At 43.3% G+C, this 72,089-nt stretch overlaps 2 protein-coding genes across 2 annotated transcripts in view; both read left to right on the top strand.

Annotated features, from left to right (window-relative positions):
- Positions 1-1,787, top strand: part of dmpk (DM1 protein kinase) — a 63,703-nt gene extending 61,916 nt beyond the window's left edge. Inside the window, exon 15 of the mRNA XM_084941334.1 lies at positions 50-1,787. Within this exon, the coding sequence (XP_084797460.1) occupies positions 50-139 (90 nt within the window). The 3' untranslated portion in view covers positions 140-1,787. The remainder of the gene's footprint in view (positions 1-49) is intronic.
- Positions 1,788-21,263: 19,476 nt separating this feature from the next.
- On the top strand, positions 21,264-67,863 carry LOC146378531 (protein NLRC3-like). The gene is made up of 11 exons (XM_084941324.1): positions 21,264-21,376; positions 32,751-32,882; positions 32,961-33,059; positions 33,128-33,241; positions 36,291-36,360; positions 45,603-45,807; positions 45,959-47,759; positions 48,591-48,764; positions 50,626-50,799; positions 66,278-66,324; positions 66,500-67,863. Exons 2-11 carry the CDS (start codon positions 32,794-32,796, stop codon positions 67,033-67,035), a joined length of 3,309 nt encoding a protein of 1,102 aa, XP_084797450.1. The 5' UTR covers positions 21,264-21,376; positions 32,751-32,793; the 3' UTR covers positions 67,036-67,863.
- Positions 67,864-72,089: the final 4,226 nt, after the last annotated feature.

Here is a 72,089-nt window from a genome sequence, read left to right as displayed (position 1 = left end):
TGAATGATTAAAGAAAAGATTTTTGTAATGTTCTTTCTTTGTCCTACAGATTCGTCTGCCACAAGTAAAGAGTGAATCATACCTTCTGGTGTGTGCAGAAGGGGGGAAGCTCCAAATATGGAGGAGACACGTATCCTAAGCTCTCTGAAGATGTCACCACTAGAACAGGAGAAAAGAACTGAGCCTCTGCTTTTTGCTCACTCCTTGCCCAAGCACCTCACAGCTTTCCAAACTTCCACCTGAAAAGAAAAAGCAGGTTAAACACTGTTAATATCAACTGTTGTGAATGTGTTGTAGAAGATATGAAGAGAAAAGCAGTTGCTGGAAACTAATGAGGAAGAAATGATGAAGACATCTTCTGACCTGCCCTGCCTGCTTACCAGCCTGAAAGTCATAGAAGAAATATATTGATTTCAGAACACACTAAATTTACTTTGTTGTGTGAACACTGAAAGGGAAACAAGCCGGATAAATTGCTCCCTAACACACTACCTTTACGCATTTCAAACCATATTGCTACAATTTTTTTGTATTATGTATCAACATAGTTTGTATTTGTGTTCCATAACAATGGTTTGCTGTGTGACTTTAGAACTGAAATTGTTGACCACAATATCTGCTTATGGCACCTCAATGACTCTTACAGTATGAACAGTGTGCTACAAGCAAAACAGTTCAGTCAGCCAAGTGAAATGAATTATGTGAGGGAAATAATATTTGATCTCGTGCTGAATTTGTGACTTTGCTCAATTACAACAAAAAATTAAAGCTGCAAGCACTAGGGTGCGCCGTTCACTATAAGGTCACAATTTTCGCACTGAACCATCATGAAGGACTGATGGTGATATTCACCGCTTTTGAGGTGGCCACGATGAACCTGTGAAAATCAGTACAACAAAATTAAAGCCATGACATTTCCTGTTGCCACTAGGTGGCGCTCTGCGTATTCCTGACAATGGGCACATCAATCTGTTCAGGGCGGGTCTGACATCATGCCTGTAAAGTCTGGTACTGATCAGACTGGATTTCATTGAGTTATACTAATTTGTGTCTTCATGGCGAGACATCAAAGTTCGCCATGCTGCTGGGGTCACACCCTTTCGCGAAAAGTCACAGTTTTCTCTGTAACCCAAGACCAACTCCTTAAGGCTTTCCTGGAGAAATTTGAGGCTGCAGATGTCACCCATCACAATACTGTACCCCAAAGTGTAAAACATGACATTTCCTGTAGCCACTAGGTGGTGCTGTTCCTGATGTCAAATATGGCAGTTGAAATATGTTCAGGGGTGGAGCCTTTTCATATGTGTGCTCTTTGGTGCAGATCGGACAATGTATGACAGAATGAGAGGCAATAAGATTTTCATGGCGAGTCATCGAAATTCGCCGTGGCGCCACGGCCTCACGGTATCACGGTATCACGAAAACTCAAAAGCTCCACAATTTACCATGGCCCAGGTGTGTAGTTGACACTGACCAAAGATGAAGCTTATGCGACCAAATCCCAAGGAGGAGTTCGAAAAAGTTCGAGGCATGGAAATGGCAAAATTAGAGCCAAAATGTCACCTTCACTTCTAAATGGCGGACTTCCTGTTGGGTTTGCGTCAATGGGCCCACTGACTTTTTTGTTCATCTTGGCATGGTACACATGTGTGCCAGATTTCATACATGTAGCTCAAGCAATGTGGTCATAGGGCTGCATTTAACAAGGCATAGGTGGCGCTCTAGAGCCATTTCCCAGTGCTCATATGTAAAACCATTAAAATACAAAATTTTTCACCAGACCAGGCATGTGTGCAAAATTTCATGAGTTTTTGAGCATGTTTAGGCCCTCAAAAAGGCCCTTGTTTTGCCTGAATAATAATAATAATAATTAAAGCTGCAAGCAGCGTTATGAGGGCCCTCGCACCCCCGGCGCGTCGAGCCACGCCCAACACCTGAAACCAGCACGTCCGATCTGATGTCACATTGATGGAATTCATGCATTTTACCACCAGCTAACATTTCACCTCGTTCAATCATGATTAGTTAGTCGTCCCACTAGGTTGCGCTCTAACCATTACTGACAAATGGCATAACAAACATTTCCGAACTTGAGTCTCATCACGCCTATGACCTTTGGGAGAGATTGAACATTGTGTTTTTGAGTGACAGCAGATTACTGCTTTTTGGCGAGTGATTGAAACTCCACGTGCCGCCATGACCACGCCGTTTCCCTGAATGTAAAAAGCTTCGCAATTTAACATCACAAAGGTCTTTAGATGCCACATACAGGAGATCGCATTAATCTGATGAAATCCCTTGGAGGAGTTCGTCAAAGTACGGTGCCTGAAAAGTGGGGAAAATGTCACCAAAATTACACATTAATTTTAAAATGGCTGACTTCCTGTTGGATTTGGGATATTGCTCCAAGAGACTTTTTTGTACATCTTGATATCTCCTATAAGCTTACCAGGTTTCAGACTCATAGATAAAACACAGAGCAAGGGCTGTGGTTTTGAAATTTTGTAGGGGGCGCTGTGGAGCCATTTTGCGCTATTCAAGGAAAATGGTTACATAACAACAAAGCCTTCATCACATTGGAGGTGTGGGCCAAATTTAAAGCCTATATAAACTTTCCAAGACCCTCAAAAGCCACTTCATTTTTCATGGTCAACCGCCTTCCCACCAGGGTGCGCCGTTCAGTTTAAAGTCACAATTTTCGCACTGAAGCATCATGAGGCACTGATGGTGATATTCACCGCTTTTGAGGTGGCCACGATGAACCTGTGAAAATCAGTACAACAAAGTGAAAGCCATGACATTTCCTGTTGCCACTAGGTGGCGCTCTGCGTATTCCCGACAATGGGCACATCAATCTGTTCAGGGCGGGTCTGACATCATACCTGTAAAGTCTGGTTCTGATCAGCTTGGATTTCATTGAGTTATACTTATTTGTTTCTCCATGGCGAGACATCAAAGTTCGCCATGCTACTGGGGTCACACCCTTTCGCGAAAAGTCACAGTTTTCACTGTAACCCAAGGCCAACTCCTTAAGGCTTTCCTGGAGAAATTTGAGGCTGCAGATGTCACCCATCACAATACTGTACCCCAAAGTGTAAAACATGACATTTCCTGTTCCCACTAGGTGGCGCTGTCCCTGATGTCAAATATGGCAGTTGAAATGTGTTCAGGGGTGGAGCCTTATCATATGTGGGCTCTTTGGTCCAGCTCGGACAATGTATGACAGAATGAGAGGCAATAAGATTTTCATGGCGAGTCATTGAAATTCGCCGCGGCGCCACGGCGTCACCGTATTGTGAAAACTCAAAAGCTCCGCAATTTAACATGGCCCAGGTGTGTAGTTGGCACTGTCCAAATTTGAAGTTTATAGGACCAAATCCCAAGGAGGAGTTCGTTAAAGTACAAGGCATGGAAACGGTAAAATCAGAGCCAAAATGTCACCTTCAATCCAAAATGGCGGACTTCCTGTTGGGTTTAGGACATGGCCATAATAGACTTTTTTGTTCGACTCTGTACGTTATATATGTGTACCGACTTTCAAACATGTAGGTCATACCCATACCGGGGGCTCGCGTTTTTCATTTTTCTAGGTGGCGCTACTGAGCCAATTTTCCCTGGTCATGTCTGAGAACATTAAAATACGTAAATTTTCACCAGACCTGACGCGTGTGCAAAATTTCATGAGTTTTTGAGCATGTTTAGGCCCTCAAAAGGCCGATTCATTTGCCGAAATAATAATAATAATAATAATAATAATAATAATAATAATAATAATAAACAGAGCAGATACAATAGGGCCTTCGCACTGTCAGTGCTCGGGCCCTAATTAAAGCTGCAAGCAGCGTTATGAGGGCCCTCGCACCCCGGCGCGTCGAGCCCCGCCCAACACCTGAAACCAGCACGTCCGATCTGATGTCACATTGATGGAATTCATGCATTTAACCACCAGCTAACATTTCATCTCGTTCAATCATGATTAGTTAGTCGTCCCACTAGGTGGCGCTCTAACCATTAATGACAAATGGCATAACAAACATTTCCGAGCTCGAGTCTCATCACGCCTATGACCTTTGGGAGAGATTGAACATTGTGTTTTTGAGTGACAGCAGATTACTGCTTTTTGGCGAGTGACTGAAACCACGTGCCGCCATGACCACCCCGTTTCCCTGAATGTAAAAAGCTTCGCAATTTAACATCACAAAGGTCTTTAGATTCCACACACTGGAGATCGCATCAATCTGATGAAATCCCTTGGAGGAGTTCGTCAAAGTACGGTGCCTGAAAAGAGGGGAAAATGTCGCCAAAATTTCACATTAATTTTAAAATGGCTGACTTCCTGTTGGATTTGGGATATTGCTCCAAGAGACTTTTTTGTACATCTTGATATCTCCTATAAGCTTACCAGGTTTCAGACTCATAGATAAAACACAGAGCAGGGGCTGTGGTTTTGAAATTTTGTAGGGGGCGCTGTGGAGCCATTTTGCGCTATTAAAGGAAAATGGTTACATAACAACAAAGCGTTCATCACATTGGAGGTGTGGGCCAAATTTAAAGCCTATATAAACTTTCCAAGCCCCTCAAAAGCCACTTCATTTTTCATGGTCAACCGCCTTCCCACCAGGGTGCGCCGTTCAGTTTAAAGTCACAATTTTCGCACTGAAGCATCATGAGGCACTGATGGTGATATTCACCGCTTTTGAGGTGGCCACGATGAACCTGTGAAAATCAGTACAACAAAGTGAAAGCCATGACATTTCCTGTTGCCACTAGGTGGCGCTCTGCGTATTCCCGACAATGGGCACATCAATCTGTTCAGGGCGGGTCTGACATCATACCTGTAAAGTCTGGTTCTGATCAGCTTGGATTTCATTGAGTTATACTTATTTGTTTCTCCATGGCGAGACATCAAAGTTCGCCATGCTGCTGTGGTCACACCCTTTCGCGAAAAGTCACAGTTTTCACTGTAACCCAAGACCAACTCCTTAAGGCTTTCCTGGAGAAATTTGAGGCTGCAGATGTCACCCATCACAATACTGTACCCCAAAGTGTAAAACATGACATTTCCTGTTCCCACTAGGTGGCGCTGTCCCTGATGTCAAATATGGCAGTTGAAATGTGTTCAGGGGTGGAGCCTTATCATATGTGTACTCTTTGGTCCAGCTCGGACAATGTATGACAGAATGAGAGGCAATAAGATTTTCATGGCGAGTCATTGAAATTCGCCGCGGCGCCACGGCGTCACCGTATTGTGAAAACTCAAAAGCTCCGCAATTTAACATGGCCCAGGTGTGTAGTTGGCACTGTCCAAATTTGAAGTTTATAGGACCAAATCCCAAGGAGGAGTTCGTTAAAGTACAAGGCATGGAAACGGTAAAATCAGAGCCAAAATGTCACCTTCAATCCAAAATGGCGGACTTCCTGTTGGGTTTAGGACATGGCCATAATAGACTTTTTTGTTCGACTCTGAACGTTATATATGTGTACCGACTTTCAAACATGTAGGTCTTACCCACACCGGGGGCTCGCGTTTTAGATTTTTCTAGGTGGCGCTACTGAGCCAATTTTCCCTGGCCATGTCTGAGGACATTAAAATACGTAATTTTTCACCAGAGCTGACGCGTGTGCAAAATTTCATGAGTTTTTGAGCATGTTTAGGCCCTCAAAAAGGCCCTTGTTTTACCTGAATAATAATAATAATAATAATAATAAGAAGAAGAAGAAGAAACGGAGCAGATACAATAGGGCCTTCGCACTCTCGGTGCTCGGGCCCTAATAATTAAAGCTGCAAGCAGCGTTATGAGGGCCCTCGCACCCCGGCACGTCGAGCCACGCCCAACATATACAACCAGCACGTCCGATCTGATGTCACATTGATGGAATTCATGCATTTTACCACCAGCTAACATTTCATCTCATTCAATCATGATCATAGTTGTCCTACTAGGTGGCGCTATAACCATTACTGACAAATGGCATAACAAACATTTCCGAGCTCGAGTCTCATCACGCCCGCGACGTTTGGGAGAGATTGGACATTGTGTTTTTGAGTGACAGCAGATTACTGCTTTTTGGCGAGTGATTGAAACGCCACGTGCCGCCACGACCACCTCGTTGCCCTGAACGTAAAAAGCTTTGCAATTTAACATCACAAAGGTCTTCAGATTCCACACAGAGGAAATCGCGTCAATCTGATGAAATCCCTTGGAGGAGTTCGTCAAAGTATGGTGCCTGAAAAGAGGGGAAAATGTCGCCAAAATTACACATTCATTTTAAAATGGCTGACTTCCTGTTGGATTTGGGATATTGCTCCAAGAGACTTTTTTGTAGATCTTGGTATCTCCTATAAGCTTACCAGGTTTCAGACTCATAGATAAAACACAGAGCAGGGGCTGATGTTTTGAAATATTGTAGGGGGCGCTGTGGAGCCATTTTGCGCTATTAAAGGAAAATGGTTACACAACAACAAAGCCTTCATCACATTGGAGGTGTGTGCCAAATTTAAAGCCTCTATAAACTTTCCAAGCCCCTCAAAAGCCACTTCATCTTTCATGGTGAACTGCGCTGCCACCAGGGTGCGCCGTTCAGTTTAAAGTCACAATTTTCTCACTAAAGCATCATGAGGGACCCATGTTAATATTCACCGCTTTTGAGGTGTCCACGATGAACCTGTGAAAATCAGTACAACAAAGTGAAAGACATGACATTCCCTGTTGCCACTAGGTGGCGCTCTGCGTATTCCTGACAATGGGCACATCAATCTGTTCAGGGCGGGTCTGACATCATACCTGTAAAGTCTGGTTCTGATCAGCTTGGATTTCATTGAGTTATACTAATTTGTTTCTCCATGGCGAGACATGAAAGTTCGCCATGCTGCTGGGGTCACACCCTTTCGCGAAAAGTTACAGTTTTCACTGTAACCCAAGACCAACTCCTTAAGGCTTTCCTGGAGAAATTTGAGGCTGCAGATGTCACCCATCACAATACTGTACCCCAAAGTGTAAAACATGACATTTCCTGTTCCCACTAGGTGGCGCTGTCCCTGATGTCAAATATGGCAGTTGAAATGTGTTCAGGGGTGGAGCCTTATCATATGTGTACTCTTTGGTCCAGCTCGGACAATGTATGACAGAATGAGAGGCAATAAGATTTTCATGGCGAGTCATCGAAATTCGCCGCGGCGCCACGGCGTCACCGTATTGTGAAAACTCAAAAGCTCCGCAATTTAACATGGCCCAGGTGTGTAGTTGGCACTGTCCAAATTTGAAGTTTATAGGACCAAATCCCAAGGAGGAGTTCGTTAAAGTACAAGGCATGGAAACGGTAAAATCAGAGCCAAAATGTCACCTTCAATCCAAAATGGCGGACTTCCTGTTAGGTTTAGGACATGGCCATAATAGACTTTTTTGTTCGACTCTGTACGTTATATATGTGTACCGACTTTCAAACATGTAGGTCATACCCATACCGGGGGCTCGCGTTTTTCATTTTTCTAGGTGGCGCTACTGAGCCAATTTTCCCTGGCCATGTCTGAGAACATTAAAATACGTAAATTTTCACCAGACCTGACGCGTGTGCAAAATTTCATGAGTTTTTGAGCATGTTTAGGCCCTCAAAAGGCCGATTCATTTGCCGAAATAATAATAATAATAATAATAATAATAAACAGAGCAGATACAATAGGGCCTTCGCACTGTCAGTGCTCGGGCCCTAATAATAATAATAATAATAATAAGAAACGGAGCAGATACAATAGGGCCTTCGCACTCTCGGTGCTCGGGCCCTAATAATAATAAACAGAGCAGATACAATAGGGCCTTCGCACTGTCAGTGCTCGGGCCCTAATAATAAGAAGAAGAAACGGAGCAGATACAATAGGGCCTTCGCACTCTCGGTGCTCGGGCCCTAATAAGAAACGGAGCAGATACAATAGGGCCTTCGCACTCTCGGTGCTCGGGCCCTAATAATAATAATAATAATAATAATAAACAGAGCAGATACAATAGGGCCTTCGCACTGTCAGTGCTCGGGCCCTAATAATTAAAGCTGCAAGCAGCGTTATGAGGGCCCTCGCACCCCATCGCGTCTTGCCATGCCCAACACCTACAACCAGCACGTCCGATCTGATGTCACATTGATGGAATTCTTGCATTTAACCACCAGCTAACACTTCATCTCATTCAATCATGATTATAGTCGCCCCACTAGGTGGCGCTCTAACCATTACTGACAAATGGCATAACAAACATTTCCGAGCTCGAGTCTCATCACGCCTATGACCTTTGGGAGAGATTGAACATTGTGTTTTTGAGTGACAGCAGATTACTGCTTTTTGGCGAGTGATTGAAACTCCACGTGCCGCCATGACCACGCCGTTTCCCTGAACGTAAAAAGCTTCGCAATTTAACATCACAAAGGTCTTTAGATGCCACATACAGGAGATCGCATCAATCTGATGAAATCCCTTGGAGGAGTTCGTCAAAGTACGGTGCCTGAAAAGAGGGGAAAATGTCGCCAAAATTACACATTAATTTTAAAATGGCTGACTTCCTGTTGGATTTGGGATATTGCTCCAAGAGACTTTTTTGTACATCTTGATATCTCCTATAAGCTTACCAGGTTTCAGACTCATAGATAAAACACAGAGCAGGGGCTGTGGTTTTGAAATTTTGTAGGGGGCGCTGTGGAGCCATTTTGCGCTATTCACGGAAAATGGTTACATAACAACAAAGCGTTCATCACATTGGAGGTGTGGGCCAAATTTAAAGCCTCTATAAACTTTCCAAGCCCCTCAAAAGCCACTTCATCTTTCATGGTCAACCGCCTTCCCACCAGGGTGCGCCGTTCAGTTTAAAGTCACAATTTCCGCACTGAAGCATCATGAGGCACTGATGGTGATATTCACCGCTTTTGAGGTGGCCACGATGAACCTGTGAAAATCAGTACAACAAAGTGAAAGCCATGACATTTCCTGTTGCCACTAGGTGGCGCTCTGCGTATTCCCGACAATGGGCACATCAATCTGTTCAGGGCGGGTCTGACATCATACCTGTAAAGTCTGGTTCTGATCAGCTTGGATTTCATTGAGTTATACTAATTTGTTTCTCCATGGCGAGACATCAAAGTTCGCCATGCTGCTGGGGTCACACCCTTTCGCGAAAAGTCACAGTTTTCACTGTAACCCAAGACCAACTCCTTAACGCTTTCCTGGAGAAATTTGAGGCTGCAGATGTCACCCATCACAATACTGTATCCCAAAGTGTAAAACATGACATTTCCTGTTCCCACTAGGTGGCGCTGTCCCTTATGTCAAATATGGCAGTTGAAATGTGTTCAGGGGTGGAGCCTTATCATATGTGTACTCTTTGGTCCAGCTCGGACAATGTATGACAGAATGAGAGGCAATAAGATTTTCATGGCGAGTCATTGAAATTCGCCGCGGCACCACGGCGTCACCGTATTGTGAAAACTCAAAAGCTCCGCAATTTAACATGGCCCAGGTGTGTAGTTGGCACTGTCCAAATTTGAAGTTTATAGGACCAAATCCCAAGGAGGAGTTCGTTAAAGTACAAGGCATGGAAACGGTAAAATCAGAGCCAAAATGTCACCTTCAATCCAAAATGGCGGACTTCCTGTTGGGTTTAGGACATGGCCATAATAGACTTTTTTGTGCGTCTGCTAACGATAGATATGTGTTCCAATTTTCATACATGTAGGTCATACCTACACCGGGGGCTCGCGTTTTAGATTTTTCTAGGTGGCGCTACTGAGCCAATTTTCCCTGGCCATGTCTGAGGACATTAAAATACGTAATTTTTCACCAGACCTGACGCGTGTGCAAAATTTCATGAGTTTTTGAGCATGTTTAGGCCCTCAAAAAGGCCCTTGTTTTACCTGAATAATAATAATAATAATAATAATAATAATAATTAAAGCTGCAAGCAGCGTTATGAGGGCCCTCGCACCCCCGGCGTGTCGAGCCACGCCCAACACCTGAAACCAGCACGTCCGATCTGATGTCACATTGATGGAATTCATGCATTTAACCACCAGCTAACATTTCACCTCGTTCAATCATGATTAGTTAGTCTTCCCACTAGGTGGCGCTCTAACCATTAATGACAAATGGCATAACAAACATTTCCGAGCTCGAGTCTCATCACGCCTATGACCTTTGGGAGAGATTGAACATTGTGTTTTTGAGTGACAGCAGATTACTGCTTTTTGGCGAGTGACTGAAACCACGTGCCGCCATGACCACCCCGTTTCCCTGAATGTAAAAAGCTTCGCAATTTAACATCACAAAGGTCTTTAGATGCCACACACTGGAGATCGCATCAATCTGATGAAATCCCTTGGAGGAGTTCGTCAAAGTACGGTGCCTGAAAAGAGGGGAAAATGTCGCCAAAATTACACATTCATTTTAAAATGGCTGACTTCCTGTTGGATTTGGGATATTGCTCCAAGAGACTTTTTTATACATCTTGATATCTCCTATAAGCTTACCAGCTTTCAGACTCATAGATAAAACACAGAGCAGGGGCTGTGGTTTTGAAATTTTGTAGGGGGCGCTGTGGAGCCATTTTGCGCTATTCAAGGAAAATGGTTACATAACAACAAAGCGTTCATCACATTGGAGGTGTGGGCCAAATTTAAAGCCTATATAAACTTTCCAAGCTCCTCAAAAGCCACTTCATCTTTCATGGTCAACCGCCTTCCCACCAGGGTGCGCCGTTCAGTTTAAAGTCACAATTTTCGCACTGAAGCATCATGAGGCACTGATGGTGATATTCACCGCTTTTGAGGTGGCCACGATGAACCTGTAAAAATCAGTACAACAAAGTGAAAGCCATGACATTTCCTGTTGCCACTAGGTGGCGCTCTGCGTATTCCCGACAATGGGCACATCAATCTGTTCAGGGCGGGTCTGACATCATACCTGTAAAGTCTGGTTCTGATCAGCTTGGATTTCATTGAGTTATACTAATTTGTTTCTCCATGGCGAGACATCAAAGTTCGCCATGCTGCTGGGGTCACACCCTTTCGCGAAAAGTCACAGTTTTCACTGTAACCCAAGACCAACTCCTTAAGGCTTTCCTGGAGAAATTTGAGGCTGCAGATGTCACCCATCACAATACTGTACCCCAAAGTGTAAAACATGACATTTCCTGTTCCCACTAGGTGGCGCTGTCCCTGATGTCAAATATGGCAGTTGAAATATGTTCAGGGGTGGAGTCTTATCATATGTGTACTCTTTGGTCCAGCTCGGACAATGTATGACAGAATGAGAGGCAATAAGATTTTCATGGCGAGTCATAGAAATTCGCCGGGGCGCCACGGCGTCACCGTATTGTGAAAACTCAAAAGCTCCGCAATTTAACATGGCCCAGGTGTGTAGTTGGCACTGTCCAAATTTGAAGTTTATAGGACCAAATCCCAAGGAGGAGTTCGTTAAAGTACAAGGCATGGAAACGGTAAAATCAGAGCCAAAATGTCACCTTCAATCCAAAATGGCGGACTTCCTGTTGGGTTTAGGACATGGCCATAATAGACTTTTTTGTGCGTCTGCTAACGATAGATATGTGTTCCAATTTTCATACATGTAGGTCATACCTACACCGGGGGCTCGCGTTTTAGATTTTTCTAGGTGGCGCTACTGAGCCAATTTTCCCTGGCCATGTCTGAGGACATTAAAATACGTAATTTTTCACCAGACCTGACGCGTGTGCAAAATTTCATGAGTTTTTGAGCATGTTTAGGCCCTCAAAAAGGCCCTTGTTTTACCTGAATAATAATAATAATAATAATAATAATAATAATTAAAGCTGCAAGCAGCGTTATGAGGGCCCTCGCACCCCCGGCGTGTCGAGCCACGCCCAACACCTGAAACCAGCACGTCCGATCTGATGTCACATTGATGGAATTCATGCATTTAACCACCAGCTAACATTTCACCTCGTTCAATCATGATTAGTTAGTCGTCCCACTAGGTGGCGCTCTAACCATTAATGACAAATGGCATAACAAACATTTCCGAGCTCGAGTCTCATCACGCCTATGACCTTTGGGAGAGATTGAACATTGTGTTTTTGAGTGACAGCAGATTACTGCTTTTTGGCGAGTGACTGAAACCACGTGCCGCCATGACCACCCCGTTTCCCTGAATGTAAAAAGCTTCGCAATTTAACATCACAAAGGTCTTTAGATGCCACACACTGGAGATCGCATCAATCTGATGAAATCCCTTGGAGGAGTTCGTCAAAGTACGGTGCCTGAAAAGAGGGGAAAATGTCGCCAAAATTACACATTCATTTTAAAATGGCTGACTTCCTGTTGGATTTGGGATATTGCTCCAAGAGACTTTTTTGTACATCTTGATATCTCCTATAAGCTTACCAGCTTTCAGACTCATAGATAAAACACAGAGCAGGGGCTGTGGTTTTGAAATTTTGTAGGGGGCGCTGTGGAGCCATTTTGCGCTATTCAAGGAAAATGGTTACATAACAACAAAGCGTTCATCACATTGGAGGTGTGGGCCAAATTTAAAGCCTATATAAACTTTCCAAGCTCCTCAAAAGCCACTTCATCTTTCATGGTCAACCGCCTTCCCACCAGGGTGCGCCGTTCAGTTTAAAGTCACAATTTTCGCACTGAAGCATCATGAGGCACTGATGGTGATATTCACCGCTTTTGAGGTGGCCACGATGAACCTGTAAAAATCAGTACAACAAAGTGAAAGCCATGACATTTCCTGTTGCCACTAGGTGGCGCTCTGCGTATTCCCGACAATGGGCACATCAATCTGTTCAGGGCGGGTCTGACATCATACCTGTAAAGTCTGGTTCTGATCAGCTTGGATTTCATTGAGTTATACTAATTTGTTTCTCCATGGCGAGACATCAAAGTTCGCCATGCTGCTGGGGTCACACCCTTTCGCAAAAAGTCACAGTTTTCACTGTAACCCAAGACCAACTCCTTAAGGCTTTCCTGGAGAAATTTGAGGCTGCAGATGTCACCCATCACAATACTGTACCCCAAAGTGTAAAACATGACATTTCCTGTTCCCACTAGGTGGCGCTGTCCCTGATGTCAAATATGGCAGTTGAAATATGTTCAGGGGTGGAGTCTTATCATATGTGTACTCTTTGGTCCAGCTCGGACAATGTATGACAGAATGAGAGGCAATAAGATTTTCATGGCGAGTCATAGAAATTCGCCGGGGCGCCACGGCGTCACCGTATTGTGAAAACTCAAAAGCTCCGCAATTTAACATGGCCCAGGTGTGTAGTTGGCACTGTCCAAATTTGAAGTTTATAGGACCAAATCCCAAGGAGGAGTTCGTTAAAGTACAAGGCATGGAAACGGTAAAATCAGAGCCAAAATGTCACCTTCAATCCAAAATGGCGGACTTCCTGTTGGGTTTAGGACATGGCCATAATAGACTTTTTTGTGCGTCTGCTAACGATAGATATGTGTTCCAATTTTCATACATGTAGGTCATACCTACACCGGGGGCTCGCGTTTTAGATTTTTCTAGGTGGCGCTACTGAGCCAATTTTCCCTGGCCATGTCTGAGGACATTAAAATACGTAATTTTTCACCAGACCTGACGCGTGTGCAAAATTTCATGAGTTTTTGAGCATGTTTAGGCCCTCAAAAAGGCCCTTGTTTTACCTGAATAATAATAATAATAATAATAATAATAATAATTAAAGCTGCAAGCAGCGTTATGAGGGCCCTCGCACCCCCAGCGTGTCGAGCCACGCCCAACACCTGAAACCAGCACGTCCGATCTGATGTCACATTGATGGAATTCATGCATTTAACCACCAGCTAACATTTCACCTCGTTCAATCATGATTAGTTAGTCGTCCCACTAGGTGGCGCTCTAACCATTAATGACAAATGGCATAACAAACATTTCCGAGCTCGAGTCTCATCACGCCTATGACCTTTGGGAGAGATTGAACATTGTGTTTTTGAGTGACAGCAGATTACTGCTTTTTGGCGAGTGACTGAAACCACGTGCCGCCATGACCACCCCGTTTCCCTGAATGTAAAAAGCTTCGCAATTTAACATCACAAAGGTCTTTAGATGCCACACACTGGAGATCGCATCAATCTGATGAAATCCCTTGGAGGAGTTCGTCAAAGTACGGTGCCTGAAAAGAGGGGAAAATGTCGCCAAAATTACACATTCATTTTAAAATGGCTGACTTCCTGTTGGATTTGGGATATTGCTCCAAGAGACTTTTTTGTACATCTTGATATCTCCTATAAGCTTACCAGCTTTCAGACTCATAGATAAAACACAGAGCAGGGGCTGTGGTTTTGAAATTTTGTAGGGGGCGCTGTGGAGCCATTTTGCGCTATTCAAGGAAAATGGTTACATAACAACAAAGCGTTCATCACATTGGAGGTGTGGGCCAAATTTAAAGCCTATATAAACTTTCCAAGCTCCTCAAAAGCCACTTCATCTTTCATGGTCAACCGCCTTCCCACCAGGGTGCGCCGTTCAGTTTAAAGTCACAATTTTCGCACTGAAGCATCATGAGGCACTGATGGTGATATTCACCGCTTTTGAGGTGGCCACGATGAACCTGTGAAAATCAGTACAACAAAGTGAAAGCCATGACATTTCCTGTTGCCACTAGGTGGCGCTCTGCGTATTCCCGACAATGGGCACATCAATCTGTTCAGGGCGGGTCTGACATCATACCTGTAAAGTCTGGTTCTGATCAGCTTGGATTTCATTGAGTTATACTAATTTGTTTCTCCATGGCGAGACATCAAAGTTCGCCATGCTGCTGGGGTCACACCCTTTCGCAAAAAGTCACAGTTTTCACTGTAACCCAAGACCAACTCCTTAAGGCTTTCCTGGAGAAATTTGAGGCTGCAGATGTCACCCATCACAATACTGTACCCCAAAGTGTAAAACATGACATTTCCTGTTCCCACTAGGTGGCGCTGTCCCTGATGTCAAATATGGCAGTTGAAATATGTTCAGGGGTGGAGTCTTATCATATGTGTACTCTTTGGTCCAGCTCGGACAATGTATGACAGAATGAGAGGCAATAAGATTTTCATGGCGAGTCATCGAAATTCGCCGGGGCGCCACGGCGTCACCGTATTGTGAAAACTCAAAAGCTCCGCAATTTAACATGGCCCAGGTGTGTAGTTGGCACTGTCCAAATTTGAAGTTTATAGGACCAAATCCCAAGGAGGAGTTCGTTAAAGTACAAGGCATGGAAACGGTAAAATCAGAGCCAAAATGTCACCTTCAATCCAAAATGGCGGACTTCCTGTTGGGTTTAGGACATGGCCATAATAGACTTTTCTGTGCGTCTGCTAACGATAGATATGTGTTCCAATTTTCATACATGTAGGTCATACCCACACCGGGGGCTCGCGTTTTAGATTTTTCTAGGTGGCGCTACTGAGCCAATTTTCCCTGGCCATGTCTGAGGACATTAAAATACGTAATTTTTCACCAGACCTGACGCGTGTGCAAAATTTCATGAGTTTTTAAGCATGTTTAGGCCCTCAAAAAGGCCCTTGTTTTACCTGAATAATAATAATAATAATAATAATAATAATAAGAAGAAGAAGAAACGGAGCAGATACAATAGGGCCTTCGCACTCTCGGTGCTCGGGCCCTAATAATAATAATAATATTAAAGCTGCAAGCAGCGTTATGAGGGCCCTTGCACCCCCGGCGCGTCGAGCCACGCCCAACACCTGAAACCAGCACCTCCGATCTGATGTCACGTTGATGGAATTCATGCATTTAACCACCAGCTAACATTTCATCTCGTTCAATCATGATTATAGTCGTCCCACTAGGTGGCGCTCTAACCATTAATGACAAATGGCATAACAAACATTTCCGAACTCGAGTCTCATCACGCCTATGACCTTTGGGAGAGATTGAACATTGTGTTTTTGAGTGACAGCAGATTACTGCTTTTTGGCGAGTGATTGAAACTCCACGTGCCGCCATGACCACGCCGTTTCCCTGAACGTAAAAAGCTTCGCAATTTAACATCACAAAGGTCTTTAGATGCCACATACAGGAGATCGCATCAATCTGATGAAATCCCTTGGAGGAGTTCGTCAAAGTACGGTGCCTGAAAAGAGGGGAAAATGTCGCCAAAATTACACATTCATTTTAAAATGGCTGACTTCCTGTTGGATTTGGGATATTGCTCCAAGAGACTTTTTTGTATATCTTGATATCTCCTATAAGCTTACCAGGTTTCAGACTCATAGATAAAACACAGAGCAGGGGCTGTGGTTTTGAAATTTTGTAGGGGGCGCTGTGGAGCCATTTTGCTTTATTCAAGGAAAATGGTTACATAACAACAAAGCGTTCATCACATTGGAGGTGTGGGCCAAATTTAAAGCCTATATAAACTTTCCAAGCCCCTCAAAAGCCACTTCATTTTTCATGGTCAACCGCCTTCCCACCAGGGTGCGCCGTTCAGTTTAAAGTCACAATTTTCGCACTGAAGCATCATGAGGCACTGATGGTGATATTCACCGCTTTTGAGGTGGCCACGATGAACCTGTGAAAATCAGTACAACAAAGTGAAAGCCATGACATTTCCTGTTGCCACTAGGTGGCGCTCTGCGTATTCCCGACAATGGGCACATCAATCTGTTCAGGGCGGGTCTGACATCATACCTGTAAAGTCTGGTTCTGATCAGCTTGGATTTCATTGAGTTATACTAATTTGTTTCTCCATGGCGAGACATCAAAGTTCGCCATGCTGCTGGGGTCACACCCTTTCGCAAAAAGTCACAGTTTTCACTGTAACCCAAGACCAACTCCTTAAGGCTTTCCTGGAGAAATTTGAGGCTGCAGATGTCACCCATCACAATACTGTACCCCAAAGTGTAAAACATGACATTTCCTGTTCCCACTAGGTGGCGCTGTCCCTGATGTCAAATATGGCAGTTGAAATATGTTCAGGGGTGGAGCCTTATCATATGTGTACTCTTTGGTCCAGCTCGGACAATGTATGACAGAATGAGAGGCAATAAGATTTTCATGGCGAGTCATTGAAATTCGCCGCGGCGCCACGGCGTCACCGTATTGTGAAAACTCAAAAGCTCCGCAATTTAACATGGCCCAGGTTTGTAGTTGGCACTGTCCAAATTTGAAGTTTATAGGACCAAATCCCAAGGAGGAGTTCGTTAAAGTACAAGGCATGGAAACGGTAAAATCAGAGCCAAAATGTCACCTTCAATCCAAAATGGCGGACTTCCTGTTGGGTTTAGGACATGGCCATAATAGACTTTTTTGTGCGTCTGCTAACGATAGATATGTGTTCCAATTTTCATACATGTAGGTCATACCCACACCGGGGGCTCGCGTTTTAGATTTTTCTAGGTGGCGCTACTGAGCCAATTTTCCCTGGCCATGTCTCAGGACATTAAAATACGTAATTTTTCACCAGACCCGACGCGTGTGCAAAATTTCATGAGTTTTTGAGCATGTTTAGGCCCTCAAAAAGGCCCTTGTTTTACCTGAATAATAATAATAATAATAATAATAATAATTAAAGCTGCAAGCAGCGTTATGAGGGCCCTCGCACCCTGGCGTGTCGTGCCACGCACAACACCTGAAACCAGCACGTCCGATCTGATGTCACATTGATGGAATTCATGCATTTAACCACCAACTAACATTTCATCTCGTTCAATTATGATTAGTTAGTCGTCCCACTAGGTGGCGCTCTAACCATTACTGACAAATGGCATAACAAACATTTCCGAGCTCGAGTCTCATCACGCCTATGACCTTTGGGAGAGATTGAACATTGTGTTTTTGAGTGACAGCAGATTACTGCTTTTTGGCGAGTGATTGAAACTCTACGTGCCGCCATGACCACCCCGATTCCCTGAATGTAAAAAGCTTCGCAATTTAACATCACAAAGGTCTTCAGATTCCACACACTGGAGATCGCATCAATCTGATGAAATCCCTTGGAGGAGTTCGTCAAAGTACGGTGCCTGAAAAGTGGGGAAAATGTCGCCAAAATTGCACATTAATTTTAAAATGGCTGACTTCCTGTTGGATTTGGGATATTGCTCCAAGAGACTTTTTTGTACATCTTGATATCTCCTATAAGCTTACCAGGTTTCAGACTCATAGATAAAACACAGAGCAGGGGCTGTGGTTCTGAAATTTTGTAGGGGGCGCTGTGGAGCCATTTTGGGATATTCAATGAAAATGATCACATAAGAAAAAAACCCTCATCACATTGGAGGTGTGCACCAAATTTAAAGCCTATATAAACTTTCCAAGCCCCTCAAAAGCCACTTCATTTTTCATGGTCAACCGCCTTCCCACCAGGGTGCGCCGTTCAGTTTAAAGTCACAATTTTCGCACTGAAGCATCATGAGGCACTGATGGTGATATTCACCGCTTTTGAGGTGTCCACGATGAACCTGTGAAAATCAGTACAACAAAGTGAAAGACATGACATTTCCTGTTGCCACTAGGTGGCGCTCTGCGTATTCCCGACAATGGGCACATCAATCTATTCAGGGCGGGTCTGACATCATACCTGTAAAGTCTGGTTCTGATCAGCTTGGATTTCATTGAGTTATACTAATTTGTTTCTCCATGGCGAGACATCAAAGTTAGCCATGCTGCTGGGGTCACTGTTGAGTGTTAAATCAACACTTTTGACAGTGTTATATGTTTAAAAGTGACCTAGTCAGTTTTGAAGATTAACAATGGCTAACACTGAGCAGTGCTGATTTTCTAACACTGGAAAATAACTCAAAATGTTAGAAATATTCCAGTGTTAGAAAATCAGCACTGCTCAGTGTTAGCCATTGTTAATCTTCAAAACTGACTAGGTTACTTTTAAACATATAACACTGTCAAAAGTGTTTATTTAACACTCAACAGTGTTGTATTTAACACTCAGAGGTGTGGACCCATATAGACACTCTCTAGTGTTAATTTAACACTGGAGATTTTGCTGTGCACCTCTTCCTGAACAAGACCCTGTAGGATCCACCTGAATGTCCCAGTCCTGGACCGTGTTTGTAACCAGGAGGATCCCAGGCCTGATTGTTGTTCATGTATTAGAAATATTCTTGTTTTATTGTTATTTACTTTATTGTTAATAAATATCCATGTAATATTGTTCAACATTAGCGTTATGTTCATGCATGTTAAAAATACCTGCAAATAAATTGAGTTCAGTGACAATTACTGTTTGTTTTAATCAATTTATTAATAACATAAAACTTTTAAACCAACACAACACATATAACAATGTAACAAATATATCCAAATAAATACATTTTTCATTTTGGAACTGATATTTCTAGAAGTGAAAACAGTCTGTCCATCCTCTCCCTGCTCTCCTCTCCTCAGCCTCTCTTTGCTGCCTCATGTCCTCTCTGATGAGGTCTAGCAGCTCATCATCCTGGTGTCTTTTCCTCTTCCTCCCTGTTGTGGGAGGCCGACTCCCTTCCCCATCGCTGTCGTTTTGGTCACCCACTGCTGCGCTTGGCCCTGGAGTGTCATCAGGGAGAGAGGAAATTAGGCCAGGAGGCCTAATGGAAGGCCTCTGTCCTATCACCTCATCGATGAGGGCAAACCAGGGCCAAGTAGCAGCCATCTACTTTGTATGGACCCACCATACAAGCTAGTTTAGGGTTATTTTAATTAAAATAAAAACATGTCTATGCAGATGCCCAAAGCTTAACAACACAACCGATATAAAAATGTAACTTTTGCACCACCAGATTTTCATATACTTACATTTGAACGTGTTTTCCTCTCCTGCTTCGATCAACATCGTTATTAGAAAAAAATCTCCTGGATGGCCCGAAATGAATCCTGGGATATGGTAGGACACGAAGGATACACTGGACCCATCCTTCAAATGAAGGACGCATTTGTCGCCACATTTGGAGGACTCTTTGAATTTGGACAGCCTTCGTCGCGTCGCTGTGACATCATTTCCTACAATTACAGGATTTGAAGCATCCTTCCCCTGAATTTGGACACAGACTATGAGTACAGGTGTTTGAACAAACAGCACCTTCTTCCTCTCTCCTGGGACTCGATGTTGGCTGATGCTTTCTGGACACATTTGTCACTTTGAGCTTTTATGACCTGAAGGGTCTGTGCAGCCTGGATCTGCTCCAGCATGTGCTCGGAGAATGAAAGTCACGCGGATTATTCAATTGGCTGTGAGCAGCATGTGGGAGCAAAGCTGGAACACCTGAGGACAGGTTTGAAGAAGCAGGGAGTCAGTGCAGACAGAAAGCCTCAGAGTTTTGAAGGAGAGGCTGCAAGAGCCCAGAGCATAGACTGGATATCAAAGATGGCCTGTTTGGAGTGAGTGTATTTGGAGCGGATGGTGGAGTGCTCAGTTTCTCAGTGGATTCATGTTTCGGTCCTGGACGTTGATGCTTGTTTGTGTGAAAGGACACAGATGGACCTTGTTTCCTTCTTTCATTCCTTTTTGTGTCCTCTGTGCTTCATCTGCTGCTCTTCACTCTGTTACTTTGGACTGATTTCACTCATTTTCTTACTTTCTTTTCAAAGAACTTTTGAGCGTCTTTGTTTCCATGTTTTCTTTGCGTCACACTGACAGTACGTAAACAACACAACAAGTTTGATCTCAGGCTCAAAGAAGGAGCAGCATCCTCTCTCCAACCTGTTTCTCCATCTTCTACAACACCTGATTCATTCCAGTTTCTCTGCTTTCCCTTTGATTCATGTCAACATGAAGCCTGAACGTCTGTGATGAACACACTATCAGGATCACTGACATATTTCATCATTTAAAAACACTTCCTGTCACTGTGGTGGTTACAGTGACATCATGCAGTTTGTGCTTTGACCTCCAGAGGGCGACAAAGCAGCACAGACAGAGAGCTCCATTCAAACTTTGCTGCCATCAGTAATAATTCTTCAAATATAATCATCAGTGTTTGAGCAGTTATGATATCAGGAACAATCTAGACATGTGTGACAATGCTGAACATGTCACATGACACACCTTAAACATCATGTGATCCACTCTCAGCTGCACTTTCATTCATGACTTCGACAGGTTGAAATGAGCTTTGAAGAAACATCGGTTTAGTGCTGAAACATTCAAACGCTACAGGAAGAAGAACAACAAAGTGATGACACATGTTTGTGTTTCAAACAGCAAAAATAAATCACGCCCTGCCAGAAAGTCGGGAGTTTCCGAGGTTCGCATGAACGCAGCACACAGTGTTTCGATCCGCCTGAGTGTCGTCAAACGCCTCTTTGGGTGTTTCCTTCCTGTTCAAAGTTTACTTTTACTTTCCTGATCTTCGTGGAGTGGAGCTTGTTGTTGGTGTGTGTGAAGAATCTGTAAGTTTGCTTTGTTTCCTCCTTTAACAGTTTGTCTTTAGGAACTTTACTGTTTGTTCAGCTCATGTTTGATTTCTTCACACAACAAACTGTGTGTGTTTGTATTTCCGGGCTCTCCATTAAAGTCAGTGTGTAATGTTTTCCTGGCTAACATCAGCTGTGTGCAGCTTAGTTCAGCACAAATCTGCCGCTCCATAGTTCACGGTAACGGACTCACAGCTGGACCAACAAGGCCGAGTGTGTCCGCCATTCTAAGCTACGTTCGTGTTTGTGTAGTTATACCAATCTAGCAACCGCACGCTTCCTAGTACGGGCAGTACTCCGCTTACTAGGAAGTACGAGAAGTGCGGAAGTGAGAGGCTTGTGAAATGGGACGGTCTAGCCTTCGTCGCGCTGCTCAGGTTGCCTAGCAACCACGATACTAACCGCGAGAAACGTTTCATACAGCTTTGTGTGACAGAAATGAAGGGGAAAAATGTTTTGTTGTTCATTCATTTTCTTTATGAGATCACTTTGATTAGTTGAGTATCTGAGGCTGAGACCACAGGACCGTAAAACATGATAGTTGGGCTTCATTTCTGTACTGAACAGTCATTTCAAGATTAGTTAGTAAATAACAATCAGCTAATGTTGTTCATGAGACTAAAGTCATCTCACTGTGGTAATGTAAATATAATATGGCCAATATTATATGTATTGTCAGATTATTATGATATATATATATATATATATATATATATATATATATATATATATATATATATATATATGTGTATATATATATATATATATATATATATATATATATATATATATATATATATATATATGTATATGTGTGTGTGTGTGTGTATTTATTACAGGATATATTACAGCAGTGAGCTTGAACTCTGTGTCAAAGATTCAAGTTGCAGTTATTTATATTTCCTATCACCTTAAATCTTCACTTAAAGACAAGAATCTTTGACAGTGTATATATAGATGTATCATACATAAGAGACTAATATTGTTTGTTTAATTTGTTGGCATTACTAAATTTGGCTCAATGCTTACATACATGTGTATTTAGAAAATGTACGAGCTGTGATACACATGGAAATCAAATGTGTGATAAGCTGCAGGATTCAAACACAAGTGTAACTTATAAATGCATGTTCATACTTTTATTGCACAATCAGAGAGAAAGAAAAAGAGAGAGAGTGCAGGACAGACAGACAGGTGACAACATCGCTAATGTCACACAACTTTGCCGACATGTGGCCAACAGTAATGTTTTAATGTTCTTCATTATTAAACATTCGCACATAAATAAGTGACATCATATTCAGTACTTACTTTTGAAAGTTTACTCTTTGGCCGCTCCGCTTCAGCCGTCTGCTGTATTTTTCGGCAAAATTATCCACACCCACCACCGCGCTATGAATTATGGGATATATGGGACCACACTTCAAATTTGGGGAAATCGACGGCGCATTTGGAGTACACTTCGGATTGGGACACCCGTTGTCGCTGTGACGTAATAGGTCTCAAAATGCATACTCTGAAGCGTGCGGTCGCTGGATTGGGACACAGCCATAGTTTGTACTTTGTGAGTCCAGAGTCCACACAGGACGCAGCATGCGTGATGATGTCACAGCCCTTTACCTCCTTTACTGTCACTGTGATGCTGACCCCAGACCAGGGGTCCGTTCTTCGTACCTTGCTAAGTAAGTTAGCTGGATTTGATTGTTGACGATTTCGCGTGATCTTGGATCGTTCGGTTCTCCGAAGCTCATCCGGGACTTGCTGTCATAGCAACAGATCCGTAAGCGTAAACCTGCTTGGGAGCAGGCTTACTTTATGTAAACAGGATTAGATCGCGGCCACTCAGGTATGTCCGCTTCATTTATACGAAAGCAACAGCGATATTTTTCCACTGTTTTTCCATAAATAAATATTATCAATGTAACTAAAGATAATGCAGTATTTGATTCTTTTATTGATTTCATACAGATACATACAGGTCATTTCCTAAAAAAAAGGGAAATGTACTATTAATCATTCTATTTCATGTATTTGATTATTTCAGATGTAATTCATATTTTAGAGTAGTAATAGTAAATTACTTCGTGTAATCAAGATGAGAGACCACGGCTATAAAAGCGAAGGTGGATTTGGGAAGTCTGTCGCAGCCATGTCCTGTCCGTTTGTACGCGAGCAAACCATTGCGGAAGGTACAAGATTGATAAGGAGAGTTTTCAGAATTCAGCTTATATTGCGGGATAGACAGGATCCTTTAGCTCAGCGCGACAGTGTGCTCATAGAGAGATATCGATTTTCCCGTGAGGGTATTATTTACTTAACCAACTTGTTGACGAGGGGGTGCAGGACCACCACCTGTCTTTTTTTGCTCTGCCCTTTTCTTGGTTGTTGTTATAAACAAACAAACAGATTATTTCAGGGTCTCTTTTCAAGAGACTAAAAGCAATATAAGTGATAAATATTACCATTCTGTAGAATATTCTTATATTTCACTTTTACTTGTTCCCATGTTCTAGTGGGTCCTGTTGTGGCTCTAATGTGAAAGAGGATATAATGTAATATAATATAATATAATATAATATAATGTAATATGATATAATGTAATATAATATAATAAATTACTTACGAGTTTAATTTGTCAGCAACTTTCTGCCAGCCCTCTCTCCTTGCTTTTGCAGCCTTTGCAGTGTTCCCTTGCGTTTTAATTAAACTCTGAAACTCCTGAAATCCCTCAATCAAGAGTTCTTGCTCTGCTGCCGAAAAATACTGAGCGCGCTCCTTTGACATTTTCGCCGACCAATCAAAGGGTTGCCGATCAATGTTTCTACTATCGATGCGTAGCCCCTTTTAAGCCACCCAGTGATCTCACATTACTTCATCCAGCTGTACTAATCGTCAACAACAGGTGTGTTCGGAGAACCGGAATAGCGAGCTCAAAGTTGGCGCGATGATTTGATCTTGGATGTGTCATTTGATCTTGGATGTAGTAAGCGAGGTACCAAGAACGGACCCCAGCACCGTGATAAAGTGAGCTGCTGCTGCTGAACTTGAGCAGGTAACAAAGTGATGAGCAGTCAGGGTGCAGGTTTCTACCTGTTCATGTTTCTACAGTAGAATCACTTTGAAGTGTCTTTGTGCTGGTTTCATCTTTGATTTGTGTTCATACATAAACACTCGGAGAAAGATCATGTGTGTCCTCATCAGGACAGGATCTGTGTTGGTGTGTGGGGCTGTAGCCTCAGCTTTGTATTGTTACATGGTCATTATGAGACAGTGTGTTTCATGTAATACTTTACTCTCTTAAAGAATCAACCCAACACTGATCACAACAAAGAGACATCCAACACACACAAACATTTGACCCACAACATGCAGTTAATGTGCACAAATGTCTTTGATATGCTGCTCAGTGATGGTGGTGACTGTCAAAGCAGAGCTAGTGAGAACCCAATGAGAATCAATAAGTGTATTGATAAGGAATCAAGGTATCTGCTCCAGATGTTTGTGGTCCTGGTGAAAAGGCAATGAGTTTTCTCCTTGAAATAAGTGTTTATATTTAGGGCCCGAGCACTAAAAGTGCGAAGGCCCTATTGCAGCGGTCCCCAACCTTTTTTGCGCCACGGACCGGTTTATCCCCGGCCTTTAAGGTGTCGCGGATAAATACAACAAAATAAAACTAGTACCGGTACCGGCTCCGTTTCTTATTAGGGCCCGAGCACCGAGAGTGCGAAGGCCCTATTGTATCTGCTCCGTTTCTTCTTCTTCTTCTTCTTCTTCTTATTATTATTATTATTATTATTAGGGCCCGAGCACTGACAGTGCGAAGGCCCTATTGTATCTGCTCCGTTTCTTCTTCTTCTTCTTCTTCTTCTTCTTATTATTATTATTATTAGGGCCCGAGCACTGACAGTGCGAAGGCCCTATTGTATCTGCTCTGTTTATTATTATTATTATTATTATTAGGGCCCGAGCACTGACAGTGCGAAGGCCCTATTGTATCTGCTCTGTTTATTATTATTATTATTATTATTATTATTTCGGCAAATGAATCGGCCTTTTGAGGGCCTAAACATGCTCAAAAACTCATGAAATTTTGCACACGCGTCAGGTCTGGTGAAAATTTACGTATTTTAATGTTCTCAGACATGGCCAGGGAAAATTGGCTCAGTAGCGCCACCTAGGAAAATGAAAAACGCGAGCCCCCGGTATGGGTATGACCTACATGTTTGAAAGTCGGTACACATATATAACGTTCAGAGTCGAACAAAAAAGTCTATTATGGCCAAGTCCTAAACCCAACAGGAAGTCCGCCATTTTGGATTGAAGGTGACATTTTGGCTCTGATTTTACCGTTTCCATGCCTTGTACTTTAACGAACTCCTCCTTGGGATTTGGTCCTATAAACTTCAAATTTGGACAGTGCCAACTACACACCTGGGCCATGTTAAATTGCGGAGCTTTTGAGTTTTCACAATACGGTGACGCCGTGGCGCCGCGGCGAATTTCAATGACTCGCCATGAAAATCTTATTGCCTCTCATTCTGTCATACATTGTCCGAGCTGGACCAAAGAGTATACTTATGATAAGGCTCCACCCCTGAACACATTTCAACTGCCATATTTGACATCAGGGACAGCGCCACCTAGTGGGAACAGGAAATGTCATGTTTTACACTTTGGGGTACAGTATTGTGATGGGTGACATCTGCAGCCTCAAATTTCTCCAGGAAAGCCTTAAGGAGTTGGTCTTGGGTTACAGTGAAAACTGTGACTTTTCGCGAAAGGGTGTGACCCCAGCAGCATGGCGAACTTTGATGTCTCGCCATGGAGAAACAAATTAGTATAACTCAATGAAATCCAAGCTGATCAGAACCAGACTTTACAGGTATGATGTCAGACCCACCCTGAACAGATTGATGTGCCCATTGTCGGGAATACGCAGAGCGCCACCTAGTGGCAACAGGAAATGTCATGGCTTTCACTTTGTTGTACTGATTTTCACAGGTTCATCGTGGCCATCTCAAAAGCGGTGAATATCACCATCAGTTCCTCATGATGCTTCAGTGCGAAAATTGTGACTTTAAACTGAACGGCGCACCCTGGTGGGAAGGCGGTTGACCATGAAAAATGAAGTTGCTTTTGAGGGGCTTGGAAAGTTTATATAGGCTTTAAATTTGGCCCACACCTCCAATGTGATGAACGCTTTGTTGTTATGTAACCATTTTCCTTGAATAGCGCAAAATGGCTCCACAGCGCCCCCTACAAAATTTCAAAACCACAGCCCCTGCTCTGTGTTTTATCTATGAGTCTGAAACCTGGTAAGCTTATAGGAGATATCAAGATGTACAAAAAAGTCTCTTGGAGCAATATCCCAAATCCAACAGGAAGTCAGCCATTTTAAAATGAATGTGTAATTTTGGCGACATTTTCCCCTCTTTTCAGGCACCGTACTTTGACGAACTCCTCCAAGGGATTTCATCAGATTGATGCGATCTCCTGTATGTGGCATCTAAAGACCTTTGTGATGTTAAATTGCGAAGCTTTTTACGTTCAGGGAAACGGTGTGGTCATGGCGGCACGTGGAGTTTCAATCACTCGCCAAAAAGCAGTAATCTGCTGTCACTCAAAAACACAATGTTCAATCTCTCCCAAAGGTCATAGGCGTGATGAGACTCAAGCTCGGAAATGTTTGTTATGCCATTTGTCAGTAATGGTTAGAGCGCCACCTAGTGGGGCGACTATAATCATGAGTGAATGAGATGAAATGTTAGCTGGTGGTTAAATGCATGAATTCCATCAATGTGACATCAGATCGGACGTGTTGGTTTTAGGTGTTGGGCGTGGCTCGACGCGCCGGGGGTGCGAGGGCCCTTATAACGCTGCTTGCAGCTTTAATTATTAGGGCCCGAGCACCGAGAGTGCGAAGGCCCTATTGTATCTGCTCCGTTTCTTATTATTATTATTATTATTATTATTATTATTCAGGTAAAACAAGGGCCTTTTTGAGGGCCTAAACATGCTCAAAAACTCATGAAATTTTGCACACGCGTCAGCTCTGGTGAAAAATTACGTATTTTAATGTCCTCAGACATGGCCAGGGAAAATTGGCTCAGTAGCGCCACCTAGAAAAATCTAAAACGCGAGCCCCCGGTGTGGGTATGACCTACATATATGAAAATTGGAACACATATCTATCGTTAGTAGACGCACAAAAAAGTCTATTATGGCCATGTTCTAAACAAAACAGGAAGTCCGCCATTTTGGATTAAATGTCACATTTGGGCTCTGATTTTACCATTTCCACGCCTTGTACTTTCGCGAACTCCTCCTTGGGATTTGATCATACAAGCTTCATCTTTGGTCAGTGTCAACTACACACCTGGGCCATGTTAAATTGCGGAGCTTTTGAGTTTTCGTAATACGGTGGGGCCGTGGCGCCACGGCGAATTTCAATGACTCGCCATGAAAATCTCATTGTCTCTTATTTTGTCATACATTTTCTAACCTTGACCAAAGTGAACACATATGATAAGGCTCCACCCCTGAACATATTTCAACTGCCATATTTGACATCAGGGACAGCGCCACCTAGTGGGAACAGGAAATGTCATGTTTTACACTTTGGGGTACAGTATTGTGATGGGTGACATCTGCAGCCTCAAATTTCTCCAGGAAAGCCTTAAGGAGTTGGTCTTGGGTTACAGTGAAAACTGTGACTTTTCGCAAAAGGGTGTGACCCCAGCAGCATGGCGAACTCTGATGTCTCGCCATGGAGAAACAAATTAGTATAACTCAATGAAATCCAAGCTAATCAGAACCAGACTTTACAGGTATGATGTCAGACCCGCCCTGAACAGATTGATGTGCCCATTGTCAGGAGTACGCAGAGCGCCACCTAGTGGCAACAGGGAATGTCATGTCTTTCACTTTGTTGTACTGATTTTCACAGGTTCATCGTGGACACCTCAAAAGCGGTGAATATTAACATGGGTCCCTCGTGATGCTTCAGTGCGAAAATTGTGACTTTAAACTGAACGGCCGACCCTGGTGGCAGCGCAGTTCACCATGAAAGATGAAGTGGCTTTTGAGGGGCTTGGAAAGTTTATAGAGGCTTTAAATTTGGCCCACACCTCCAATGTGATGAACGCTTTGTTGTTATGTAACCATTTTCCGTGAATAGCGCAAAATGGCTCCACAGCGCCCCCTACAAAATTTCAAAACCACAGCCCCTGCTCTGTGTTTTATCTATGAGTCTGAAACCTGGTAAGCTTATAGGAGATATCAAGATGTACAAAAAAGTCTCTTGGAGTAATATCCCAAATCCAACAGGAAGTCAGCCATTTTAAAATTAATGTGTAATTTTGGCGACATTTTCCCCTCTTTTCAGGCACCGTACTTTGACGAACTCCTCCAAGGGATTTCATCAGATTGATGCGATCTCCAGTGTGTGGAATCTAAAGACCTTTGTGATGTTAAATTGCGAAGCTTTTTACTTTCAGGGAAACAAGGTGGTTATGGCGGCACGTGGAGTCTCAATCACTCGCCAAAACGCAGTAATCTGCTGTCACTCCAAAACACAATGTCCAATCTCTCCCAAAGGTCGCAGGAATGATGAGACTCGAGCTCGGAAATGTTTGTTATGCCATTTGTCATTAATGGTTAGAGCGCCACCTAGTGGGACGACTATAATCATGATTGAATGAGACGAATTGTTAGCTGGTGGTTAAATGCATGAATTCCATCAATGTGACATGAGATCGGACGTGCTGGTTGTAGGTGTTGGGCGTGGCTCGACACGCCGGGGTGCGAGGGCCCTAATAACGCTGCTTGCAGCTTTAATTATTATTATTATTATTATTATTATTATTATTATTCAGGTAAAACAAGGGCCTTTTTGAGGGCCTAAACATGCTCAAAAACTCATGAAATTTTGCACACGCGTCAGGTCTGGTGAAAAATTACGTATTTTAATGTCCTCAGACATGGCCAGGGAAAATTGGCTCAGTAGCGCCACCTAGAAAAATCTAAAACGCGAGCCCCCGGTGTGGGTATGACCTACATGTATGAAAATTGGAACACATATCTATCGTTAGCAGACGCACAAAAAAGTCTATTATGGCCATGTCCTAAACACAACAGGAAGTCCGCCATTTTAAAATGAATGTGTAATTTTGGCGAAATTTTCCCCTCTTTTCAGGCACCGTACTTTGACGAACTCCTCCAAGGGATTTCATCAGATTGACGCGATCTCCTGTATGTGGAATCTAAAGACCTTTGTGACGTTAAATTGCGAAGCTTTTTACGTTCAGGGCAACGAGGTGGTCGTGGCGGCACGTGGAGTTTCAATCACTCGCCAAAAAGCAGTAATCTGCTGTCACTCAAAAACACAATGTCCAATCTCTCCAAATGGTCGCAGGCGTGATTGAGACTCGAGCTCGTAAATGTTTGTTATGCCATTTGTCAGTAATGGTTAGAGCGCCACCTAGTGGGGCGACTATAATCATGATTGAATGAGATGAAATGTTAGCTGGTGGTTAAATGCATGAATTCCATCAATGTGACATCAGATCGGACGTGCTGGTTTCAGGTGTTGGGCGTGGCTCGACGCGCCAGGGGTGCGAGGGCCCTCATAACGCTGCTTGCAGCTTTAATGTTGTTATTGTGGTCATGTCCAAATTCATGGGCTGCATCCTCCTGAGGCCGCATTACTCTTATTATTCTTTCTGGGTCACAGAATAAACTTTAAAGATGTTTTCAGGCGAGAATGTAGCTGTGTAAACTTCAAATATCTGCTCGGTTTATCAAGACATCACATATTTTCAAAAGCGCTCCGGCATTTTCGGAGACGTCTGTTACCCACCAGCTCGATAGCAGGCCGGTGAACACCAGCTCACTAGAGCCGGCAAGAACAGACTCCCAGCACATCGTTTTCCGATCCCCACGGTCTTTCGCTACTCGGGATAAACATGATATAAGTCACTTAAAAATGTTATTGTTTGGTCTTTTTCAGTGTTTTATTTGTTCGTGAGTAAATCGGTTTGGCTGAGATTAAAGTTATTAGATTAGATTAAATAAAACGTTATTAATCCCGCGGGTGGGTTCCTCCGGGGTTTTCACACAGCTGAATAAACGTCAAACAGAAAACTGATTAAGCAGAAGTGTGAGATGGTCGAGAATTTACGCCAGGGTCATGTTATATTTTAGACAGCAAGGAGTAGGCGACTGAGATTTTATTAAAACACAGAGAGAGCTGGTGACGTAACTCTGAAGGCTAGACCGTCCAATTTCACAGCCGTTCACTTTCGGCCTACCCGGCCTCCTGAGAATTCAGCCCACATAGACCGTGAAGGCCAGGTCCTCAGGAGGATACGGCCCATGAATTTTGACATGCCAATTGTTGCTCCACAATGAGGTGTAACCACGTCATAAATTACATATTGTTAGAACACATTTTGTGTCGTTATAAATCCCAAACTGTTCCTGGAATTTTAGAACTGACTGTAGTGGCAATTCCTTTTGTTGGACCAACCAAACGTCTAACAATTACAAATCCACAAGCACTGTGGTCATATTTTGTACGTAGTTATCTTCATTATCAGTCAGGACTCCTCCTCATCCTTTTTTCTCCTTCTTTGGTGCAACCCTATGCATTTGGGGTACCCCTTTGGCCACTTCCCTTTTCCACGATTCCCCTGTGGGAGAGCTCTGTGTCATTTCTCTTCCAACACTAATTATATCTTTATCCAACCTGATGTTTCTGATTGTGTGTTTTTAGTTCATTGGTGTCATCATTACGGCTGTCTTCATTAGATGCTGTGAATATGTGGTACGTGTGCGCCGCATGTGTGTATAGGAACTGCTAATGCATGCATGAACAGATAATCCTTGCTAGCTGTGAAGTCATAGTATCGTTGAGCTAACCTTTATCCCAACTGTTGATATTTGGTTATAGGAGCTGGAGCGGGCCAGTTATTTACTTGGAGGGCTTTAAATTTGAACATAGCAGTTACAGAGGCACACAGTGGGTCAGTTTCAGTGTTTAGTCTTATTCACACACTCCCTCAGACTCTTCACACACACTGATTTTCATACATAAACACACTCCTGTGGTCTTTCTTGACTTCTTTCACACACTGATGAGCATCTACAGACTGTGAGCTCCGTCTTCTTTGTCTTTGGAGTCGAACTCAGTCTGAGCAGTCAGACCACATATTTCTAAAGCAACACACACACACACACACACACACACACACACACACACACACACGTGAAGGAAACAGCTGCAGTACTAAAAACTGCCACTGCCATGAACTAGCTGTGTGGAGGCAGAAGAGGACCCAAACGCAAAACTCACGGAGACAAAAAGCTGAACTCAAAATCACTGCTTTATTGCAGGCTTCACAAAGAAACAGAACTAAACTGGGAATGCTAACAGAAGACCGAGGGAACACAGAAAGACACAGGTTCGGGGAGGAGACATTGACGACGCGACACTGAACTGAGGGAGACATGCACATAAATACACAGAGGGTTAACGAGGGAAGTGGGAGCACACGGGGAACACAGCTGACACAGATAATCGTAACGAGACAGGGCAGGAGTGAACACAACATGACACATACTGACGAGAGACTGTCAAAGTAAAACAGGAAGTACACAGAGGTTCAGACAGGAGGAGAGAGAGCACAGACATAACGGGCTGGGGAAAACATTAAAACACGAGGGGAAACGAGGGCTCACAGATACACAGAGGGGCACACAGGGGGTAATCAAATAAGGAACATCTTTAACAGAACCTAGGAACCACGGCATACGGAACAAAATACAAAAATACATGAAAACTAAGAATGCTGGGCCAACATGGCCCAGGACCATGACAGCCTCGCTGTCTACAAATATACGAACTGAATGTTTCTTTGAGGCTGTAAAAACCTTATTTATACTCCATTACAGTCCTGCATTCATAGTATCACTTCTGTTATATTAGTACATGTATTTTATTCTGTTGAACACATGAAACTCTGAGCTGGATTGAATCCATTGAATCAGAGTCCAGGAATCAGACTAAACACACTGAATGTGTCCTGAGCTCGGCCGCTGTTCCACAGTAACTGCTGTCAGAGTCACTGTTACTGAGTTATCTTAGAGTGTGAACTCTGTAAACAGTCAGCTTGGTCATGGACATTGTTACTGCAGCAATGTATGACCTTTGTAGGTCAACTCGGCTCTGTGACACTTTTTGTAGTGAACTGATGAAAGCTATGTCTCAGATGGATGTTAGTCCAACACATCAGACAGGACCTCTGCAGCTCTTAGTTGATGTGCACATGAATGATTTGTGTTTCCTCTGCAGGTGAAGGTAGAAAGTGTGTGTGAGCTGATGTGAATTGAGCAGCATGGATCAGTGTGAGGACAGAGAGGAGGGAGTCCCTCCCTCTAAAGCCACTCTGTGTGGGCAACATGAGAGCCAGACCAAAGCTCAGAGGTGAGATAACCAACTGTCCATGACTCTTCTCCATGTCACAGCTCAGCACTCACATCACTGCTCCATCATTATTCACAGGAACCCACCTGGACCTCCACCTAGCTCTGTGTCCTATGACAGTAACTCAGTCAAAGATGTCATTAAGAGATTTGAGCAAAGACAGTTAGCTGAGAAAAGGTAAGCTAACACCAATAATATCAGCTATTATGATGAGAATTTTACTGAAGATTTATAACTTTTTTCAGGATCCATCAGAGACTCAAACCTGGACCTCCACCCAGCTCTGTGTCCTTACAGAGTGACCGGTCTAAAAATGCCATTCCTGACTTTAAATCAGGCGTGTGTCGTCCTGCAGAGAGGTAATGTGTGTGTAAATGTTGTTAAGTGTTTGTGAATAAATTCTCCATCATGTTTATGTCAGCTGTTTCACACACATTTCTATGTTCATATGTGAAGCGGTGTGTGTTGGAGTGTTTCCACAAACACAGCAGATACTCAGAGAGATTATTTTTAGGAAGGGGAGATGTTCTCTAACTCCTAAAAAACTGTCCTAAAACTCTTCACTCAGTCTGATCCCCACTTCCTGCTCCTCAGCAGTGCTGCTGTTTTCATGAACCAGGACAGAAATGAACTGAACTGTTGTTTCCTCATCAACTTCTTTCTGTCTGCTGAATCTGTAGTGAATCAAAGTGAAACGTGTGAAAATACAGCTGTTAATAATCCAGTTTGTTAGATAAACGTGTGAATGTTGCAGTGTGCTGTTAAACAGTAACATAGTAACTGTGACGTGTCCTGATCTGACAGTAGATCATGTTTGTGTTCTTGGTCACATCACACAGAGTTCGGCTTTATAGGCTGGAACAGTTTTTAGTATAGATTACAAATATATATTATATATAACAGGGCTCTAGACTAACTTTTTGCCATGGGCGTACCGGTACGCCTAACTTTAAAAAGTTAGGCGTACCGGCACAAAAGTTAGGCGCACACAAATTTTATAATAATTTATATAATATAATGTGTTTTTCTGGATACACTGTGCTTTTTCAGCTTTCAAAGATTGATGACACCGTGTCAGAGCACTGGCTATGAATTTCAGAAGGATCAGGCCTTAACTTAACAGAAAAGTTAGCAATAGTTCTTTTCCTATTACAGCTACATCCACTTCTGTCGTGCCTAGGCTGCTCACTAGGGCTGGGTATCATCACTGATTTCTATAATCCATTTGATTCTGGTTTTCAAAGTCCCGATTCGATTCAACTTAGCCTCAGACAGTCAGAAATATTATAATTCTGGTCATTTATCAGTACTGACTTCATCAGAATTGTGAACATCACAGCAGATGCCTTTGTGTGAAAGTAACTGAGAATAAAACACAGAAAAACATGAAGGAGATTTTCCTGGTCTGACTTTTTATAGCAGATAACCTTAAAAATATTCTACAATGTTCTGCATATAAAGTTTACATTTCTTCAGTATTGAACAACAGAAAAAATAGGCTTTCTTGTCCGAGGTCATTTAAGTGAAAAAAAGAAAAAGAAAAGAAAAAGACAGCAGCCGACAGCGCTGTAAACAACGGTAGACTGGTGGGTAATAAGCGAATGAATAATACAGAAAACAGAGATTGGAGACGGGAAACTGTTCTTGAAGTACAGAGAGAGATAGAGAGAGAGCTAGCTGTGCATGAAGTGTGATTTTAATAGTCGTGGAAGCATGTCCGTCTACGGGTCGTCGGGTGAGAAAGCGGAGAAAGACAAAGTTGATTCTGATGCGTCGGGTCCGTTCTGTGTTTACGTCTTTGTGTGGAATCCGTGTACCTGCTCTCATTTACTGTTTGGTTGTTGTTGAAATGGTTTTGTGAGCTTTAATCTGAGAATTCTGGCGTTTCTGGCAAAACACAGTTATATTTAAAAGTCGATTCAGGATTTAATGAATTGATATCGCTTTATTCAAGCTACTCACCTCCCACTACCACCTGCGCTTTCAACTGGACCACGGCCAATCAGAGAGGTCCCGCCCCTTACTATCTCTGATTGGTTTAGTCCACGATAGGGGCATAATGTGTCTTTTGTTGACCACAGGGAAGGTTGCAGATTTTTTTTTTTTTTTTTTTTGCTACCCGAACAGTTGGTCGCACAGGTGCAACTAAATATTTTTTTTTAGTCGCACCACTGAAAAATTTGGTCACATTTGCGACCAAATTGGTCGCACTCTAGAGCCCTGTATAACTAGAATACAGTTTGTAATCTATATAATGTTAGCTGCTAAATGGACTGGACCTATATATCATCAGTGAGGATCAATGAACTGACCTCACAGCCCATTGTTCATTTAGTGCAGCTGGTTTCAGTCACTGTACAAATGTCCTGTTTATAAGGTTGGAAACTTGCAGTCAGCTGAGACTGAAGAAGTCACTGTGATGATAGTGATGATACATTTCTCCCACTGAAAACGTCCAGATGAACAGAATCAGCTCTTTGGGAAATCTGAATATATTTGATATCCAACTATAGTTATATATTTTATCTAACTCCCCTCATTCACACAGCACTTTTTTCTGTGTAAGTCCTTTTTATCTATCATTCATACACGTTGATACTCCGATAGATGAATCAGAGAACAACTCGGGCATATTTCAGGCATATTTGACATCCAAACTGGAGCAGACTGGGATTGAACCAGCAGCCTTCCCAGTAGTAGGGACCTGCTCTCTGACCTGCTGTACCTCCTGAGCTACAGCCATCCTGACCATTAGCACCAGCTGGTGCTGCATACAGACTAGAGAACATCAGAGTTCTTGGATTGTGGCTCACTCACACTGGGACTGCAGCATTAGGATCATTTGCCTTGCTCAGTAAGTCTGCCCCATATCATCAAATTAAATCCATCTTATTTTCTTATATTTACCTGCTCTGGAATTTGTGCTTCTCCCTGTTCTGGATTTCTGTGACTGCAGAAAAATATAATACTTCAATATAATAATTAATTAAGGCTGAAATACAGCAAGCAGCAGCTCAACAAGAAGTAGTTTTTATTCCAGCAGTGTGATGTTCAGAGTTCAGCTGTGAGTTTAACAAACTGTTGTTAACCTCCTGATAGATTTTGACTTTTTATTAACTTTAGAATAATTTTTTTTGTGTTTGTCCAGAGTTTAAAACACAACAAAGAAGTGTCAGTAATCAGGATAACAGTGGAAGGACTCTGGAGTATAATTTGAATTATTGATCAGTTTGATCTCTGACAGTGAAACTACAAATACAGATGCAACAAGGGAAGCAGCAGAAGTGACTAATCAAAGTGTGTGTGTGTGTGTGTGTGTGTGTGTGTGTGTGTGTGTGTGTGTGTGTGTGTGTGTGTGTGTACGTACAATGACAACTATTCATAGAATTCTCTATGGTTCCTCCACAGAGTGGACCAGCAGAGCTCAGAGGTTCCCAGTGGTCAGTCTGCCCAAACACACCTGGACTCCATATTTATGGTCTGTACATGTACAACAACTACTTTCATTATTAATATTAATAATAATACATTTATTTATTGGTCCCTTTCAGCTGTACACTAAATGACCAAAAGAAAACAAACTTTGAGATTAGACGGTGCAAAAAACTGTTTGTAGTTGAGATCAGTGGGAATGAAGCTGAATAACTACTGCTTCTTCAATAACTTTGTCAATGAAAAATAAATGACAAATATGATGGAAATTAGGAGCATTAGCACTTACTAATGATGTGACTGGACACTCGGCTGTATTGAGGCAACCGGGCACATTAGGTGGAACTCAACTGTAATGGAAAACCAGTCAGTCCAGTCCAGTCGTGGCGATCTGTCGTGAGTTGATCTGAGCAGGTACTTAACGGGGGCCATAGATGTGTTTGTGCTTAATAACAATGAATCACAAGATTTTTAGATTTTTAGATTACTGTTAAAATCTCATGTTGTTTGTTAAAGTTCAGGGTGTGTTACTAAAACTGTTGTTTGCTCACTTTCCAAAGACCCAGGCCCCATAAAAAGCAGCCAAACAGCTTATAAGAGTTACACACCCACACATATCTATCAAGTTAACTCTGGTCTAACACACTTGGATTTAGCTTGAAGAATGTTTCTGTACAAGGACTGAAAATGATTTAAACAGCAGCCAATATCCAAAGAACAACTTTGACACACCTTCATAAAGCCTGCAGAGCACTTAAAAAAAGAAACACTAGCTGAAAGTCTGGCTTCTCTTATGGAAAGTACAGAGAAATTATGGGTCGCTCCAGACTTGTGCACAATATAAGAGTTTAAATAAATCTAAAGAGTAACTCAAAATCCTACAATAATACCGAGAAAATCCATCTACAGCTAACTGTCCAAGTGGATTTGTTTAAGACAGCTCTGCAGGTGCATGATAGGGGCGTGTTTATAGTGAAAGTAGTAGAGAAAGTAAACCCCATGGGAAGGAGGGAGGACTCTCAGCGGCTGACTTCCAGCTCATATTCAGACATTTGGTGATCGTGGCTCAAGAGTTGGGTGTTCATCTTGTAATCGGAAGGTTGCTGGTTCAAGCCCCGGCTCGGACAATCTCGGTTGTTGTGTCCTTGGGCCTTGGGCAAGACACTTCACCTACTGCCTACTGGTGATGGCCAGAGGGGCCGATGGCGCGATATGGCAGCCTCGCCCCTGTCAGTCTGCCCCAGGGCAGCTGTGGTTACAACTGTAGCTGCCTCCACCAGTGTATGAATGTGAGAGTGAATGAATAGTGGTATTGTAAAGCGCTTTGAGGGCCCCCCGAAAAGCGCTATATAAATGCAATCCATTATTATTATTATTTGACTTCTCACTGAAAGCAGCTAGTTTGAGTGGCTGTACCTTCATTAGAAGAGATAGCATGGCAATAGTAATTAGAGTTGATTGAGCAATGCTGTCCTTGTAATGTAGTTTATGATTTTTATACATCTTTTTGTGGACAAGTCCAGTTTTTCTGTAGAGCCTCTCAAGTTGGTGACAGCAGTCAAAGTTCACGTGTAAACCAGAGCGGCAAATCAGGTCCAAATGTGTTGTTCACAGTGAGTGGGATCATCAGTGTGCTGCTATGTTAACATCCTGCAGCAGGATTTGCAGAGAATGGATAGATCACTAAGTCATTGTTGAGTTTAGGGGGATGGTAGACAGTTGGAGCAGGTTCAGCCAGTTGACACACAGTAGATTGAAAATAACTGAAGGCAGGAGAAGACACCTGTATGACTTTCCACCTCTCAACATAGATTATTGTCCCTGGGCAGTGCTACGGGGCTGGTAGATGTAAACAAACCTGGAGGAGTGGATTTATTCAGCTGAGAAAAGTCATGGAGTTGTGTCGTGATGCTCAATCATCCAGGTGAGTAAATCCCAAAAATTGATTCTGTTCATCTGGACGTTTTCAGTGGGAGAAACGTTTCGTCATCATCCAAGTGACTTCTTCAGTCTCAGCTGACTGCAGGTTTCAATCTTATAAACAGGACATTTGCATAATGACTAGCAGCACTGAATGAACAATGGGCTGTGAGGTCAGTTCCTTCATCATTGGTATGCATATTGTCACGACCATTGATCAATAACCACTGATCAAGGACCATGAGTCCCGTTCACAGAGAGTTGGCGAATGGCTGAAATCACATCATTGTAAGATGGTAACAGATGTACCCTTAAGCCCCCTCCTTGATTCAGAGATGGTCTTTCCCTTTGCACGTAAATGGCCTCCTTGACTCCGCGCTCATACCAGCATTCACATTTACTCAGGGCCTTCTTGATGTGATGTTCTTCTGCTACCTGGCCACTGTGTCTGTGGGGATGGTGTCTTTTCTGTGTTGTAGCGTCCTGATGATGCCCAGTTTGTGCTGCAGGGGATGATGAGAGTCAAACCTTGAATACTGATCCGTATGCATAAACAGAGTGTACCTTTAAGACCAGTTGTCTGTATGATCAACTCAGTCACCTATAACATCTCCAAGTTTCTGGCTTTGATTCTCAGCCCGTTGGTAGGCAGCTCTGAACACCAGAGAAACGTTTCTCCCACTGAAATCACTGCATTCATATGAACAGAATCAGCTTTTTGGGGATTATGGAGTTGTGGAGAATGTCTCAGTTAATCAGATAAAGTCAAACTTACGACTGGTGAAGAGATCGTGGATGATATGTGTAACACTGATGAAGCGCTAATGAATTAATACAGGCTAGGTATTGAGTGAAATATCAGGTTATTATTAATCAGAAGATTTAGGAATGCTACTGGAGCTGATGGGCAGTAATTAATAAATACACACAACACAAAATGCTTTTGCAGGTACCATGTATTTAACCGAAATCAAAGAAAAATAACAAAAAAAGAAAAGGAAAACTTAAATAATCACTCCTGCTGCAGCTATTCAATTAATCAAAGACCCAGTGGGGGTGCACAAAGACAACTAAGCAAATTCTTCTGACTTATACCAAGCAATATAGATTCTCAAAAAAAGTTCCCCATAAATAACACATGTTAACATCAAAAACACTGATCCACACTGAAGAGGAGAAAGTCCATGACTGATGTCCAAGCGCTATTGTCCATAAACGGGGGAGGGGGGTATGATTGTGGAAATCAGTGTATTCGGAAAATGGGGACAGAGCGTCGTCTTTGATAGCTTCCTACCCAACCAGTGGAAGCTTCAATGCAGAATGACTCCTGCTCCTAGCCGTTCATTGGCCCAAAAAGAATCACCTGGCCTGCATTAAATAAACAAGGCCAATAAGAAATCACAAGAATAATATGGTAAATGGCCTGCATTTGTATAGCGCTTTTCTAGTCCCTAAGGACCCCAAAGCGCTTCACACTACATTCAGTCATTCACCCATTCACACACACATTCACACACTGGCGATGGCAAGCTACATTGTAGCCACAGCTGCCCTGGGGCGCACTGACAGAGGCGAGGCTGCCGGACACTGGCGCCACCGGGCCCTCTGACCACCACCAGTAGGCAAACATGGGGTTAGTATCTTGCCCAAGGATATTTGGCATGCAGCCAGGAGGCAGCCTGGGATCGAACCACCGACCTTCTGATTAGTGGCTGACCTGCTCTGCCACCTGACCTACAGCCACAAAATGTCAGCCAGTTAAGCTAAATACATCAAGTTATTTTTGTTCCTGTGTACACAATTTATAAATAAATAAACAAACAGTATATTTAACCAATAAGGATTTAACTAAAACATTTCAACTGCTATATACATATTATATAGCTTCACCACATTTGTTATTCAACAACTATCGGTCAAATCAAAAATCAAAATCAAATTGTTTGGACCGGCAGCCGCCAATTAGCGTCAGCTGGTAGCAATACAAACAGTCAATTAAAAGTTCTCACCAATTCTGTTCCGTTCAGTGTTTGTTCAGTGCACAACAACACTACGACTCTGGCTCACAGTAATCAGCATCTAAGTCGCATAAATTAGTTGGTGTTAAAAAAAATGCATTAAAACGGGAAAAGCAAGTGTTTGCTAGTGATGGGTCCAGCAACACTGACGTACCGGCGCATGTATCAAGCTCACAGAACGAAGCCTGTATCGGTGCGTGTGTCGCTTTAAGAAAAAGTCACGTGATCGATACAGCTGCTGTATCGCTCATTGCCAACGCTCCAAACTGTGTTTTAAAGGTACCGCATCTGCATCTGTCAATGGAATGAGTCACCACAAAAAAACAAAAAAATAAAATTACTCTCGCAAAGATAAAAAATAAAATACATATCTCTCAATAACAAAATGGAGCCCCCCGCAAAAAAGAAAAGTTTCTGCTGTGTGGGATCATTTCGATCTTTCAACTGCAAATACGGTAACTGTTTGTCTTTTTTTTTCAGTGTAATCTATCAGAATAGGAAAAACAGCAATGTGACTTGCAGCTCTTTCTTACACAAACAAAAGCACCCCCTCAATGTTTAGGCATTACAGAGCCAAACATAAAAATGAGGAGACAAACTCACCGAGAATGAACGCAGGTAGGCCTACATAGACATTGAGCATCATTATCATCATTTTTTTTTCATTAATATATGTTTTATTATTTTCAAGCATCTAGGAAGACTGTTTTTGACCAGGCAGTCCTGAATTTTTTTTTAGAAAGGATTGACAACCCCTTAGTATTGTGGAGAGTGTCAGAGAAAAACATTCTAGGATCAGAGGATCCTTTAACGTACTGGGGGAATAGGAAGACATCTTATCCGAACCTTTTCCACCTGGGTTTATAGTTTTTGTGTACCCCAGCTTCGTCTGTGCCCTATGAGCGTGTGTTTTCCAAAGCTGAGGAAATGGTGTCAAAAAACGCAATGGACTGAATGCAAAACCATTGGATAAACTTGTTTTTCTGAATAGAAATTTATAATAAACTCTGAGTCAAATACATTTAAATGGGTAATGTTACATTCACAATACCTTCACTTTAATTTTTACTTAATGCCATTCGCAATATATTTTAAAGATGTCTGCAATGTAAAAAATATCAAATGATTCCATGGAAAGTACAATACCTTACAGTGTATACAAGTATTCAATTCAATTCAATTCAATTCAATTTTATTTATATAGCGCCAAATCACAACAAAAGTCGCCTCAAGGCGCTTCATAGATACAGAGAAAAACCCAACAATCATATGACCCCCTATGAGCAAGCACTTTGGCGACAGTGGGAAGGAAAAACTCCCTTTTAACAGGAAGAAACCTCCGGCAGAACCAGGCTCAGGGAGGGGCGGCCATCTGCTGCGACCGGTTGGGGTGAGAGAAGGAAGACAGGATAAAAGACATGCTGCGGAAGAGAGACAGAGGTTAATAACAGATATGATTCAATGCAGAGAGGTCTATTAATACATAGTGAGTGAGAAAGGTGACTGGAAAGGAAAAACTCAATGCATCATGGGAATCCCCCGGCAGCCTACGTCTATTGCAGCATAACTAAGGGAGGATTCAGGGTCACCTGGTCCAGCCCTAACTATATGCTTTAGCAAAAAGGAAAGTTTTAAGCCTAATCTTAAAAGTAGAGATAGTTTCTGTCTCCCGAATCCAAACTGGAAGCTGGTTCCACAGAAGAGGGGCCTGAAAACTGAAGGCTCTGCCTCCCATTCTACTTTTAAATACTCTAGGAACAACAAGTAGGCCTGCAGAGCGAGAGCGAAGTGCTCTAATAGGGTGATATGGTACTACAAGGTCATTAAGATAAGATGGGGCCTGATTATTTAAGACCTTGTATGTGAGGAGCAGGATTTTGAATTCAATTCTGGACTTAACAGGAAGCCAATGAAGGGAAGCCAAAACAGGAGAAATATGCTCTCTCCTTCTAGTCCCTGTCAGTACTCTTGCTGCAGCATTTTGGATTAGCTGAAGGCTTTTCAGTGAGTTTTTTGGACATCCTGATAATAATGAATTACAGTAGTCCAGCCTGGAAGTAATAAATGCATGAACTAGTTTTTCAGCGTCACTCTGAGACAGGATATTTCTAATTTTAGAGATGTTGCGCAAATGGAAGAAAGCAGTCTTACATATTTGTTTAATATGTGCGTTGAAGGACATGTCCTGGTCAAAAATGACTCCAAGGTTCCTCACAGCGTTACTGGAGGCCAAGGTAATGCCATCCAGAGTATGAATCTGGTTAGATACCATATTTCTAAGATTTTCAGGGCCGAGTACAATAACCTCAGTTTTATCTGAATTAAGAAGCAGAAAGTTAGCGGCCATCCAGGTCTTTATGTCTTTAAGACATTCCTGCAGTTTAACTAATTGGTGTGTGTTATCTGGCTTCATGGACAGATAGAGCTGGGTGTCATCTGCATAGCAGTGAAAATGTATGCTATGTCTTCTAATGATGCTGCCTAAGGGAAGCATGTATAATGTAAACAGAATTGGTCCTAGCACTGAACCCTGTGGAACTCCATAATTAACCTCAGTGTATGAAGAGGACTCTCCATTTACATGCACAAATTGGAGTCTATTAGATAGATATGATACAAACCACTGCAGTGCAGTACCTGTAATACCTACAGCATGTTCTAATCGCTCTAATAGGATATTATGGTCAACAGTATCGAACGCTGCACTGAGGTCTAGCAGGACAAGCACAGAGATGAGTCCACTGTCAGAGGCCATAAGAAGATCATTTGTAACCTTCACTAAAGCTGTTTCTGTGCTGTGATGAGCTCTGAAACCTGACTGAAACTCTTCAAATAAACCATTCCTCTGCAGATGATCTGTTAGCTGTTTGACAACTACTCTTTCAAGGATTTTTGATATGAAAGGAAGGTTGGAGATTGGCCTATAATTAGCTAAGACTGCTGGGTCTAGAGATGGCTTTTTGAGTAAAGGTTTAACTACAGCCAGCTTGAAGGCCTGTGGTACATAGCCGATTATTAGAGATAGGTTGATCATATTTAAGATCGAAGAATTAATTAATGGCAGGACTTCTTTGAGCAGTTTTGTAGGAATGGGGTCTAAAAGACACGTTGATGGTTTGGAGGAAGTAATTATTGAAGTTAACTCAGAAAGATCAATTGGAGAAAAAGAGTCTAACTTAACATCAATGGTACTAAGAGTAGCTGTAGATAATATTACATCTGTGGGATGATTACTGGTAATTTTTTCTCTAATGATAAAAATTTTATTTGTGAAGAAGTTCATGAAGTCATTACTAGTTAACGTTAAAGGGATGGTTGGCTCAACAGAGCTCTGACTGTTTGTCAGCCTGGCTACAGTGCTGAAGAGAAACCTGGGGTTGTTCTTATTTTCTTCAATCAGTGATGAATAGTAAGATGTTCTGGCTTTGCGGAGGGCTTTCTTATAAAGCAGCAAACTATTTCTCCAGGCTAAATGATGATCCTCTAAATTTGTGACACGCCATTTCCTCTCCAGCTTACGAGTCATCTGCTTTAGGGTACGTGTTTGAGAATTATACCACGGAGTCAGGTACTTCTGATTAGAGACCTTAGTTTTCACTGGAGCTACAGTATCCAGAGTCGTACGTAGTGAGGAGGTGAAATTATTAACAAGATAATCGACCTCTGTTGGGGTAGCGTTCAGATAGCTGCTCTGCTCTGTGTTGGTACAGGGCATTGAAGATGATAACAGTGGGTGGATTATATTCTTAAACTTAGTTACAGCGCTTTCAGAAAGACATCTACTTTGATAAAATCTACTCTCCACCGCTGTGTAATCAATTATTGTAAATGTTATCAGGAAATGATCAGACAGGAGAGGGTTTTCAGGAAACACTGTTAAATGTTCAGTTTCTATGCCATATGTTAAAACAAGATCTAGAGTGTGATTAAAGTGGTGGGTGGGTTCTTTTACATTTTGAGAGAAGCCGATTGAGTCTAATAACAGACTAAATGCCATGTTGAGGCTGTCATTTTTAGCATCTACATGGATGTTAAAATCACCCACAATAATTATTTTATTTGAGCTCAGAACTAAATTAGATATAAAGTCTGAGAAATCAGACAGAAACTCTGTGTAAGGCCCAGGTGGACGATAGATGATAACAAGTAAGACTGGTTTCTGAGTTTCACAGCTGGGGTGGACAATGTTAAGCATCAGGCTTTCAAATGAATTAAAAGTCTGTCTTGGTCTTTCATTAATTAATAGGCTGGTGTGAAAAATTGCTGCCACACCGCCCCCTCGGCCTGTGCTTCGAGGTTTCTGGTAGTTAGAATGACTCGGGGGTGTTGATTCATTTAAACTAGCATAATCATCCTGCTGCAACCAGGTTTCTGTAAGGCAGAGTAAATCAATTTGTTGATCAATTATTAAGTCATGTACTAACAGAGACTTGGAGGAGAGAGACCTAATATTTAATAATCCACATTTCACTGTTTTACTCTTTGGTTCAGATGTGGATACTGTACTGTTCTTTCTTTGTAATTGTTTATGTTTAAGTTGTTTGTTGCTGGTTTTTAGTTTGTTTTTTGTCTTTTTGGAAGCTGACACAGTCTCTATGGAGATGGGTTTTTGGGGGGGTAGCAGGAGGAGAGAAGCTGCAGAGAGGCGTGTAAGACTGCAACTCTGCTTCCTGGTCCCAACTCTGGATAGTCATATTTTGGGGGGTTTAATAAATTTGTCCATATTTCTAGAAATGAGAGCTGCTCCATCCAAAGTGGGATGGATGCCGTCTCTCCTAACAAGACCAGGTTTCCTCCAGAAGGTTTGCCAATTATCTATGAAGCCCACATCGTTTCTGGGACACCACTCAGACAGCCTGAGTATGTCTAGTATGACTAGGTCATTGAATCAGTGTCTGTTGTGAGTCTCAAGTAAGTTGCCTGCAATGATATTTAAGATCCAGCAGGTGACAGTATGGAGCAAAACAGCAACACTGTGTCGACTCAGTATCGATACAGTTTGGGGAATGTGCTGAAACGCTTCACGAGGCCTCATCTACCCATCACTAGTGTTTGCTAATACAACCCTGCAACAGCTCTGTCACCTGGCTTGCCTCCATGCATCTGACGGGAGGAAGCAGGGACAGGCTTACTATGACCTACATACCATCCGATTGGCTGAGCAAAGTCATGTGGCTGGAGTCATGTTTTTGTGATGTGTTCAATGGCAGGAAGTAAGTGCAGGAAATTACTAAAATCTAGTAAAACAGATTTTACTCTGGGTTACATATGCCCCTTGATTGTAAAGAAGTGGATGTTGTGGTGATTGAAGTTAAGAGTGGTGGGTCATTCATAAAGTATTCTGTTCCAGCTGCTGGAGGACAACATCATCACTTTTGTGAAGAACGAGCTGAAGAAGATCCAGAAGGCTCTGAATCCAATTAAGCCCCAGTGCTTGGAGTTTCAGAGGGAGGATGATGAGCAGAGGAGACACAGCAGAGAGGCATTTGTGAAGATCACCGTGGACTTCCTGAGGAGAATGAAGCAGGAGGAGCTGGCTGACCGTCTGCAGAGCAGTAAGAGGATTTATATAAAGACTTAAGCTGCTGGATGAATGAGACATTTGTGACACCAGTGGGTTCAGTCATTTCTCAGTGGGTCAGACATTGTCATCAGCATTTTGTAAAATATGATTGTTGAAGTTATATTTTTATTATTATTATTCAGAACTTCCAGCTGCAGTTTGTCATCGTAACCTTAAATCTGCTCTGAAGAAAAAGTTCGAGTGTGTGTTTGAGGGGATCGCTAAAGCAGGAAACCCAACCCTTCTGAATCAGATCTACACAGAGCTCTACATCACAGAGGGAGGGACTGCAGAGGTCAATGATGAACATGAGGTCAGACAGATTGAAACAGCATCCAGGAAACCAGACAGACCAGAAACAACAATCAGACAAGAAGACATCTTTAAAGCCTCACCTGGAAGAGATGAACCAATCAGAACAGTGCTGACAAAGGGAGTGGCTGGCATTGGGAAAACAATCTTAACACAGAAATACACCCTGGACTGGGCTGAAGGCAAAGCCAACCAGGACATCCAGTTCATATTTCCATTCACTTTCAGAGAGCTGAATGTGCTGAAAGAGGAAAAGTTCAGCTTGGTGGAACTTGTTCATCACTTCTTTACTGAAACCAAAGAAGTAGGAATCTGCAGCTTTGCAGACTTCCAGGTTATGTTCATCTTTGATGGTCTGGATGAGTGTCGACTTCCTCTGGACTTCCACAAAACTACAATCCTAACTGACCCTAGAAAGTCCTCCTCAGTGGATGTGCTGCTGACAAACCTCATTAGGGGAAAATTGCTTCCCTCTGCTCGCCTCTGGATAACCACACGACCTGCAGCAGCCAATCAGATCCCTCCTGACTGTGTTGACATGGTGACAGAGATCAAAGGGTTCACTGACCTACAGAAGGAGGAGTACTTCAGGAAAAGATTCATAGATCAGGAGCAGGCCAGCAGGATCATCTCCCACATCAAGACATCACGAAGCCTTCACATCATGTGCCACATCCCAGTCTTCTGCTGGATCACTGCTACAGTTCTGGAGGATGTGCTGGAAACCAGAGAGGGAGGACAGCTGCCCAACACCCTGACTGAGATGTACATCCACTTCCTGGTGGTTCAGGCCAAAGTGAAGAAGGTCAAGTATGATGAAGGCGCTGAGACAGATCCACACTGGAGTCCAGAGAGCAGGAAGATGATTGAGTCACTGGGAAAACTGGCTTTTGATCAGCTGCAGAAAGGAAACCTGATCTTCTATGAATCAGACCTAACAGAGAGTGGCATCGATATCAGAGCAGCCTCAGTGTACTCAGGAGTGTTCACACAGATCTTTAAAGAGGAGAGAGGACTGTACCAGGACAGGGTGTTCTGCTTCATCCATCTGAGTGTTCAGGAGTTTCTGGCTGCTCTTCATGTCCATCTGACCTTCATCAACTCTGGACTCAATCTGCTGGAAGAACAACAAACAAACTCCAAGATATTTAAGCGAAGAAATTCTCTTCAGATAAAGATTTTTTTCCAGAATGCTGTGGACAAGGCCTTACAGAGTCCAAATGGACACCTGGACTTGTTCCTCCGCTTCCTCCTGGGTCTTTCACTGCAGACCAATCAGACTCTCCTACGAGGTCTGCTAAGACAGACAGGAAGTAGCTCACAGACCAATCAGGAAACAGTCCAGTACATCAAGGAGAATCTCAGTGAGAATCTGTCTGCAGAGAAAAGCATCAATCTGTTCCACTGTCTAAATGAACTGAATGATCGTTCTCTAGTGGAGGAGATCCAACAGTCCCTGAGATCAGGAAGTCTGTCCACAGGTAAACTGTCTCCTGCTCAGTGGTCAGCTCTGGTCTTCATCTTACTGTCATCAGAAAAAGATCTGGATGTGTTTGACCTGAAGAAATACTCTGCTTCAGAGGAGGCTCTTCTGAGGCTGCTGCCAGTGGTCAAAGCCTCCAACAAAGCTCTGTAAGTAAGATTCTACATCAGAAGGTAGAGGAGGGAGAACAATGCTCTTCCTGAAACTGGCCAATCAAAATAAAGTGGTGTTTTTAGGAAGGGTGAACTGAAAGTGGGAAAGTGGTCAAGTGGTTCATTATAGACCAAGGTATGCGATAAGTAAGGGTTTCTTTAAACTGTATGTAATCACAGATATTACAGTTAAGAAAGTGGTTAACAGTATTTTATGTATTCCTGTTTCAGTAGGTACAGACCTAGTAAGGCTAAATATTCCAGCTCTTTACTGGTTTCCATTTAGATGTAGACATACAGTTATATTTTTAACCAATCAAAGTCCATGTTTTTTTTTTAACTAGACTTATTTGTATGTCATCCATTATTTACTGTATTTTCCGCACTATAAAGCACACTTAAAATCCTTTCATTTTCTCAAAAAAATCGACAGTGCGCCTTATAATCCGATGTGCCTTATTTATGAATTCTGGTTGTGCTTACTGACCTCGAACCGATTTTATGTGGTACATAAAGAGGGTTCCACAGCCTCAAAAATCTGTCAAACAATGTTTTAGTACAACTTTGGTAAGTTACGAAGCTGGACCACTTGATGGATTGTCCGAGCATTACAGCTACCGTAGTCAGGAGCCTCGCGGAGTAATCTGGGTCCAAAACTCCATCTGCTTCAGGTCCCAAAGTCAAATGAACACTGCGGAATCACTGAGAGACTTTTGTAGGGTTACTGAGGGTTACTGAATTATATTGTACACCAGCATATCTGATTTTCTTGTCTTGGTTTAGCATATGAATATATTTGATTTGATTTGATCACAAATTGTTTTTCAGACTGGGTAGCTGTCACCTCTCAGACAGAAGCTATGAAGCTATTTCCTCAGTTGTCTGCTCCCAGTCCTCAAATCTAAGACATCTCGATATGAGTAACAACGACCTGCAGGAATCAGGAGTGAAGCTTCTGTCGTTTGGACTGAAGAGTCCACACTGCAAACTTGAAACTCTCAGGTTAGGATTCAGACTTTTCACAGATGATAATTTATAATCCAAATTATGTTTCTGTATAAATTGTCTCCTTCCTTCTCCTTCTGTATTTGACCCTCCTATGCTACAAAGTGTTTGTTCTCATTGTTGTGAGCATTCTTTTGAGTATATCACTACCACAAGGCATATAGATGGGAAGAGTTGACCAATCATGTACCTGTAAGGCTATAAAATATGCAATAATTTCAATGACTTTGGATGTTCTGTGTCACTACCTGCACTCCAACTCTTTCTCCAGATATGGCCATTTCCACCCATCATGCCCAGACAACCCCACTAACCCTCAACACTATTCAGTTCCCTGGCCATGGGTAAATTTAATCGTATTGATTTCCTTCTCTGAAACTTCTCTTTTTTGGTGATCTCACACAAACAACAGCTACTCCCCATTTTAGGATGCTTGAGTTCTGCCCTGACATAATTCTTCAGTGCCTGCCTTGTGTTCCTATTTCTGTTTACTTGCTACACCTAAACCCTCCATTCTTCACCAAATTAATTTGGGACAGCTCTTCCAGGCTAAAATGTGTTTCTTGCTACGTTTTTTTGTCATCTTGAATGGTAACATTTTATTCTTTCGTGATCAGCGTCTTGTCCTGATGACATTTAGTTCTACACCTTCTGCTGGTTTTGAGAGCTGTCATGGTGGAAAATGGTTCTTCTCTAATTGGCCTTCCAAATAAAACCAATACATCCAAAACTGCTTGCCCTCACCTTTGTTGATTTATGAAATCTACCTAGTAGTCATTGCTGCTGTTGGTCCATACTCCAGCTTCCAAAATCCCAGCATAATTACCTTACATACCCTCAGAGCATGTGTTTATCACAGAGGCCAGCCACAGTGCAACCTGATTCAGGTTCCTTGAACTTTTACATCAAGTTCTCTCAACCTCCAGAATTTCTTCTGATCTCTTGTCAAGCCATTTCTTCATCTTTTTTACATTTCATCTGCTGCTCACAAAGGAATCTCTGACTACCTGATCAAGGTCATAGGTCGCTCATCATCATCATAACCCTACAAATTATATATTTGCAATAATCTTCAAGACCTTAGTAATGCACAACACATTTTTCCTCGGGATGTCTTCTTTTGGGATGCACCCAGCCCGGGAGGTGCCACCAGGCCCCTCTGAGGCCTTCCCCAAATTGCAGCCTCAGTTCACGGTTACACCATCTGCCATTACAGCGTCTACTAGAAATGCTGTCAAATCTAAAGTGTTTAAACTTTTAAGCAAATATTTAGTTCGATCTTCTGTCAGTGTGTGACATCATTGCTGGTAATAGCTAACATAAACTAACGTAAGTCTCATTAGTGACCGAATTGATAACTCAGAGGAAAATAAGGCCACTAACATTAAAAATCAGTTTAAGGGGATCACATTTGGGCTGCCCCTGTCTGTAACAATGAATTTTATGTTAAACCAAGGAACCGATGAAATACTCTCTGTGAAACCCAAGTCGCCAATAAGACATTACATACATTTAGTTCAACTCTCATTGTATGTGGTCTTTTAGCACCTCCTAGTGAAGTACTTGGGAGAGAGTTCTTGTCTGGAGGTCATGACTTTGAAGCCATCTGGACATTATGTGTGGAGTTTGGAAATATGAGTGTGAATGGTTCTCTGTCTCTGTGTTAGCCTTCTGACAGACCAACAACAAGTGCAGGGGTTACCTCATCCTGTGGTAGCTGGGATAGCCTCTAGGGATAGCCTGGGATAGCCTCTAGCCCCACTGAATTGGATAAGTGGAAGAAAATAGATAGATGTTATTGTATGTGACAACAGAGAATCATTGTTCACAGATGGATTGTTGTTTTGTGTGTCTGCAGTCTGTCAGGCTGTCTGATCACAGAGGAAGACTGTACTTCTCTGGCCTCAGCTCTGAGCTCCAACCCCTCCCATCTGAGAGAGCTGGACCTGAGCTACAATCATCCAGGACACTTAGGAATGGAGCTGCTGTCAGCTTGTCAAAAGGATCCACGCTGGAGACTGGACACTCTTAGGTATGGAGAGAACTGCTTTGTCCAAATTCAGGGGAAGGATGCTTCGAAGGATCCTACCTACCTGGTCCACATAGGACGGGTCCTTCGACGGCTGGGTAGACAGGAAGTGAGTAGCTGTGAAACTGGACAGTCTTCTAGCCTTTGTTCTACTCCCGTCTTTATTTCCGCGTTTTTCCGGTCGCTAGCGTCACAGCACAAAAACTTTAAAATGGACCCAGAAATGCTGCTCCATTTGTTTCTTCTTTTTTTGGTACATTTTTAATTCTCGAGGAGAAATATATACATAGCGATAGCGATAGATATATAAAAATATTCTTTAAATTCCCTGCTTGCCTCTGTAGGCAGTCTATCCTTCAAGCTTGGGTCCCCCCGCAGGTTCTAGGAACAGCTAGTATACAGATGATTCTGTATACTATGCCGGCCACTTGGTTATGGCGTTCCATGTATGCCCTGCCTGCTAGCATCTTGCACCCTGTAGTTATATGCTGGATTGTCACATCTTTACACAGCCTGCACCTGGGGTCTTGCCTGGTGTGATAGACCCCAGCCTCTATGGATCTTGTGCTCAGAGCTTGTTCCTGTGCTGCCATGATTAGTGCCTCTGTGCTGTGTTTCAGGCCAGCTTTGTACAGCCACTGGTAAGATTTCTAGATATTAGCCACCTCCTCAGTCTGCCAGAAGTACATACCGTGCAGGGGCCTGTCATTCCATGATGGTTCCTCGTCTTCCTCCTCTTTCTTTCTGCTGCCTGAGGTATTCACTGGGCACGTGGTCAGTTTGAGCAAGAGACGAAAACAGGGCATTGTTGGAATGCTACTACGCAAGTAACCCTGGCGGAAGGGGTTACATGAATAGGATGAGGGACCTATGGAATCTTCGATACCCAGCATCCACACTGACGGCAAAACAGCTAGTAGCTCAGTCTTCCAATATTCGGAAGAAGGCACTGCTCTCACAGCTAGAGATTAACAAGGTACAACACACATGCTACGGCAAGGGGGAGCCAGGACGACACGTCATGGGGGAGATATCATCACCCCCCCCACCCGAGATTGGGTACCAAGCCCCAAGTGCGATTAAAGGATTGCTGAGTGCAAGCGGAATTGACCTGAAAGGTAGAATCATAGCGAAGCTTGAAACCTGGATCCTCCGTAGCAGGTTACCAAGACTACATGAAGTACCCTCAGAAGATCTGCTAGATGATGTGAATGGAGCACTACAGACGATACCTACCACCACCATTACCGAGACTAACAAGGTGGTCTACACTACAGCAGTAGTGATCAGTGAGATGCTTGGCTACAAGTTGAACAGCCACAAGGAGCAGTTCCCTCCATGGAGAAGGAGGCTAGACGGCAAGATCAAGTAGCACGGAGGGAGGTTAGCCAATTGGAGTTGCAGAAAGGTGCGACAAAGAAGGTGCATAAGAAGTACAGGAAGCTGTCCATACATGAGGCCTTGGAGACTGCCAAGGAACAATATGAGAACAGCACCACCAAGGCTAGAGACGGAGAAATACTGGAAGAGCATATGGGAGAAGGACACAACCCATAACAGCTCAGTGGCTAGCGGATCTGAGGGCAGACCATAGCAGCCTCCCTGAACAGGGTCCAGTAACCATCACAGTGGCAGACATCCAAGAAAGTAGTGGTGCAACGGATCACGGTTGATCCGAAATCCGAACCGATCCCACTCCACGGTTCGGTACGCACATGATCTGAAGATTCAAAAAAGAAAAAAAAAGTATGTGTGGTGCGTGTGGTCAGTCTGTCAAGCAATAGTTATGGCCAGCGCTAGCGGTCCAAGTAGCGGATCAGAGGAGTTTGCGGCATTTAGGCAGCCCTTTGCTGCCCAGTCGGACCGGGCTAAAGCTATTACAAAAGCTATTGGGGTGTTTAGCTGCAGACGGGAGGCCGTATTCCTTTGTGGAAAACAAGGTTTAAACTGTGATGAACGTGCTTGAGCTACGCTATGATATCCCATTGCGCGTCCACTTTAGTGTGACAAGATCGTACCCAGGCATGTATGAGCAGGAGAAGTTTAAAGTTATGGCTGAACTGTCCCAGGCATCTTCTGTTGCTCTAACTACAAATGGGTGGACCTCCAGGGCAACAGAAAGCCACGTGACCGTGACCGCTCGTTATATCACAGCGGAGCGGTAGATACAAAGCCCTGTACTGCCCTATAGATTACATTAGATTAGATGAAACTTTATTTTTCCCTCGGGTGGGTTCCTCCGGGAAATTCAGTTTCCAGTAGCACAGCACCGACAGAAGTTACAGAATGTGAGCAGAAATATACCATATATACACATATAGAAATACATAGAATACAAAAGGGATGAATAGAATAAATAGGAATAAGAATACAAGGGAACGGCACATTTAAAGTATTGTGAGTCTATTACACCGTTGGATATTAACAAAAACTATTGCACATTGAAAAGGCACTACAGCTTACTTGTTCCCCCCTCCTTTGTCCCCGTTTCCCCTCCCTCTCCCCTCCAGCGAGGAGTTAAACAGTTTGATGGCGTGTGGGACAAAGGACTTTTTAAGTCTGACTTTGGGAGAAGCAACCTGTCACTGAACAGACTCCTCTGGTTGTTTATGGCCGTGTGCAGAGGATGCCCAGCATGGTCCATAATGTCCATATTGCACCGTAATTTGTTTTTATATAAGTGCATGAAATGAGTCTTCAGTTGAATGTTTTTTTAATAGACAAAAATACTTAAATAAGTAAATGGCAAGTCTATTTTTTGTCTTTTTTTTTCTATTTTTGCTGATCCAAAAATTGATCCGATCCGTGACTTTAAAACCGTGATCCGATCCGAACCGTGAGATTTTTGATCCGTTGCATCACTACAAGAAAGGGTCTCCAGTATGAAGAATTGGATAGCACCAGGGCCTGACATGGTTCACACCTACTGGCTGAAAAAGCTGAGTGCCCTCCATGAGCATCTGGCAGTACAAATGAACCAGCTGCTAGTTGATGAGAGACACCCAGGATGGCTAAGCAAAGGCCGGACAGTCCTGATCCTCAAGGACCCAGGTAGACAGAACAGTCAACGAAGACTGCAAGACTAGGCTGGCCAACCTGTGCACTGCCTGGATTGATTACAAGAAGGCCTATGACTCAATGCCCCACAGCTGGATCCTGGAATGCTTAGAATTGTACAAGATCAACAGGATCCTAAGAGCCTTCATCAGGAACTCAATGGGGATGTGGCGTACAACACCGGAGGCCAACTTCAAGCCCATAGCACAAGTCACCATCAAGTGCGGGATCTACCAAGGAGATGCTCTGTCCCCTCTGCTGTTCTGCATAGGCCTGAACCCCCTCAGTGAGATCATTAACAAGACTGGCTACGCATACTGACTACAGAATAGAGCAGTTTTCAGCCACCTCCTGTACATGGATGACATCAAGCTGTATGCCAAGAGTGAATGAGACATTGATTCACTGATCCACACCACCAGGATATACATAAATGATATCGGAATGTCATTCGGGCTGGAGAAGTGTAGTTGAATGATAACGAAGAGAAGGAAGGTAGTCAGAACTGAGGGGATCGAATTACCAAAAGGCAACATTGCAGACATTGAGGACAGCTACAAGTACCTTGGGATTAGTGATGGTAAATTTGATTCTTTTTACTGAATCGAGTTTTAATGAGTCACTCACCAAAGTGAATCGGGTTTTTTGAGTCATTTCATTCACTGAGTCAGTCGACCAGAGTGTGCAAAAAATGTACATTTTAACTCAAACTTAATTTGTTTCTCTTTTCAAGTAAATCCTACTGCTAAGATGAATGATTCTAAAAGAAAACAACTATTTTATAGAGCAAAAAAGAGCAAAAACATTTCTAAAATTAAGCAATTTCCTATCAAAATTGCTTAATAAACATTTATTTTATTTTATTTTGTTTTATTTTATTTTATTTTAATATATTTTTATTTTTTATTTTATTAGTATTTTCCTTAAATGTGTTAAATATATATTTTCTCATCTAAATGTCCACTGAGCTGTGAGCCAGGGGGCGGTAATGCGCCATAACATTGGTTGCCAACCAAGAAGAAGAAGAAGAAGCTGTGAGCCAGGAGGGAGGGGGTGAGTGAGTGAGTGATTCGTTCGCTCTATGATTCAGCACAGGAGGGAGGGGGTTAGTGAGTGAGTGATTCGTTCGCTCTATGATTCAGCACAGGAGGGAGGGGGTGAGTGAGTCCTGAGTGATTCGCTTATGCTTACGATTCAGCACAGGAGGGAGGGGGTTAGTGAGTGAGTGAGTGATTTGTTCGCTCTATGATTCAGCACAGGAGGTAGGGGGTTAGTGAGTCCTGAGTGATTCGCTTACGCTTACGATTCAGCACAGGAAGGAGGGGGTTAGTGAGTGAGTGATTCGTTCGCTCTATGATTCAGCACAGGAGGGAGGGGGTGAGTGAGTCCTGAGTGATTCGCTTACGATTCAGCACAGGAGGGAGGGGGTGAGTGAGTCCTGAGTGATTCGCTTACGATTCAGCACAGGAAGGGAGGGGGTGAGTAGCTCAAATATGCTGTTAGCATGTTAGCAGAGCGATGCTACTGTGAACCGAGGAGCTATTTTCTTGATGTGAGCTTCTACTCAGGGTTTTTTCTTCCAGTTCAGAGCAGAAATTTTTTTGTTACGATACTGGATTTTGTGTTTTTCTCCACAATTTTAATTATAAGCTAGATACATTGCTGCTAACAGCAACAGGGATGAGTCAGTGAGTCAGGATTCATGAGTCAGTAAAGTGATTCTCGAGTATTGAACGATTCGTTCATGATTCGCGCATCACTACTTGGGATCCTACAGGCAAATGGGAACCATGAAGAGGTCGCTAAAAAAGCTGCAACCACCAAGTACCTGCAGAAGGTCAGGCAAGTCCTGAGAAGTCAGCTGAACGGTAAGAACAAGATCCGGGCTATCAACACCTACGCCCTGCTTGTGATCAGGTATCCTGCAGGGATAATAAGTTGGCCAAAGGAGGAGATAGAAACCACTGACATAAAGACCAGGAAGCTCCTGGCCATGCATGGAGGGTTTCACCCCAAGTCCAGCACCCTGAGGCTGTATGCTAAGCGGAAGAAAGGAGGCAAGGGACTGGTGAGTGTCAGCACCACAGTCCAGGATGAGACAACGGGCATCCACGATTACATCAAGAAGATGGCCCCAACTGACTGAGTGCTCAGTGAATACCTCAGGCAGCAGAAACCCAAGAAAGAGAAGGAAGACGAGGAACCATCATGGAAGGACAGGCCCCTGCACGGTATGTACCACCGGCAGATAGAGGAAGTCGCTGACATCCAGAAATCCTACCCTACCAGTGGCTGGACAAAGCTGGACTGAAAGACAGCACAGAGGCACTAATCACAGCAGCACTGGAACAAGCTCTAAGTACAAGATCCATAGAGGCTGGGGTCTATCACACCAGGCAAGACCCCAGGTGCCGGCTGTGTAAAGATGCCCCTGAGACAATCCAGCACATAACACCAAGGTGCAAGATGCTAGGCGGCAGGGCATACATGGAACACCATAACCAAGTGGCCGGCTTAGTATACAGAAACATCTGTGCCGAGTATGGCCTGGAAGTTCTGAGGTCAAAATGGGAGACGCCCCCAAGGGTGGTGGAGAATGACTGAGCTAAGATCCTGTGGGACTTCCAGATACAGACGGACAAAATGGTGGTGGCTAACCAACCGGACATTTTGGTGGTAGATAAACAGAAGTAGATGGCCATAGTGATAGATATAGCGGTTCTGAATGACAGCAACATCAGGAAGAAGGAACACGAGAAGCTTGAGAAATACCAAGGGCTCAGAGGAGAGCTCGAGAGGATGTGGAAGGTGAAGGTAACAGTGGTCCCAGTGGTAATCGGAGCACTAAGTGCGGTGTTAATAAAGCTATATTTTTATTTCAGTCCCTGTTCTGGTGAGTTTGCGTTTGTGTCCTTCTCCTGCCTGCATACGGCCTTTCATGACAATTAGTCTAGCTGGATGGTACATGGATATTTATGTAGAGGGTCTCCAAGGAGCCTGTTTGCAGGAACATTAATGATAACTGATAAGTCATGTTGAGAGTATAATTAAAAGTACACCTAGAGTTTGGTCCATAAATATTTGGACAGAGACAACAGTTAGTCATTTTGGCTACCACAGTGAATTTTAAATAAAAAAAAACTCAGATGCAGTTGAAGTTCAGACTTGCAGCTTTAATTCAGTGGGTTGAACAAAAAGAGTAGTTCCTCACATTGTTATGCAAAGCATTTTCTTAACACAATCCCCTCATTTTAGGGGCTCTAAAGTCATTGGACAAATAAATAAGTGAAAAAAAAAGTTCATTTCTAATACTTGGTTGAAAATCCTTTGCTGGCCAATGACAGCCTGAAGTTTTGAACTCATGAACATCACCAGACGCTGGTTTCCTCCTTTTTAATGCTATGCCAGGCCTTTACTGCAGCGGCTTTAAGTTGCTGTTTGTTTGTGGGCCTTTTTGTCCAAAGTTTATTCTTTGTCTTCCTCTGATCCAGATTCAAATTAGATTCATCTCTTTACAGAGATCTACAGATTTACAGATCCTAGATTAAAATAGACTCTGGAACCAGATGAAACGGTTAGCCTAGCTTAATCAAAGGAAAACAAATCATTCTGTTATAATCAGAGCTGTGGTAGAAGCTGACAACTACAGGGAGATGTTTTCTGTACATTTAAAGGTACGCAGCCCTGCACAAATGCATTCATGTATTTCATTGCTTTATGTGCTGTGAAAACACACTATAAAATAATGGAAGTGAAAACAATAAATACATATATTTAGAGACGACCCAGGTGGAAGATACAGAGGCAGGAAGAAAGTCCATCAAACAGAAATCCAAAGCAGGCACAGGAAAGAGGACAGTATATACACTGGGAGCTACCTGCAAACATGAGATAAGTGGGAGTAAAGCACAGGTGCAGATGCTGAGAGAGGGTTTGGATGGTGAGAGACGAGCTGATTGGATGGTGTGTACATGTGAGGATTGGTGGCTTTTTGAATTGTTACTGGATGGCATTGCTGCTGTTGGTTGTTCTCAGATGAAGGATTTAGATCAGGGGTAGGGAACTCCAGGCCTGGAAGCTGGTGTCCTGCAGGTTTTAGATGTGTCCTTGATCCAACACAGCTGGTTTAAATGGCTAAATGACCTCCTCAACATGTCTTGAAGTTCTCCAGAGGCCTGGTAATGAACTAATCATTTGATTCAGGTGTGTTGACCCAGGGTAATATCTACAGTGGCTTGCAAAAGTATTCGGCCCCCTTGAACTTTTCCACATTTTGTCACATTACAGCCACAAACATGAATCAATTTTATTGGAATTCCAAGTGAAAAACCAATACAAAGTGGTGAACACGTGAGAAGTGAAACGAAAATCCTACATGATTCCAAACATTTTTTACAAATAAATAACTGCAAAGTGGGGTGTGCGTAATTATTCAGCCCCCTGAGTCAATACTTTGTAGAACCACCTGTGGGAATACAGAAATTTTATTGCTAACATATAATCTGCAGTCTTATCATTTATCTCTTATAACATTTGATATTACATTAAAGATGTTTATTAAAGTTAATCCCACTATGTTAACCTTTCATTACAGGTACGGCCAGAAGTATTTCATACACATTGCATAATATTTGTGCTCATTTAGAGTTGTTGCTTAGTCTACAGAGGGTCTTAAGCTTTGTGAAGCGCAATGTCTTCACAATCTATTGTGTTAGAGACTAGAGCATAGAAGGATAACAGAATACATGCTTACAATACACATATAATCCAGAAATGTGCCAGGCCTGAGGCCTTAATTCATTTAGCTTCTAACTGCATTTTAGTCTACTTGGTAACAGATGACCGGAGTCAACAACCAGCCCTCAGAGACCCTTAGGGCTTGTTGTTTATTACCTTGTATGGAAGGTGTTATAGAAATGAGAAGTTCTGTGTCTGTTTTTAGCCATTTAAGATGTACTGTTTACTGTAACTGACGTCTTTCAGTGCGCATGCGCCAACCAGCGTGCAGCCTGTTACAGTCCCTCCTGCTTTTTCTCTTAGTTTAGCTCTGTTTTCTTACGTATTCTTTTTTTTTTCTGACTTGTATTTTCAGCTGTTTATTATCTTTTACTCAATCATGTGGATTGAGAGAGTTTTTGTTCTTCTGGTGGCCGTGGAACTATTACTTTTATCAAGGAACGGGACCGCAGCACATCTCCTACACTCAAGGACTGTTTACTCCAGAGATCAGCTGATCGCCCTGATGCTGGCCGGCTCGCTGGCCAGACCCGCAGAAGTACCAGCTGAAATTTGGAGGAAAACACATCGGGGATGCAGAGGTCAAGGACAGAAGAGAAGAAAGAAGGAGACGGTGAGACAGCGGAGGCTTGAAGCGAGGAGGAGGTATAAACCGTGTCTGCCGTCTATCGTAATGGGAAATGTGCGATCGTTATCGAATAAAATCGACGAGCTCTCAGCACTGGTACGGAGTCAGAGGGAATACCGAGAGTGTAGCCTGATGTGTTTCACCGAATCATGGATGCACCAGGACATTCCCGACGAGAATGCTTCCGTGGAAGGCTTCCACACTGTTCGGGCGGACAGGGACAGTATCGCTAGCGGTAAGCGGAAAGGAGGTGGGCTTGCTGTTTTAGTTAACAACCGGTGGTGTAACCCTGCCAACATAACAATCAAAGAAAGGATTTGTTGCCCGGACATTGAACTGTGTGCTGTTCGACTCAGGCCGTATTATTTGCCCAGGGAATTCTCTCACGTCATCTTGGTGGCTGTTTATGTTCCTCCCTCTGCTAACCCCACAGCTGCATGTGACACTATCCACTCTGCCGTAGCCCAGTTACAGACTCAGCACCCGAGTGCCTTTATCGTAATCTCAGGTGACTTCAACCATGTATCACTGGACAATACACTACCAAAATTCAGACAATATGTGGACTGTCCGACCAGGGGAGAAAAAAATTCTAGACCTACTGTATGCTAATGTCAAGGATGCATACAGCTCCTCCTCCCTCCCCCCACTTGGTAGGTCAGATCATAACCTGATTCACCTCACCCCCCGCTATGTGCCAATTGTGAGGAGGGAACCTGTGACCACGAGGAGCGTTAGGAGGTGGTCAGAGGAGGCCTTAGCGGAACTACAGGGCTGTTTCGAGGTGACCAACTGGGAAACACTCTGTGAGCCTCACGCCGAGGACATCAATGGGCTTACTGAGTGTATCACAGACTACATAACTTTCTGCACCGACTCCATTGTTCCAGCTCAGACTGTTCATTGTTACCCAAATAACAAGCCGTGGGTGACTAAGGACATCAAAGCCCTCCTCAACAACAAGAAGAGGGCTTTCAGAGGGGGCAATAAAGAGGAGGTGAGGAAGGTCCAGGTATTACTAAAGGACAAGATCAGAGAGGCTAAGGACAATTTGTTAGATTTGTATTGTTTATTGTCATTTATGCTTAGAAATATTTAACCATATATGCTTAGAGGTGTATAATCGATTGTGTAGTGATAGGATGTGTGATCCTTAATAGTCTGCAAAGGCTTTGTGTGCATTCCAGAGTGTTCTGGCATTCACACCTACATCCTGGGAGCATGGGAAGAGGTCGTACCTTGTCTTATTGTTTTATGGTAGGATAAACATAGCTATGTCAGTTTTAGGCTAAGAGCCTTTTGTTTAGATGGACTGCTAGACTCCTGGCATCAGCTTTGGGGGGTCTTCACAGGGTCACATCTTGACCCACACACACACACACACACACACACACACACACACACACACACACACACACACACACGCACACACACATACTTACACAACGCACAGGCAAGGTACTCTTTGTGTGTATGTAGACGTCATATGTTAATGAACCTATGTATATTCATGTGAGCTCAATAAAAGGAGTGCTATGGAAAACCTGGCTGAGAGTCTGACGGAGGTCAAGTGGGTGGAACGACACTTGGCTCCAGGCAGGTCTCCCTCCTGCATGAGTAACACGAAGGACTTTGCCTACTTGGTGTTCAATGCTTTTGCTGTGTAGTTAAATTGCCTCGCTCCAGCGGTGGGCCTGTGCTAGACAGACCCAACAAATTACAGGAGGAAGCTGGAGTGGAAACTCCAGCAGAACAGCATGAGAGAGGTGTGGAGGGGCATGAAGACCATCACTGGATTCAGGCCAACCAACAGCAGGGGAGCTGAGGGAGGTGAGAATAGAGCTAACGAGTTGAATCTGTTTTTCAATAAATTCGACACCACAGTGTCTGCTCCCACCCCCACAACCTCACTTGTAGTCAGCCTGGAATCCAGAGCCACACCACTGTGCCAGCCTCTCTCTTCACATGGCGCTGTTGCCTCCTGTGAGATTCCTGACACCCCTCCCCCACCCATCACCTTCACTCAATACCAGGTTGAGATGCAAATGAGGAGACTTCACTCAGGCAAGTCTGCTGGACCAGACGGAGTGAGTCCCCTCGTCCTTAAGACCTGTGCCCCCCAGCTGTGTGGAGTCTTTCATAAACTGTTTATGCCGAGTCTGAGTCTGCAGAGGGTACCAGTGATGTGGAAGACATCATGCCTCGTCCCTGTACCAAAGACGCCACGTCCCAGTGGCTCCCAGGATTACAGGCCCGTGGCACTGACCTCCCACATCATGAAGACCCTGAAAAGGCTCATCCTGGACCAGCTGCGACCCATAGTAAGACCACATCTGGATCCCCTTCAATTCGCTTATCAGCCTCGTCTCAGAACTGAGGACGCCATCATCTACCTGCTCAATCGTGTCTACACCCATCTGGACCAGCCGGCGAGCACTGTGAGGGTCATGTTTTTTGACTTTTCTAGTGCTTTCAATACCATCAGGCCAACCCTCCTGGGTGATAAGTTAGCAGCAATGCAGGTGGATGCTTCTCTGGTGTCCTGGATTGTTGATTACCTGACAGAAAGACCACAATATGTACGTCTCCCACAGTGTGTGTCTGACAAGGTAATCAGCAACACAGGGGCACCACAGGGGACTGTCCTCTCCCCCTTCCTCTTCACCCTCTACACCACAGACTTCAGCCACTGCACAGAGCACAGAGACCTCCATCTTCAGAAGTTTTCTGATGACTCTGCAGTGGTTGGATGCATCAGCAGGGATGATGAGACAGAGTACCGGGCTGTGGTCGACTCCTTTGTCACGTGGTGTGAGCAGAATCATCTGCAGCTCAATGTGGCAAAGACCAAGGAATTGATAGTGGACTTCAGGAAGACCAGGAAACACTTGACCCCTGTTTCAATCCAGGGGGTCAGTGTTGACATTGTGGAGGACTATAACATGTATTTTTGTCAGAAGACATATGCTGATAATGAACTCATCGTTTGATTGCACTCTTCTGGGGCCTCTGTGGTTTGTTTCACTGCTCTGCATTGATTGATTTCGCAACACACCTTTTGCTGCAATTCCAGCTGCCAGTCTTTTAGGGTATGTCTCTACCAGCTTTGCACATCTACAGACTGAAATCCTTGCCCATTCTTCTTTGCAAAACAGCTCCAGCTCAGTCAGATTAGCTGGACGGCATTTGTGAACAGCAGGTTTCAGATCTTGCCACAGATTCTCGATTGGATTTAGATCTGGACTTTGACTGGGTCATTCTAACACATGGATATGTTTTGTTTTAAACCATTCCATTGTTGCCATGGCTTTATGTTTAGGGTTGTTGTCCTGCTGGAAGGTAACTCTCCGCCCCAGTCTCAAGTCATAGCTGACTCCGAGAGGTTTTCTTCCAAGACTGTCCTGTATTTGGCTCCATCCATCTTCCCATCAACTCTGACCAGCTTCCCTGTCCCTGCTGAAGAGAAGCACCCCCAGAGCATGATGCTGCCACCACCATATTTGACAGTGGGGATGGTGTGTTCAGAGTGATGTGCAGTGTTAGTTTTCCGCCACACACAGCGTTTTGCATTTTGGCCAAAAAGTTCCATGTTGGTCTCATCTGACCAGAGCACCTTCTTCCACATGTTTGCTGTGTCCCCCACATGGCTTGTGGCAAAATGAAAACGGGACTTTTTATGGTTTTCTTTTAACAATGGCTTTCTTCTTGCCACTTGTTACGGAATAAATATATATTCTTAGTGTTTATTGTCTGATTATATTATTTTATGTATTTTAACAATAAAGGCCTTTATAAAGCAAGGCCAGCTGTGAGAGAGAACTAGGTCAGAGGGTGATAGGTCGCCTTAGCAACAGAGGTTTAAGTTAGGTGAAGTTTAAAAATACAGGAAGTGCAGAGCTGCAGAGGCAATATTAAGAACAGGAAACCAGACAGAAAAAGTGGAACTAAGTAACACACACACACACACACACACACACACACACACACACACACACACACACACACACACACACACTAGTCAGGCCAGAAAGAGTTGTTTTTATCGAAACTATGTGTGACGTAGGACTAATTATATTATATATATTTTGGCTTCTAAAGCTTCAGATGTCCGGACTCTTTAGCCCAGTGCATATCTCCTTTTCCGGAAATGAATAAAAGAATGATTTAAGAGTTTGCAGTGCACGACTAATAGTTGTCCTATGGACAGATTCCCCCACCTGAGCTGTAGATCTCTGCAGCTCGTCCAGAGTCGCCATGGGCCTCTTGGCTGCATTTCTGATCAGCGCTCTCCTTGTTCGGCCTGTGAGTTTAGGTGGACGGCCTTGTCTTGGTAGGTTTACAGTTGTGCTATACTCCTTCCATTTCTGAATGATCGCTTGAACAGTGCTCCGTGGATGTTCAAGGCTTGGGAAATCTTTTTGTAGCCTAAGCCTGCTTTAAATTTCTCAATAACTTTATCCCTGACCTGTCTGGTGTGTTCTTTGGACTTCATGGTGTTGTTGCTCCCAACATTCTCTTAGACAACCTCTGAGGCCGTCACAGAGCAGCTGTACTTGTACTGACATTAGATTACACACAGGTGCACTCTATTTAGTCATTAGCACTCATCAGGCAATGTCTATGGGCAACTGACTGCACTCAGACCAAAGGGGGCTGAATAATTATGCACACCCCACTTTGCAGTTATTTATTTGTAAAAAATGTTTTGAATCAAGTATGATTTTTGTTCCTCTTCTCACGTGTGCACCACTTTGTGTTGGTCTTTCACGTTGAATTCCAATAAAATTGATTCATGTTCGTGGCTGTAATGTGACAAAATGTGGGAAGGTTCAAGGGGGCCGAATACTTTTGCAACCCACTGTAAAACCTGCAGGACAACGGCTCTCTAGGCCTGGAGTTCCCTACTCCTGATTTAGATTAAGGATTACAGACTTCTGTCTAATCTGTCATCTATTAACACGTTCAAAATCCACTCATTTATTGGTGGATAATCCACTAACATGTTAATGTGATTTCTGTGTGCTGATAACATCCAGTTTGTTCTGTATGGAAATAAAATAACTCAATGAAACCAGATAATGTCATTTCTGGAGAAGTTGTTGTGGGATTGTTGCTACTGCCAGACTCTGCCTGCGGCTCGCTGCTGCTAATAAAAAGTTGGAGGTAAACAGGTCAGCTGAAAAAGCTGAAGGAAGATGGCTCATAAACAGGTAACCCGTCACTTTATTAGGTCACAGGCAGAGTTGGCAAAAGTACAGACATTTAGTACTTAAGTAGAAGTACAGATACTAGTGTTAAAAATACTGCAGTAAAAGTTGAACTTATTTACTTTTACCTGAGTAAAGAAGTTCAGGCTCTCAAATGTACTCGAAGTAAGAAAGCAAAAGTAACTCGTTTCTACCTCCCATTTTTTTTCAAAGCTCACTGAACGTTGTGCTATATTAATATAATAATGAAATATCAGTAGATGGGAAACAAACTTTAGTCTAATTTTAATTCTAGTTGTACTCAGCTTGAATCAGAAGAAAAAGAAGAAAAATAAAAAATATATTTCTATTTCCTGTTGCTACATTGTAGAGGGTGACTTTACCTCTAAACAAAAATAAATAAAGTACAGGTACATGAAAATTCTACTGAAGTACTTCCGCCTCTGGTGTACTGTACCTGAGATAGTGGCCACTGTGTACCTAATCAAGTGTCAGCCATGTTAAATGTGTGTGTTTCCAAGAGGAGAAAAACAGCTGGCAGCAAAGGCAGGGAGGTGTCCTTTCCAGCTAAATAGAAGAGGAATATAAAGATATGGAGGTGACAGTTTGAATCAGTCATATTTCATTCAATACAGTGGTGTACTGACAGATCCAGGATTAGGAATGGGTACCGGTAATGGCACCGGTTCTGACATAAACGGTAGTAACCAGACCGAAAAGCAGCGCACATTTCGGTGCTTTATTTCGGTGCTTTTTTTTTCCTGAGATGTCTTACACTTTGGGTTCTAGCCAATCATTTTAACTTTCCGAGGATAGGTGGGCCCAGGTACGTACGTTCTTTTAGAGCAGAGCTACAGATTAAAAATGCCCAAGGTGAAGCGATCAAAGTCTGGCTGTACTTCACAGCAAAAGTTGCAAACTCAGCAGCCTGCAACAAGTGCTTTAAGGTGATACTGTGCAAAGGAGGTAACACCTCGAATCTGATGAAACACCTGGCGACGTATAGCATTTTGTTAAAAGCCGAGAAATGCCCCGTATTTGATAGCTTGCTGCGAGACCTCACACCGTGCACATCTACTGCGGGTGGTTTGCCTGTTATCGGACCCGGAGTTAGCAACATCCCCCAAAAACCCAAAGAGGAGAGTCCTGGCCCCTAGCCCTGCCAGTGTAGCAGAAATGATGACGGATAATGATGGCAGCAGCAGCTGTTCTTCTCTGCGTGAGTAGCTTAATGTTGTTCGTGTGTAATTTACGTTGAGTAGGCTAAACACATTACATTAATGCATGTAAGGTGAACTAGCAAACACCGTCGTAGTTACATGCAGCTGTCTTCTTGTTTGATGGCAGATACTCCCTTCACCCTGGCCAAAAAGGCTGAAATAACCAAAGAAAAAGTGGAAAACAGCTAAACATGAGAGGTTTTTGGACAAAGTTTGTGTTTTTTCCATTGATTAAGCACTGCTTCCAGCCAAGAGTGATACCATAAATCCCCTATAGCTGAAGAAAAGGCTAACATTGTTATCTTTTTACAAAAAAACAGCTGAACATGAGAGGTTTTTGGACCAATTTTGTGTTTCTTAAAATTCTTTAAACACCGGTTCGAGCACCGTTTAAGCACCAGCACCGTTTCAAAAGTACCGGTTTGGTACTGGTATCGGATAAAACCTAAACGATACCCATCCCTATCCAGGATCAGTCCAAATCATTAGCAGTTTGATCCACGTATGGATTGAAGGGTATCTGTGAAAATGTTGGTAAGTGTGTAACAGTCTGTGTATGAGAGCCATGTAATGTCCATGTGTGCATGCTGAAAGAGACTGTGCTGGTCTGACACCCCCCCTCCTCCTTTCAGGGTGGAGCCTGCTGGAGTCCGATGGTTGAGACCAGGTCTGAGGAAGTGTAAGTGTGTTTTTAATGGGATTCATGAAAACAAAGCAGCACACATTCAACCATCTTCAAACTGTCACAACACTCATTCACATCTCTTATGTCAGGAGTCATCATCACAGTGTCAATCAATGAACAAATGATGGATCAATAACTGCAGATGAATTGTGTTTGTTCTCTCCATCAGATTCCTGTCAACTCACAATCGACACAAACACAGTGCATACAAACCTCAAACTGTCTGACAACAACAGGAAGGTGACACATGTGGAGGAGATTCAGTCATATCCTGATCATCCAGACAGATTTGATATTTGTTCTCAGCTGCTGTGTAGAAATGATCTGACTGGTCGCTGTTACTGGGAGGTCGAGTGGAGACAAGACGTTTTTATATCAGTGAGTTACAGAAGCATCAGAAGGAAAGGAGGCAGTGATGACTGTGTGTTTGGATACAATGATCAGTCCTGGAGTCTGTGGTGCTCCAATTATAGTCCTTTTTGTGTCTGGCACAATAACAGAAAAACATCCATCTCCTCCTCCTCCTGCTCCTCTGGCCCTAGCAGAGTAGCAGTGTATGTGGACTGTCCTGCTGGCACTCTGTCCTTCTACAGAGTCTACTCTGACACTCTGATCCACCTCCACACCTTCAACACCACGTTCACACAAACTCTTTATCCTGGGTTTAGGTTGATGTCTCCTGTTTCCTCAGTGTCCCTGTGCTGAGTGGAGTGTAAAGAGTGTCCTCCTGTTAGAGAAACACTCTGACTGTTGAACAGATAGTTCAGTCTGTACATGTCTGTCTCTTTCACTCACAAACACGTTTTCAGATTCATGGATTCAATCAGTTGATGTTTGAAACTGTTCTAAATGATTCCTTGTAAACTTCTTCCTCTTCAGTTATTTAAAGATGGAAGCTCCCATTATTCCAGGACCCACACGTTGATTTTCTGTCTTTTTCCACTCAAAGCTTCACATTGAATATCAGTATGTTGTGTTTCTCTGAAGCTCAGTTCACAACCAGCTTCTCTGCATTTTCAACAAGTCTGAGCTCATTAAAATTAATCCAAATGTTTGATTTCTCTTTCTTAATGGGATGTTTCCAAACTCTCCACATGCTCACTGTTTCAGTCATTGTTGGAAGCTCATCATTTGAAAATGTTTCACCCATAGAAGCTGAAAATATTGGCTCAATAGTTTTGAATGCAGTTCTAAAAAGAATCTGATTGTATTGAGGGATCATAATGCATGTGGCTGATCTAATAAACAGCAGACGCTGCATTAATTATTTGAAACTAGTCTTGTGTTTCTCACAGAGACATTTCCAACAGTAATATTTTGCAGTATGTTGGTAACAGCTTTGTTTGAATGTTCTTAGAAATGTGTAAACATTCCTATATAGGAATGTTCTATATGTTCTGTATCACATTGTTTGGTTAAAGAATTTGTTCACTGTCCTGAATCGATGAGCTAAATAATGAACATCAGCTTTTATGAATCATTTATTTTCTTTGTGTTTGTCATCTTTGATGTTAAATAAAGTTGGTTGCCTTCTCACAGTGTTGTGTTCATATGTTACACAATTATTGCACACACTTGCTTTTTTTTGTATTTTTTATATGGCTGGTTTTTTTCATGCTGTAATCTTGGCAGTGAACCTCTGACAGTCTGTCCTGATATGAGTTGTGGTGAGGTGACTAAAACAACTAATTGTGTTAGGAGTAGGGTTCTGGTTATGTGGTGTTTTTGTCTCTATGTGTTTTTTGGTGCCTCCCTTTTTGTATAGGTAGGCGGGGCAGTGAGTCACTGAACCTGGCACACCTGTTACTCATCAGATGCATTCTTCAGAAGTGTTCTTTAGGAGCTACCTGACAGAAGACTAGTGTCGGAGTATTCACATTTTTGGAGAGTCTGTAATTCTGCCCCTGCCTGCTGGAGCCGTTGGATTATTTCTGGTGATTGTAAGAAGTTTTGTTTCCTTCCCAGGATTTCGCCTCGTCTGGTTTGTTTTCCGTCTGGAGGTTTTGGCAATAAACAGTACCAAATTGAGTGCACTACCTGTGTGTGTTTCCGTCACCTGCACGTCCTGGCTCCGTGTCCCCATTCATACGCTGTTGTATATACTTTGTCCTTGTAAATACCTCCCCATCACTGTAAATAAACTGTCTTCACCGCAACTCTGCCTCCGTGCGTTCTGCTCCCTGGGTCCATCTGCATTTGCCATAACAGAATACTCCGACCAACATATTTATGGACCCAGCAGAACATAAGGACGCCGCTTCCGGCGATTTGCTTTCAAAACATGAGAAGTTACTGTCCAAGTTAACTAGACGGTTTCAGCAATCTGAACAGTGGGCGGGTCGGGTTAACGACACATTGACCGCCATTCAGGCGACACTCGCTCGATTAGCTCCCCCGGCTGCTCGCAGTGAGCCATCCTCTCCTCCCACTCCACCCAGTCAGCCAGCTGTGAGTTCGGTTCGCGATCCTGCTCCCCCGGCTCTGACTCCGTTCTCAGGAGAGCTGGGTCGGTGTGGAGGGTTTTTGATCCAGGTCTCCCTTTTGTTTCGACGTTTCCCTCGGGCATATTCTGATGATGCCTCTAAAGTATCTTATGTTATAGGCTCTCTCCGGGATCGTGCTCTGAGTTGGGCCGAATCGTACCTCACTTTCCATCCACTCGAGACAATTTCCTATGCTCAATTTATACGTGATCTTAAGGCCGTTTTTCACCATCCCCTGCGCTCCGACGAAGCCGCGTGGCAGCTGTCTGGGCTGCGGCAGGGCAGTCAGTCGGTGGCCGAATTCTCCATCAATTTTCACATTAAAGCCGCTGAGACAGGTTGGGTTAATAATGCGCTGCGCGGGGCATTTGTGAACTGCTTAACTGAATGTATGAAGGACGAGCTTGCGACTCGCGATGAACCCGAAGATTTTTAGGCTCTTGTGGACTTGGCTATTCGCATCGATAATCGGCTGCGCGAAAGAGAAAGGGAGAAAGACAGGGGTGGCCGAACCCGTGGTAACCAGGGAGGGAATGTGCCCATGCGCACTGAGTTTCTAGCTTCTCATCCTCCTCACTGTCCGGCTCGTGCTGACTCGCCTCCCGCTGACAATCTAGAGGAGCCCATGCAGCTGGGTCGCGCTAAACTTACCCCGGTCGAGCGTCGTAGGAGGTTTGAGGGACGGCTATGCCTGTATTGTGGCCATTCGGGCCATTTTGTCACCTCTTGTCCGGCTTTGTCAAAAGGCAGTAACTCTGGGGGGTACTGATGGGTGACATTTCCTCTCCCTCCCAGGCCCCCCGCATGCTACTCTCTGCTGTTATTCACATGCCCACCAGATCTCATTCCACTCAGGCTGTTACGCCCCTAGTCTAGGCGTGTAGAGACGCACATAAGGTTGGAGGAGAGAGAGAGACAAATACCCGCCCTGGTTCCCAAGCCAAACATCCAAAACCAGTTGTGAGTAAAAAAGGTGATTTTATTGAAGGTAATGAAGCATAGCTCCAGGGTGAAGCCAGGCCAAAATAATAAACAAAACCAACTAAGTCCCACCAGAGAAAACTAACTAAACCCTAAGAAAGAAACAGAACAAACAAATGACAATACTAACCCTCGCTCCCTAACCCGGAAAACAGGAGAAAACTCTTCCAAAGAAAAAGGCGGCTCACCCCTTCCGCTTCAGCCTAAGGGTGCCTAAACGCTAAGTTAATGCACCAGGAGCGGCTCTCACAGATCACGCTCACACAAATACACATCAACAGTATAGGCTGGAAACCAGGGTCAGGACCGCGTCGGCTGCCAAGCTACTCGCTCGCTCGCTCCACTCTCACTCTCTCTGGCAGGAGCTGTCAGAGCGGCTTTTTGAACGTGGTCACCTGTTCCACGGTTCAATCAGCTGCTCGCTAGTCTTCATTAGGGGAGGGACCTGCAAAGAGTCTTAAGCACAGTAAAGAGACACAGAACAAAACAGCCCACACAGTGTTCTTATGGCCACAGCCGTAACACAGGCGCTTTTAGATTCTGGTGCAGAACAAAATCTGATTGATCGTGACCTTGTGCGCCTTCTCGGCATTCGTATGCGTCTGCTAGACGTTCCCGTGTTCGTCACCAGTGTTGGTCAAGTTACTTGAAAAAAGTAATCAGTAACTAATTACTGATTACTTCCCCAAAAAAGTAATCCCGTTACTTTACTGATTACTTATTTTCAAAAGTAATTAATAACTTAGTTACTTAGTTACTTTTTAAAAACACGATTTACAACCTGATAAAGCGATAGATCTTTCAGCCCAATTCTACTTTTTCTACAATCCATCATACAAAATGTAATCAAATGGAAAAGTCCCTTTTTAAAACTTCTTTTATTAGTTTTAATCTTTTAACTTTATGCATCAAGCAAAAATTTAATTATATGCAACATTCTCTGACTGGAAGAAATTTGTTTTAAACCTATTTAAACCTATTTTCTGCACATTACAGCACATAAAATATATATTTTTTGTGTGTTTACACTCAGTCTTTCAAATAGATGCAAGTAAAACACAGCAGAAAATAAATAAAGTCAAAGACTAGCGGTCCTTTTGCTCTATTTTCACCTGTAAAGCAGGAGTGGGGTAGGCGGAGGTTTACCCTGGCGCAGGTGTGCCGCAGCGGTCAGTGGAAGAATCCGCGAGTTTCTCTGTGAATTTCCCATTACGTCATAGCGCACTCGATGCTTGCTTGGAAGTTTAGGGGTTTCTTTTCGCTGTAAAAAGAAGTTTTTTTCCCACGCACAGCGGACACTAATGTTTTTGTCACTTTTTATGGAATCAAACTTAAAGTAAGGTCAGTACTTCCACGCTTTAAACGCTGCACGCTCATACTCTCTCCCGCAGTCGATCCATTGTTGATCTGCACACAGCTGTTGTCACGAACGTCGCACTTGCTTACGTCACTGTCATGAGACATTCTCGCAAAAAATCACGGTTTTAGTAACGCAGCGTTCCTATGGGAAGGTAACGGTAATCTAATTACCGTTTTTGCAATAGTAATCCCTTACTTTACTCGTTACTTGAAAAAAGTAATCGGATTACAGTAACGCTACTGCCCATGTCTGTTCGTCACTGCCCTTAATGGGCAATCGCTTCCTTCAGTCACTCACCAGACTGAACCCCTGTCACTAATCTTTTCTGGTAATTACCACGAGCGTCTCCGTTTTTTTGTTTTCTCCTCCCCCGAGTCGCCTGTTGTTCTCGGTTTCCCTTGGTTCAAGCGCCATAACCCGCACATTAACTGGGCAGCCCGCCGCGTGGAGAGTTGGAGTAGCCACTGCTTGTTGCACTGTTTGCGCTCTGCCTTGCCGTCTCTGCCGGCTACTGCTACTGAGCCGGCGGCGGAGGTTATTGATCTCTCTGCTGTTCCCAAGGAGTATCACGACCTGAAGCTCGTTTTTAGTAAACAGCGTGCTCGCTCTCTGCCTCCTCATCGCCCTTATGACTGTGCGATTGAACTGCTACCGGGGGCTCCGTTACCTTCCCGTCGGCTGTATAACATCAACCCTTTGGAAAGGGCGGCCTTGGAGAAGTACATCTCGGAGTCGCTGGAGGCAGGTTTAATTCGTCATTCCTCTTCGCCTCTGGCGGCCGGGGTTTTTTTTCGTTGGGAAAAAAGACGGCATTGACTATCAGGGCCTCAATGACATTACTGTGAAAAACAAATATCCCCTGTCTTTGATTTCCTCTGCTTTTGAAACCCTCAGGAGGCCACCGTGTTTACAAAGCTGGACCTACGGAGTGCTTA

The sequence above is a fragment of the Perissodus microlepis genome, chromosome 10 (genome assembly GCF_051167445.1).
Source record: "Perissodus microlepis isolate ML-2025 ecotype Zambia chromosome 10, ASM5116744v1, whole genome shotgun sequence".
In the NCBI taxonomy this organism is placed as follows: Eukaryota; Metazoa; Chordata; class Actinopteri; order Cichliformes; family Cichlidae; genus Perissodus; species Perissodus microlepis.
The sequence above is the reverse complement of the archived record's forward strand: the minus strand, read 5'-3'. Positions and strand labels throughout refer to the sequence as shown.

Excerpts from the sequence above, each read along its gene's own strand:
- LOC146378531 (XM_084941324.1), top strand. The coding sequence starts at position 32,794 with ATGGATCAGTGTGAGGACAGAGAGGAGGGAGTCCCTCCCTCTAAAGCC. Across the intron at positions 36,361-45,602 it reads ACCTGGACTCCATATTTATG|CTGCTGGAGGACAACATCAT; the intron begins GTCTGTACATGT and ends ATTCTGTTCCAG. Across the intron at positions 66,325-66,499 it reads GAGACCAGGTCTGAGGAAGT|ATTCCTGTCAACTCACAATC; the intron begins GTAAGTGTGTTT and ends TCTCTCCATCAG.